Here is a 69,456-nt window from a genome sequence, read left to right as displayed (position 1 = left end):
AAGGGGATACCTTGCCCAGGTACCTCCCAGGAGTGGGGCAAGTTGGACTGTGTCTCTTGCTACTTTCAAATAATATAAAATCTTTAGCACCCATATATCCTTTGAGTCTGCCATGAGTTGGGTTCTGGATTTTCAGATTTGCTGTGTTACTTTGCATGCCCTGCAGTCGTCTGGTGCGAGGCCTCAGGAATGGGTCTGGAGGCACTGTGGAGGTCTTTGCTGGGAGGTTTGTGTGCAAACCTGGCCTCAGCAGAAGAGTCTGTGGCTATGACTTCCCCAGCCTGAACCCAGACAGAGCTGATTTTCAGGACAGCTGCTGGGTTTGGCTTTGTTGTGGATAGGTTTTACTCCTCAGCCTTGTTTACTTGTCCCCAGACCTGAGCTAATGGGACAATAGTGTCACCTTGATCTTGTCTCAAGTTCCCTTAGGCAGCTTAACTCACAGTGCCAAGTTCCAGTCAGGAGGCATTTTCAGGGAGGGGTGGGCTTGGGTGTTCGCAGCTTCTTTATAGAGTTTTGTCACAATGGGCAGAAAGTCCTTTATAATGATATTTAAGCCATTAGCCATAACATTCCAGTCTCTCATTAGTCTCTCAGCTGTGAGGAGCAGCTGAGAGAGCAAGGGTGCTTTAGCCTAAAGAAGAGGAGGCCCACTCTAGCTATTTTTGAGTAATATTTAAGCTACAGCTTTGTCTGTTTGAACTGCTATTAATGTTCAGATTTTTAGCTCCAGGTTTCAGTATGATCTAACTTTGAATTGCACAAGGTAGCCATAGAGTTCAAATAAAGTCCAACTGGATGCCTAATTATACTAGCTACTTACACCAAACAAGCACTTAGCTACTTTCAAGTAATGTAACATTTTTAGCACCAGAATATGCCTTGAATCTGCCATGAATTGGGTTGTGGATTTTCAGAGTTCCATTGTTGCTCCTTCCAGTTTTGTTGAGGCACTGTCGCTCACCTGCGACACCGTCCCTTGGAAATGGCGTCTGGATTGCCAAAGAAGACACCGACCCCTCGTCTTTTGTCCAGGGAAGGGCTGAAGCCTAATACTGTGAGTACCCCCTGGGGCTGTGTTAAGGCTGGCACTGCCCTGGTGTCCCTGCTCTCCCTGCCCCTGTTGTCCAGCAGTGCTGTGAAGCTGCAGAGCCCCTGCCCAGCCCTTTGTGCTGTGCTGCTGTTGCTGGGGCTGTCCTGGTGCAATAGGGAACACTGTGGGTTGCTTCAGCTGTGTCTTGCCTGGCTGTGCCAGCAGAGCCAAGTGAAACCAATGTACAGCTGAAGGCCTGAGCATGTGTTCTGTCCCTTTCCCTGTGCCACAGGAATTCCTTCTGTCAGGCTGGGCACCACTCACCTGTGCTGCTCTGACCATGCTTGGGCACCTGGGCATGCGGGGGGGGGGGGGGGGGGGGGGGGGGAAGCTCAAACTCTGCCCAAAGCCCTGAGAGCCACGGCTGGTCCCAGCTGGAAGAGCTTCCAAAGCAGCTGCTCTCTCCCAGCTCCTGTGTGGGCACAGATGCAGGCCTGCAGGCAGCGCTGGAGCCAGGGCTGCAAAGGTCCCTTGCTGTCTGCAGCTCACTTGGCTGAAGATGCCCCACTGCTGAGGCTCTGTCAAGGAGATGCCTCTGTTTTCTTCTGTGGAGGGCTCTGTCAGCCCAGGCAGAGAAAACAATCAACAGGGAGAACTAAAACCTAGAGACATTGCTGTGCACCTCACTCTTGGTACAGCGTTCCTTTCTTGCATCTCTTGGACTCATCCAGCAGCGATATCTCCTTGCTGTGAGTTCTGGGTGTTGTGCAGGGATGGAGTTCAGGCAGTTCTGAGAGCTCCTCCCCATTCTCTGGAAAGGTCACTGCCTCAATCCAATGAAACGTAAGAGGAAACAAATGCCCAAAGAGCAGAAATCCCCAACCATGTCCCATCCAGTCATGGAGAAGCCAATGGGACAGAGCCATATGGCTGGAGTATGTGTGTTCCACTCTGTATTATTAATTCACTGATGCTAAGTATTTCAGCTGGAAACTCCCAGGGCTTCCAGGAATGTCCTAGTGGCTGTGATCACAAGTTATTCACCAGTGCCACTTGTTCAAGAAAAGCCTTTCTGAGCAAGCACAACTCTGAGGCTCTAGCTGGTTTACTTTTGCCTTTCAGCTGCTTCCCTCTAAGTTCCAGAGGGAGAAGTTTCTCAGCAGGAAGAAGGAGGCCAGCACTGGGGGGAGTATTCTGCCCAGAATTGGCCCATTTCTAGACAGGAGTGAGACTCGCCCAAAGGTAGCCTTTTCCTGCTCTTTTCCTTTCTGTTTCACATGAAGTTTGAAGAGGGTGTGTGCTTGTGACAGGCTTGCCTCCAGCAAAATACCACAGTGTCCAGGTCCTGCTGTCATTGCAAGGTGCTGGGAGTGGTGGACTGGGAGTCCTGATCTGCACTAAGCCAACACAAATACCCTCTGCTGAAGCTGCTGGGGTGTGCTGGAGTGCAGCTGCCATTGCTAAAACAATGGGAGGAAGGCTGGGGACACAGAGGCCCAAAATTGCCCTTTGCCATTCTCCTGCTGAAGGAGCCACCTCTTGCTTTGGTGTGGTCACCATCAAATGCTCGGGGTCACAGAATTCCCTGCAGAGTGGCAGCGTTGGCCTTTGAAGGCCAAGGATCTGCAGGAATTCCTTCAGATGGAACACAACAAATTGCTTTACTGCTTTGGGCTGGAACAATGTGTTGGAGCTTGACGGGGTGTTAGATTTTGCAGGCTGCCAGATGTACAGGGGACTGGCCCTGGGCAGAGGGGAATGGATGTGCTTTGTCTGGATCAGTGCCTATTCAGAGGTGTGTTTAAAGCTGCTTTTCTGGCAGGACTAGCTCGGTATAAAGCACAGTCCAAACGGGTAGGTGACTGAGGTGGGCTGTTGAGCAGGAAATTGGCAGCAAGAGACACAGAACACAATCCAGGTTAAGGATTGTCCTGGAGAGGGGCCTTGGGAACACCTCAGGAAAGGGCACAGCTAAGGGACAGTGTGCTGCAGCCACTCCCTTGAGCGGAATGTGTCTGCTGTGAAGTCACAGAGGAGACCTGCTTGTGTCTCTGCGGTGACAGCAGTGTGGCTGGAGAAGGCAGACAAAGCAGGGCAGAGTTTTCTCCAAGCAATGTCTCTGCTCCAGAAGCATTTGCTGTTGTTGTGTCATTCCAGACGTGCCTCTACAATGGCATGAAATAAGGTTGCAGTAATGACAGGAAAGCACCCATTTAAAGGCCATTGAAAAAGGAGATACCAACTCTACTTTTACCCAAGTTGCTGAGAAAATAACTGAAACTTATCCTCATTCAGCATCCACCTTACTTGTCTTTTTATTTTCAGCTCATTTGTCTTTTTATTTTTGCCTTTTCCTCTCTTTGGAACACACTAACTTTTAAATACAATGAAAAGGAACAAAATGATCAAAGCAAAAGAAAAGTGTTTCTTAGTAAGGATTCAGCTGAGCTGGGGATGTCTCCCTCCCTGAGAGCCAAGCGCACACACACATCATCTGAGAAAATGGCAATCTTTGTATCCCCTTTGTACCCGGCTGGGGCGGTCCCTGTGCCCTTTGCCATTGGATGGGTACTCAGGAGCTTCCATTCTCTACTGAGCACCAACTTTTCTGTCCGCTCCCTTCTCATCCTCCTTCCTTTTGGTCAGGTCTTCAACCCTGTCCCTCTATTTGTGACACTCAACAAACCAACCTGAACAAATGCAAACCACAAATAACACACAGAGCCAACAAATTCCATTCTTTTGCTTAATAACCTTTTGGCTTCAGCCAAATGTCACCTCATCTCTCACACCTGCTCTGGTCCTGTGCTCTTCTTACTGAAGTCTAAGTTCTAGAGCAAAAAAGATATTTGCAGTTGTGTGGGCCTCGGTTTCCCTGTCTCAGAGTAAAAGACATCTCAAATCCTTTCCCATGGAGTCTCCTGTAAATTCATGGGTTTTACTTACTCCATGAGTGCTCAGTCAGTGCCCCAGAGCTCTGTGACCGCATGGGCACAGGGCTGTGTTTTAGGAACGTGCTGCCTGGCATTCTGGAGAAAGAAACCTGGAGAAATCCATGCCAAAAGAGCAGCTTGGCTTGAGCCTGCTCTGTGTGGCCCAGCAGCTGTGGATGAGCTCAGAGCAGAGGTGGGTGAGCCACTGTTTGCCCAGTGTGGGCTGGGCAGACGTGCTCCCTCAGAGTCTGTACTTCACTGGGGATCAGTGGAAGATTCTCCTGCATGAACCTTCCTCACAGCAGCTGAAGCTCTCCCTGCTCTCTCTCCTCTCCAGCTGCCGTCAGCTGCCCCGAAACAGAGCTGGTTTGGGGTTTCCCCACCAGAGCTGGTATTTCAGAACTTCGTCGCTCGGCAGGTGTCGGAAATGGTGCTGTCTCTCATGAATAAGGACAAGGTAAGTGCTGGCACGCAGAGCTTTAACGCTGTGCTGGAAGAGGAGAGTGCTGTCATTCCCTCAGTGTACAGCAAAGCAAGTTATCTGCTGCAGCACATGCAGAAGAAAATGTCTCAGCACCTTCTTCTGCAAGATGGTGGAAATCTTCCTGTGCTGGGAATTGTCCCCAGATTTTGGCCAGGCGTTGATGGTGTCTATCCCAAAGGAGTTTCCTTCTCTTGAAAGCTCTGGATTGACTGGAATGTTGAGGGCTGTACAGTTCTTACCTGCTCTCATGCTTTGCCTTGGGTCTATAGCACACCCTGTGTGTCCTTGGTTAATCTTGGCTCCTGGTAGGAATCTCTGCCTCTCTCAGCCAGTTTGGCTCCCTTTGTGCAGCTCACAGGCAAAGCTCAGGGGCTGAGCCTTCTGCACTTTATGCTGGAATCACTTCTCATTAATGGCATTGGCCCTGCAGGAACCGTGTTCTGCAAGAGCCCTGCAATCAGAGTGATGGAGCAGAAGCAGTGAGAGGCCTTCAGGTTCCACTTGAGGCTCCTGCTCAGCTTCATCCAGCTCTGCTCAGCTTTTCCAAAAGCAACACGGTGCTCTGCTTTCCCTTTGCAGAAGCACAGCACATCCAAAGCCATGTGCTCCTGGAGGTTTCCACCTTCACCTGAAGAAACTGGGATTGTTTTGCAATTTCCCAAGAGAGCTGAGAGGGAAAAAGTTGAAAAATGTCAATTGTGTTCCACTGTATTGAGGAAAACTTGAGACCATTTGAATTTCAGTCAGGGAAACATTTTCTCAAGTGAAGCTTGTGCAAAGAATGGGCTGGCGGGAGGAGACAGGAGGGAGTCCAAATCACCTGGTTTAGATTTTTGGAGAGCATTTTGGTGCTCAGGGGTTGATGATATCATTGTGCTAGAAAATGCATGTGTGCTTTGTCTGTGTACCCCAGAGGGCCGAACCTGGCCTGCTGGCTGCAGGCAGGAATGCCCAGCAGCCCAGCTTGCCTGCACAGGCAGCAGGAAGCCCTGGAGAGCCAAGATTGGCTTTTCATACTGGAACCACACTGTCAGTCAGTGCTGGTCCTGTTTCTCCAGGCAGAAAATGCCTCTGAAGCCCCACGGTCAATAGACACCGCCTGTCTGTGTTTCTGTCACTGTTGGCAAGCTGGTTGCTCTCATGGTTTTATGATTCTTCCTTACTGCTTTACTGCCCATTTAAATTCTCTTTGCCATCTCCTTGTTTTAGGGATTGTCTTGCTGTGTTCATTCCTTCTTTTGCTTTTCAGGTTTGCTTTTATTCCCAGTAAGACCACAGTGTTTGGTCTCCTGTCTTGCTGCTCTGCCTGCCTGACTGTATCCCCAGAAGTTCCCTACCCAAACCTGATCTGCTGGAAGGGAATTTCTTCCTTCCCCCACAGAAATGGGCTGGTTTGCTTTTAGGTAGCACATTCCCCCTCTGGAACATGACCACTTCATGGCTGTGTGCAGGCAGAAGCCAGCAGGTTTTTTGGTCTTGTTGAACATGCAGGTGACTTGGTTCAGGTGCTGTGTCTCCATCCTGCTGGTGCTGACCTGCTCGGCCCTTCCTTCCCAGCAGGCGCTGCCCTACTGCCCCTGGCCAAAATGCTGGAGCCAGAGAGAAGGGATTCAAGTTCAGCCTTGTGAATGATGTGCCTGTGCCTGCTCAGCTGGAAGTGCTTTGGAAAAGGGGCAGGGGAGGGATGTTAGCAGGGCATGGGCAGGTCTCCTCTCGTCCTGTTTCCACAAGTGGCAAAATCATAATTTCATGTCTTTGCTGCAGTTTCTTCACGTGGTGAAGGTCTCCATGGAGAGCTCACCTTACTTCCAGCTGGTGAGCTCCAGCGATGCGTACCGTGCCGTGCCGCCGGGCGCCTCTGCCCCTGTGCGCATCCGCTTCACCCCCAGCAAGAACAAGGTGAGGCTGGAGGAGCCAAAGCACACAATGATCTCCACAGCCATTGTTTTCCCTGCACTCTGGCTCCAGCCCATTGCATGCTGTGAGCTGGGCTCCAGGCGTGGGCAGGCAGCCTGCAGCCAGTCACACCTTGGCACTGCTGGCAGGCACTGCAGCCAGGCCTGACAGGCTCTGCTTGCCCTCCCTGCACACTGCTGAGCATTGCCAAGGGAAGATGCACGGGAAACAGGATGAAAATGACAGAGGGCTGTTGATAGATGTTGGGCCATCTCTAGGTCCAGTGGAAGGGGTTTCATTCTGATGGAAAACACCAGAGGAACAAAGAGGTCAGAGAGCTTTCCTCCTTCCTGGACTGCCAACAGCTTCCCTGCCTGCCCCTGGGCTGGAGCACAGCCGGTGCTTTTTCACCCCCTCTGTTGTGCAGCCTGTCAGCTGTGCTGTCCCAGAGCACAAGTGAGCATGGCACAGCTGCAGGGCCAGGGCAGAGGATGTGCTGTGCCCGTGAGCCCGGCCTGGCACAGGCACACTGGGCCCTGGGTGCCCTTTGTCAGCAGGAGGTTGCTGAGCTGCAGGGCACTTGGACACCTGCCTGAAGGAGCTGGTGTAGGGCAGGTACAAGCTGCAGGCAGAGCTGTGAGCCCAGAGCCCGTGGCAGTGACACTGCTGGGGCTCTGTCTTCATGCCTGTCCCTGTGCTTGCTCTGTCAGCTGGCACCCATTCCGTGCCAAAGGTGCTTTTGTGGGGAGCTTTGAACAGCAGTGCTGAGGCCCTGGCAAGTCTGATCTCAGTGCTGGGATCTGGAAGGTTCATGTTCTGATCTGGAGGCTTGTTCATACAGAAGGGTTGAGGGCATGGCATGGAAGGGAGGAAGCCTTGCAGGGAAACAAAGAGAGGCCCTTTCCAACAGCATCCTGCTACCTCTTAGCACCGTTCTTCTCCTGACTTGGTTGGACAGGCAAAGTTAGAGGGGAGTTGTGAGCCAACTGATGTTTCTGCACCAGGCCAGAGGTGCAGGATGTCTTTGGGTGCAGCTGTTTTCTCCTCTTCCTTTTGCTGCTAAGAGTTAGTTGAACACTTTGTCCTATTCTCAGACAGTGGGAATATAGAAGCCTAAAGAGCAATGCCCTGTGTTCCCCAGCTCCATGTTGCTTAGAAGGGGCTTAGGAATTCTTTAACATCATTAAAGTTTAGAGTAGAAATGATGGTGGCCTAGGGCTGTTATCTGTATGAGCCAAGTGACACAAGAGCTGAATGCCACTGAGACGGATTTTGCAAAGTGCGCAGGTGCCTTTAAAACGTGACATAGCAGTAGAACTTAGTGTTCATGTGAGGGTGCAATAGGTAAATGGATGCCCTTGAAGGGGTATAGGAAATGGTTTTTCTTCTGCCATGGGGATGGCACTAAATGTCCTGTGCTGAGCCAGTTTCTTTTCCTGCAGGATTATTGCCACGAGCTGGTGTGCCTCACTGCAAGGGAAAGGATCGTTGTGCCAATTCGGGCCATTGGTGCCCGAGCTGTGCTGGACTTCCCTGCCCAGTTGGACTTCTCCAAGTGTCCAGTCAAGGTCAGCACCCAGCAGACTCTGCTGGTGCGCAATGTCGGTGCCCGAGCAGCTCGGTACCAGCTGAGCACGCAGAGGTGAGGCAGCTCATCTGTCCCTGTGCAAACACCTTTGGGTGAGAGCGGAGTTGGGAAAGAGCTACAGAAGGAACCAAGCACCGGATCTGCTGCCCTGCAGCCTGGCTGGAAGTGAGCAGGATGGAAGGCATTCTGCTCTTGCTTCCAGTGGCCTTGGAGCTTTCTGTGTCCCAGATTCCCTGGACAGCAGGGGGCAGATGCAGGAGCATGAGCACTGATCTGGCTCTGGGGCTGCTGGGGCCTTGTCTTTCCTCCCCTCCCTCCAAAGTCTCACGTCCAGCACATGAACATTGCTGGCCCAAGGCTTCTCCATCAGCCAGCAGTGATGTCCTCACCAGTGGCAATGGGAACAGGCCAGCCCATAATTACAGCAAGAGGTCCTGAATGAGCAGAACCTGAAGCAAGTTCATCAGCTGTTACTACTGACATGAACAAAGTTCAGCTTGACAGATGTTCTCTTTGTTTTTGTGTGTAATGCATTCATCAGCAAAGTCCCCAGAACACATTTGAAGTGACAGATTGACCAGCAACAAAGCACCAAGGCCAGGAACTTTGGTTTCCTCAGTGGGGCTGTAGAAGGAAAGGTTGATTGGGATGACTGGATTTCCTCAGGTTCTAATTGGGCTCTTGTCTCTCTTCTCTTCTTTCGACATGACCTGGCAACATCCTTAAGCATTTCCTGAGTTGCCAGTCCCTCTTTCCAAAGGTGATACACCCTCTTTTTTCCCTTTAGTTCCTTCAAAATCTCCTTGCCCATGCGGGCTGGTAGTGTGTCCCTGTGCTGCTGTCAGAGAGGTTTTGTGCTCTCAGAGCAGAGAGGATTTTTTGTGAGAGAAGATAGTGCAGGATCCTTTCCCTCTCAGGACATTCTAGTGCCATGCACTGGGATGGGATCCAAAAAGCTCTGGCTCATGGAAAGGTCTCTCCAGGAGTTTGCTGTCTCCCTCCTGCACAACAAAGTTCCTTCCCCTCTCAGAGCCTCTGTTTTCATGCATATTGCATATAAAAACTTGAATGTCCCTGAAGGGATTCGGTGCCTGAATTCATCAATTTCCTGTGGAAGTGCTCTGGGATGCTCTTGTGAAAGGCAGAGTAGGGAACGGGGCAGGTCCAAACTGGAAGAAACAAAGAGTGATGCTGGTAACACGTAGCTGCAAGCCAGCTTTGTCTCCCCTTGCCAGGGAAATGCTGCAGTGGGTGCTCTGTGATCTTTCTGTGCCCCCCCGAGCAGCTCAGTGGGAGGAAAAGCCACTTGAAATGGCTGGTTGATTCTCCCTCAGCTGTGGCAGAGGCTTTGAGGCAGGAGGCTCTCTGGAGGGATGCTGGCTTTGCAAACCTCTGCTGAGCTTGCAAGGGTGGAGTGAAACTCCCTGCTGGGCCAGGGAACAGCAAGTTGTCCTCTGATCCCTGTGGGACCCTCGTGGCTTGGGCTCAGCCTTTGCTGGGGAGCTGCTGCTGCTGCTCCTCAAGTGCTTTGCTCTCCTGTGCTCACACTTCTCTCTGCAAATCTGTGGCTCATGAAACCATCTGCTGGCCTTGTCTCTCCCTGGGGCTGCAGGCAGTGTTTGCTGCGGCCGCCGAAAGAGGTGTCTCAGGAAAACTTCCCCGAGGAGAAAGAAATGGAAAAGGTGAACGGCTGTTGTGGAGATCACAGTGCCCTCCTGAGCAGCATGGTCCAGGAGAAGATGGCAAAGGTGCAAGAAGACCCCATGCTGTTCTCTGATGACATTTTTTTCCTTGAGCCAATGGTAAGTGATAGCTGAGAACATTCTCTTCCTCCTTCTCTTCCTCCTCCCACCCACCCTACTCCCTACACCCACCCCTTCCCCGGCTGCGGTCACTGGGCAGATCCTCAGCTGGCTCCATGTGCTGGCAGGGAGGACATGGAGTTTCTGGTGAGGCTGCAGGGCTCGCTGCTGAAAGCATTTGTGCCCTGCAGGCTCCAGGCAGGGCTGGGAGCCTGACAAAGCCCAGCTCTGCTGCCAGGCTCGAGCTCAGGGCACTGCCTGCGTGGCCTTGCAGTGTCCCAGGGAGCAGTTCTTGTAGGCAGGGGCTCCCCTGACACGTGGGGCTCAGCAGAGGCTGTTGGAGCACTGCCAGCTCACACACTGACCTGAAGCTTGCAATTGTTCCCTAGCAAAAGGAGGCCAAATTCAGCCCAAGGTTAATGACAGAAATGCCAATCCCCTCCTGTAACCATGCCTTGCACTATTTCTGAGTGTCCCTTCCAGCGTCATCTGTGAGCCTGGACACCAGGGTGGAAGGTTAAAATGGGCCTTTGGAGTTGTCCTGCACACAGGGACAGAAAACCTTTTCCTTTTCTGGTGGTGCAAGCAAACTGCCACATGCTCCCATCAACCAGAGCCTTGATTCTGAGTACTGGCATTGTGAGAGATGATGAATGCCTGGTGTGTGCACAGTGGAACACCCTTCTCATCTTGGAGTAAACCCTAGAATAATCCCAGCCTCTGCTTTCTTTCAGTAGAGGTTAAACTAATATTTTTATTTCCAAGGAAGGGGATCATGTTCTCTTCTTGGTTACAGCTATGGCCCATCTAAGGCCAAGAGCCAGCAGGGCACAGTGGCAGTTGCATCCCACTGTAGCTGACAGCAGCATGATGTGCCCAAGAGCTTGTGTCAGAGCAGCAGGAATATTGTGGAGAGTGGGAGCTGATCAGCTGAGCATTGAGAGCTGTGTTGGGCTGGGTTTGGAGTGTTTCCTTGGCTCCTTGTGTTGTTCACTCATCACTGATGCTCTAAACAAAGGCTTACAGGAGGGTGGTGAAAACAAGAATGTGAAGTTTGCAGAGCAATCTTTTGCTGTCCCTTTCTGGTGTAGGAGGGAGAAATCGGGCTGAATTGTTCAGCTGAAATCAAGGTGACCTTCAAACCCCTGGAAGCGCTGGAGTATGGAAGTGTGGCTTACTGCAGCATCTCAGGTGCAGCTCCTTTGCCCTGCCTCTCTCCCCCTCAGTGAAGCCCTGGTGCCAGCCTGAGCCCACTGGGCTCCCATGGAAGTGCTGGGAAGGGTCCCTGGTCAGCAGGGCAGTGCTGGCACATCCCCCCTGGCCCTGCAGCTCCCAGGGAGTCCCCCGTGCCAGGCCAGGGCTCAGAATGCTGTGTGTGCCTGAGTGATCCCAGAACAGCCCAGGCAGTGCAGGGAGAGGTTTTCATGCCGTGGCTTTGCCAGCATTCCCTCAAAGGCCAGAGAGCTCCAGAGCAGAACAGCTTTAGTGAACAAGCACTCAGCCCCTGCAGGCCCCTGGCCTCCAGGATGGCTCCATTTGCCATGGATCCATCATCAGGGAGCAGGAGCTGAGTTAGAAATGGGCTCCCTGAGCCTGGACCACCTCCCAGTGCCCAGACAGCAGCAGAGCAGAGGGGGCTGAGCCCCACTGAGCCCGGGCTGTTGGTAGAGGGAGCAGCCTTGGCCAGCAGCTGCTTCTCTCCCTGTGTGGCAGTTGTCACCTTGCAGCTCTCAGTCTGTGGCAATAGAAGACAGTGCTGAGTGTCACAAGGGGAGCACCTGGGCAACAAAGTCCTGTGCTCCTGGGCCAGGGAGTTTGGCAATTGCCAAACCCTGTTGGAGCTTTGGGAATTGCCAAACCCTGTTGGAGCTTTGTGCCTGCACTGAATGGATTTCAAAGCTCCTATAGGTGCAGGGGAAGGAAACCACAGAATCACAGTATGGTAAGGATGGAATGGACCTTAGAGATCATCTAGTCCCAAGGCCCCTACCATGGGCAGGAACACCTCCCCATAGAGCAGGGAGCTCCAAGCCCCTTCCAGCCTGGCTTGGAACACTTGCAGGGCTGGAACCTCCACAACATCCCTGGGGAACCTGCTCCCGTGCCTCACCACCCTCACAGGGAAAATTTCTTCCCTAATATCTCACCAAATCTCCTTTCTCTCCATTTCTACCCATACCTCCATGGCCTGTCACTACAGGAACCAGAGATGTTTTAAACTCAGCAAACTGGTGGCTCAAATTGGAAAGCAGCCCAGGGAATGGGTTAGAAATTGCAAGTCAGCCTCAGGGGATATGTCCTGAGGGAAGAGAAGGGTCCATATCTTCTCCTGCAGCATCAGGAGCTGGTTGCATCCAGCTCAGAGTTGGGGACTAGCACTGAGGCAGCCTGGAAAATCCAGTGTAGCAGAGGGAATGATTGTACTGCAATGGACATCTCTCCCCAGGCTGTGAGAGCAGGCTGCCCCTGCAGCTCAGAGGGGAAGGCCAAGGACCCTTGGTTGAACTCAGCTCTCATACTCTGAACCTTGGGAACGTTTTCGTCAACACCCCCCATGTCTATGAGGTGAGCAGCAGGGCTTGGGATGGATCCTGATGGCTCCTGAGGCAGCAGCAAGCCGGGTGCAGCTGTGGACTTGCTGCCAACCTGGGCAGCTGTGAGCAGGGAATATTTGATGGACTGCTCAAATCTGGGGGGACACAAAGGTGTGTCAGTTGTTCCTGAAGCCCCAGTCCCTGCTTTTGGGCAGCCTTCCTTAGGGATCAGCTGGGAGGCTTCCTGCAAAACAACTCCTTGGCACATGAAACCAAGCCTGGGTCAAAAAGCTGCATGTTCAGAGGCTTTTGTGGCAGTGCCAGACACAAGGCACCTTTGGACTGGGCTCTGCAGAAGCATCTGCACCAAACTGGCTGCCTTTGAGCTTCAGCCCACTGCCAACAGCTGCCAGCCAAGTGTCTTCTGCTTATTGCTGCAATCACAGGAAATCCTTGGGAGTTCTCTCCCTTGCTGACCAGTCCCTCACAGCACTTCAACCTTGGTGCATCTCTGGCTCTAGAAAGAGAAAAGTGTTCCTGGGAATAAAGCAAAGGGTTTTTCTATCTATTTGCCTCCCCCCCAGTAGAGTCAAGCTTGCAAAAACTTCATGAGGCACTGCATCATGGCAGACACTTTCAAAATCTTGGCTGTGGATGGGAAAGACACGCTGAGATTTGTTACAAACGATGGTGCTCTCTGTACGTTTTGATGCTGATGCCTCATTCTCAAGGTATTGTTTTCATGGTCTGGGAAAAGGTGAATGAGCAGATGGTGCTGTTGGAGCTGTGCTCACTGGGGCAGCAGCAGCTCTGGGGTGATTCCCTAGGCAGCTGCAATCAGCCCACGTTGCTCTCAGCGCCAGCTCTCAATGCGCTTGGTGCTGCTGGGCAGAGGGGCACTGCTCTGTGCCCATGGGATAAGCCCAGGGTGACTGCAGTTCTGTGGAGTTGCCACTGCTCTGCATGAAAACCCAAAGGCAGAAGTTGTCCTGTTGAATCTTTGGACTTCTGCCATTCAGCAGCACAAAGCATCTTCTGCCTTTTCTGGGTGTTCATTGCATCATTAGACAATAACTCACAAGAAGGGGAGATTCCACACGTATTTCCATTTTGCTCTCTTGCTGCTGCAGGTGAAACTGATGAACCCAGGAGCTATTGATGCTCCCTTCACCTGTCTCCCCTCAGCGACCAACCACACAACCCACCTGGGTTTGTGTTTCAAGTTTGCCCCCGAGGAGGGCATCATTGCAGCAGGTGGGAGCCAGGCTGTGCAGATCTCCTTCAGTGCCACCGTGCTGGGGAGCTTTGAGGAGGAGTTCCAGTTCAGTGTGGCTGGATCTCCTACGCCTGCCATCCTGACCATCAAGTAAGGACCCTGGGAGCTGGGTGGGCACATCTGTAGCTGTCTCTGGGACATCCCCCACCTGCCTCCTTTTGGGGTGGAGCAGAGGAGAAAGGTGTTTCCTGAGGTCTAAATCTCTGCTCTGCCGCTGGCATTGCTTTGGTGTCAGGCTGCCTCCTGCCCTGTGTGGTGGCTGGGAGCTGGAATGACTCGTCCCTGCAGGGATCTCCCTGTGCCTTGGGCCATGGCAGGCAGTGGGATGGATCAGCTTTGGGCAGCAGCTGCTCTGGGATGTCCCACCTGAACACCCAGCAAGGCCCCCAGGGCTTTGCAGATGGGCCAGCCTGGCTGATTCTGCAGCAGCAGCAGCAGTGTTTGTAAAACCTTGTGTGAATAATCCATGCCAGATGGGCAGCAGCAGCCTCAGCTCACCTCTCATGGCCATGCTGTGGGGCACAAGCTGTGCCCCCAGCTCCTGTGCCCAGAGGGCTCTGGTGCCTCCTTTGCACAGCCAGCAAAGCGCTGATGTGGGAGTCAGGAACTGTGGGCTGGTGCCATGGCAAGAGACAATCCTGGCCCAGCCACAGGGAGAAGGGTGGATCATAGGGGAGGCAGAGCTCAGTGCTCAGCACCACAGCAGCGTGAGGCCTTGTCCCTGCCAGCCTGAGCCATGTGCTGCAGGATAATGGAGTGGAAGCAGGAGAGCTGATGCTGGCTGCTCTGCAGCTTTGGAGCTGGGCTGCTGCTCTTGGGCAGCACTGGCTCAAGGCAGTGAAGAAATGAAAGCAATCTGCACCTGATGGTACCAATGAGATAAGGGGATGGATACAGAAGAGCAAGGAAGTTATTCCTTAGCAAGAGAAAAGTGGTGAGTAGGTCTGCCCATAGTGCAGAAACAAGTCTGCTGCCTTTGTTTTTGGAGGAAAAGTGCTGCTTTTTTCATTTGGAAATCAAGAGGGAACCTTTCATCATCAAATAATTGATTCTCCTCTGTCCCTCCCCCAAAATGGCCATGGGGTGTTTGTGCATAAGCAGCTTTCTCCTTGAGCAGGGGCAGGTCTCTTGTTGAGATGTGCAGAGCAGAGCCAGGGGCAGTCGTGTGAATACAATAGAGGACACAGCTGACTGGTTCTTGATTTTGAACCAAAAGGCAGAGTGGGCACTGATTGGCATCAACCATGAAATCAACTGGTGAATGTTGTGCAGCTTCAAGTGCTGATTTCAGTGGATGTTGGTGGCTTTTGGAGTGTGTCTGCTGAGTTCAAGGGAAGGTGAGGTTCTGTGCTAAATTCAGGACAGCCAAGTTTGGTTGTTGAAGCTCTTGCTCTTGGCTGTGCCAGCTGGTGCACTGCTGACAAGCTGGTCCTTTCCTCTAGGATTCATCTGTGCCCTGGGTAGAACTGTTGCTGCTCTTTTCAGAGGATGTTTGGGAATGCCATGGATTCATATCTCAGAAAGTGTCTGTAATGATTGTGTGGGTCAAACTCTCTTGAGAAAGCTCCTCCATGGGAACAGCAGTTGCAGCTCAGAAGGAGCAAAGCAGGGAAGCTGTGGCTGGAAGGGCTGCTTACAGAAGTTAGTGGGGACACCTTGATGTCCATGCCATTGCAGATGGGGAAACTGAGGCACGGAGCCATGTCTGGGTGTGTGTTCAGGGTCCTTCATGGGACCCCCAGCAACCCGGGGGCTTCTCCTGCCTGCCCTGTGCCCAGAGCCCATCAGGGGCTGTTGGCTGCTGCCCCTTGGCTGGAGCTGCCTCCTGTGCCCAGGGCCCTGTGCTGAGCACACGGGGCTGTGTTGGTTGGAAACCCCGGGTGCCCTGAGCCCGGGTTTTGTGCCCCCGAGCCACGACAGCCGGAGCTTTGCAATGCCTTTAACCGAGCCATTGCCTGCTCTGTCCTCGGCCTGCAGGGGCAGCGTCACTGCACCGAGTTTACACTTCGACCTCGCTGAGCTCGACTTCGGGGACATCTCCTTTGGTGAGTGTTCCCTGGGCTGGGACACAGCCTCAGGGATGTGTGCCTTCCAACAGAAAAGCATCCCTCACTCCTGCTCTGCCCCAGCAGCCTCTTCAGGCTGTGAACTGCAGAGCTGCTGCTGCTGCTGCTGCCTCAGGGGGCATTTTGCCATTGTGAGATCCAGTGGAAGCAAGGAATAGAAAGGCAGAATTTTCTGGTGTCTCTGTGCTGCTTTAAAAGACAGATGTCTGCCAAGGAAGGTGGGAATCTTGCTGCAATGGAAAGATGAGCCCCTCCCTCCAAATGATTATCCCTTTGAAATGACAGGGCTTCCAGGCAAAAGTGTGGGAAAAGGAATAACAGTTCTTTGCTAGACTGTCTCAGGAGAGCACAGACAAGAAGGCAAGAACAGACATTTCCCAGTCCTGTTTTTCCCCTTTGGTGGAGTTCTGGTGACAGCAGGAGGAGCTGTGGGCTCTGGCAGGCCAGGGATCCCCCCCAGCCGGTGCAGGAAGGGAAGGGAAGGAGGAAATGCTCCTTTTGCAGAGCCCCAGAGGGCAGGGGGATGCGGGCAGTGCCCAGCAGCAGCAGCAGCAGCAGCAGCGGGGCAGGCAGGCAGGGTCGGTGCCAGCGCTGAGCTGCAGCCAGGGCAGCCCCGGGCCAAGCACAAACCTCCCGCAGCAGCAGCGGCCGAGCTGCGACCCCCGAGCGGGAGGAAGGGAAGCTCCGCTCCCTGCCCAGCCTCAGCTCCCGCTGCACAGCCGCCCACGGCATCACGCCACAACTCCCAAGAACCCCCCAGGGAAAAGCCCAGCCCAGGGCCAAAACCCCCCAAAACCCCCCAGAACCCCTGTCCCCCTTCCCAGACCCAGGGCAACGTTCACTGCCAAGCCTAAAGCCAGAACAATGAAGTTCATGAACTTCTGAAGGAAACTCATTGCCTTTCTTGAGCTGCTTCTTCCCCAGCCTGCATCACCACAGAGGCGCTTGTCAAGTTGACTTTGGAAGGAAAGAAACACGAAAGGAAAGAGATGGAAATATGGTTCTGAAGCAGGAGATTGATCCTGCTGAATCAGTTTTCATTCCTAAGGGCTCTTCGGCTGAAGGCAGCTGTTGTATTTTTGCTTCTTTGTAACTCTTGACTGTTGTCTGCATGTGCTGGCCTCAGTCTCATTGGAGGTTTTGACATCTGGGTTTGTCCTTTTTGTGCCTCTCTTGCCTCCCTGCTGGAGTCCCTGCTGGAGCTGGCAGTGGTCACTTGGATGGGCACAGAGAAGCTCTGGGCTGCAGCTGCAGTTGTTTTTCCTCCCCATCTGTGTCCCATTGACTCTTGGTGAGCAGGCCTGGGGAGAAGTCTCCTCCCCACAGAGCTGGCCAGCCCAGCCAGATGTGCAGTGCAGAGCAGGCTGTGGCTGCTCTGCGCGCTCTGCAGGACATCCCCACCATGAGTGGCTGTATCTCTGGCTTTGCAGGATGGAAAGCAAATCTCAGAGCCAAAGTGAGGTAAACCCTTGCAGGCAGCACTCTCAGTGAGCAGCACGGCTGTGATGTCCCTGTTTGTGGGCTGAGGTGGGACCTGGTTCCTGATTGCTAATCTCCAAGCAAGGCTCGGCTGTGCCCCCAGCTGAGCGGGCTCTGAGCTGTCACGTGCTCAGTCTGTTTGGCCCAAAGCAAGAGATGCCTTAAGGATCCTGCAGAGAGAAGCTGCATTAGGGTTCTTTGCCTCACGTTCTAGTTGCGGATTCCATCCTCACTTTCTTTTGCTGTAGCTTCTTCTCACTGACAACTCACTCTTTATATGTCTTGAAAAAGGTGGGAGTGTTGGCAGGCTGAGCAGGGAATTGGACAGCTTGAATTCTCAGAGTAAATGCTGGGTCTGGGTGCACACTCATCACTGAGAGAGAACTGGTGCTGGTTTGGGGCAGGTGAGGGAGCTTGGCCCCATCACAAAGAGAGAAGCTTGCAGTGTTCAGCAGGGCTAGGAGTGGGCATTTTCAAGGCTGCAGTCTGGAATCTGTGTCAAAGGGAGCTAAGTGACGATTAATTCCTCACGCAGCTTCTGGGTGAGCTGTAGTTCAGATCATAGAGAGCTCCACTCCAATGCCACTTTGATCCTGCCAGGATCTTGCCCCCAGGATCATGGCCTGCTGGGTGCCTGAATGGATATTTGTGTCCTTGCCCAGGCTTTCCCTACACGCAGCGCTGCCGCCTCACCAACAGCTCCGCGGTGCCCCTGACGTTCCAGCTCCGCATGTCGGACGATGGCACGCAGCCGGCTGTGGACAGCGTGGATCAGATCCGCAGGGACACCGACCCGGCCTGGAGCAAGGGAATCCATTTCCGTGTGGAGCCCAGGGAGTTCACCATCAATCCCAGCGGAGGCACCATCCTCCCCCAGGGACACCGGGACATCGAGGTACGGCAAGAGCCCAGCCACAGCCGCTGCAGCACCAGGGCTGGAGCTGCACTGCAGGGTGGGAGGGCTTTAGCTCTGGTGCCAGCTTGGAGCATGCTGGCACGGAGAGATCTGCACTGCTGGGACGCCTCTGCTGGCTGGCTTACTCGGGATGTTCCTCAAAGAGCACTGTTTGCTTTCCAAAATCATATGCCTGAGCTCACAGACCTTATGGTCAAGGCCTGAAACCATTCTTGTGTTTTTGAGAGCGATTGATTTGATTGCAATGGGGCAGAGCAAGGATGAGGGCAGAAGGTGGCTGTTAGAGAGATGTCATTGTATCAAGCAGTGAGCTTTTCTTTGTGGTGTCATTTCCCCCCTCCTGGGCAGCAGAATGATTTGTGTTCACTGCAGGAAGCTCCAGTGGAGACAAAAAACTCTGCAGCCATGTGTAGCGGTTCAAATTTATTGTATTGATTCCTTGTTAAGTGGTTTGTTCTGTGGTACCCCGTGTTCTCCCTGAGTTGGTTTACCCTTGGGTTTTACCCTCCCTCAAAGCTGTCCCTCATGCCATTCCCTGCCCCTTGTTCCAGCTCTTTCCCTGCCTGTCAAACCCAGCCCCTTTTGTTCCCCAGCCTTCTTTGCCAATTTAACCTGGAGCCAATCCCTGTCTGCAATGCCCCTTTGGAATTCCCCTATTCCTGGAGGCCCCATTGGCCCATGTGAGCCATCCTCCCCACCCTCCTACCCAAAGTGGCCCCAGACACTTGATGTAATCCCCTCAGTGCTCCCCTGAGGATTCCCTTTTGGCTTGCTGTTTGTATTCACCCTCTGATTTGTATCTGTACAAAAGCCCTTGCACGGGAGTGTCCAGGGCTCTTTTGGCTTTGACCCTTTTGCTTGGAATAAACCCTTCCTTGTGGAACTTCAAGACAGAGATCCTCCTCCTTTCTCCTCTGCCTGGTCCCGTTGGTGGCTTGTCTCTTGCGGCGTAGAGCAAGAGGCTCTGAGGGTTCTGCCTGTGGTCAGTGCCCACCCTGGGGCAGTTCTGAGGGTTCTGCCTGTGGTCAATGCCCACCCTGGGGCAGTTCTGAGGGTTCTGCCTGTGGTCAATGCCCAGCCTGGGGCAGTTCTGAGGGTTCTGCCTGTGGTCAATGCCCAGCCTGGGGCAGTTCTGAGGGTGCTGCCTCTGGTCAGTGCTCACCCTGGGGCAGTTCTGAGGGTTCTGCCTCTGGTCAGTGCTCACCCTGGGGCAGTTCTGAGGGTTCTGCCTCTGGTCATTGCCCAGCCCGGGGCAGTTCCCCACTCCTGGCGTGGGGCCGGAGTTCTCAGAGCCAGCCTGGGGTCAGGGTCCAAGGGCAGCCATGAACTGCCCAGCACCTGCTGGGCCACACTTTGCCCTCAGCCTCCTGCTGTAAAGCTGAACTCGTTGTGGTCGAGTCAGATTTCCTCGGCATGGATGTCTTTGTAGTCAGATGAGAAATTGGCCCCTTAATTTGAATGCAGTGTTGCATGGAGCTGTAGTCTAATGTTTTAACGTAGCTGACCTGACATAGGAAGGGGACCAGGACACCAGGTGGTTCATCACAGGTCCAGTTTATTGAAGAAAGCTTCAAACACTTATACAGCAAATAATAAGCTTATGAATATTCTGTAAGCCAAGCAATCTATTGGTTAAACTATACCATTAACTCTTCCTCATTCCTTAGGGGTTACATCTCTCTTTTCTCATGTCTCTCTCACTATTTGTTATCCTACTACAGCTAGGCCCAAGGACACGCTATCTCACAGGTGCAGGACTTGGAATTAGCCACAGTCTTGTACTTTTCCATTCTCTAGTCTCCTAAATTTCCCAACACTGACCTGTGCCCTTATAGCAAGGTGTGTTTAACAAATGTGGTATTGCCAGAAGGCTTTTGTTACTCTGAGACTGTGCTCTACACATGGAGCAGCAGAAGAATGAAGGGCAAATCCTCCCTCAGGAACTGGAGGTTATCACCCGTGGGTAATGAGCTTTTGTAAGGAAGCATTAACTGTTCTTCTCTTCCACCAGGTGACCCTGTGCTCCAACACGGTGATGGAGTTCTACCGGAGATTGCTGGTGCACCTGGAGGGTATTGGCAAGGGAGTGGCATCCCTGATCATCACAGCCAGGTACCAGCCCTTGCCTGGCCTCCCCCAGGCACTGCCTTGCCCAGGCTGTGCTGGCTGCAGCTGCCAAGGAGAAGTGCTGCTGAATGCCCTCATGTTGTGCCAGCTGGACACGAGAACAGCAGTGCTTGGGCAGCAGCCCGTGGTGAAAAGCACGTTTGCTCACAGCCCAGCACGGTCCTGGGCCCTCTTCTAAAGGCACCAGGAATGATATCATTGATTGGCCTTGTTTTTGGTGCTTGAGGTGGAACAAATTTCCTGAGGGCCTCCTCTCCTTCAGGCTGCAAGAGGTGGAGTTGTGCTGGCTGTGAGCACGGTGCACTGGTTTGGGCCACACCAAGCAGCTGCTGAGAGTCAGGCTCTGCCTCTGTCCATGAGGGCACATGGCAGGGGAGAAGTGGCTCCCAGCAAGAGTGGGGAGGGCAAGGTGTGACAAGGGGAAAGCAGCCCTTGATGTGGCAGGTCAGCTCCAGTTTTTGTCCTTCCCTCTGCTTCCCGTTTTGAGCTTTAATGTTGTCAGAGTTGAGAGCAAAAGTCGTTGTTGCTGCAGCAGAATTCCATGCTGCTGTGCTGCTGTGGGTGTCAGTGTGATGCCCAGAGGGATGCAGCTCCCTGGTGCTGTTCCCTGTGCCAGGCAGAGCCATCCAGGCAGTGCCTGGGCTGCCACTGTGTACAGCAGGTGGAGCTGGGGCCAGGCAGTGCCTGGAGCTGTGCAGTGAAGGAGCCAGGGAGCTGCAGGGCCTGGCAGGGGCTGATCAGCCCCTCTGTGGGGCAGCTGCTGTCTCGTGCCCTCCAGGGCTGGGGCAAAGAGCTGAGTTCTCAGGCAGGGCAACAGCACAATGGCAGAGAAGGGAGTCAGTTTTACTGAGACCCTGGAGCTGTGTGTTCCTTGAGCCTTAGGGAGCACTGATCCTTGTTGGGAAGGCTCCCCCAGCGCTCGTGGGTCACTGGCACTGTTGCAGGAGTCCTTGCAAGCCTTCTTGGGTAAAGGAGGGGCTGAGGCAGCTGTGGGGCAAAGTGCTCTGCCTGGGGCGCTTGGCAGCCTCTGGCTGCTGCCTCTCAGGGTTTGCCCCTCCTTGACAAGACATGTGGGAATGGGAAGAGGTAGAAGGCAATTTATCCCTGTAGGGCTCTTCAATATGCATTTGACAGTGACCAATGGGTTCTGCTCCATTTCACAGTCTTTGGGGGTAGGCATTCTCCATTCTCTCAGTATCTCTGATTGTCCTGGGGTCATCTCTTTGCCCAGATGTCTCGTTCCTGAGCTCCAAGTGTCCTCCCCAGTGCTGCTGTGTGATGAGTGCCACCTGAAGGTGCCCTACGAGAGAAAGATCCTCATTAGGAATCCCAGCCACCTTCCTGGCTGCTACGGGCTTATTCCCCAGGTTTGGCATCACATCCACCTCCTCCTGTCAAATATTCCTGAGGAGATTATTAGGGGAACAAAGGGTTTGGATAAGACCTTGCTGCTTTCTATTCAGTCTTAAAGATCTGCTGAGAGCAGGATCCTACCAAACTGTAAACTTTAGGAGGCAGTTTAAGCTCCTGAGGAAACAGTTGATGCTCTAGTCCTCAGGGTGTTTTCCTGTGGGAGATCTTAGAGGGTCGTGAAAAGCTGCTGCACCCACAGGCACCAGTGCCTGTGCTGGCAGCCTCCTTGCAGGATCCCCTGGGAGTGCTAACCCTACAATTCTTGCATCTTGTTTGTGCCTTTGACCTTTGTCCTGGGGAGCTTTAAAGGTGTGTGTAAGTTGCTGTTGTGGTGGATGTTAAAGAGCCTACAGTTTCTTGAGAGGTCCCTCTGAATCTGCGTTTCATTGTGTCCCTTCCAGAAGCGCAAGGAGGACTCTGCTGTGCTCTACTCCAGCCCCAAGCCCTGTGGGATTGTGCAGCCCCAGAGCACAGCAGAGATCCCAGTTGTGGTGGCAGTGCAGGCCCTGGGCACTCATCGCACCAACGTTCTCATCGGCGTGTTCGGGGATGAGAGAAACCCCCTGGTGAGGGCAAGGGGAGATGTGAGCCTGTGTGCAGCTGCTCCTGGCAGGGTGCACAGGGACAGGGATTCTGCCGGGGAAAACAGGCACAGGCTGCTGGGGAGAAGGACAGGAGGGACGGGGGCACAAACAGCTCCTGCCTTAGAGGGGGGAATCTCAGTGTCTGACACAGAATGGAGTTGGGCTCAGCTGGAATCCAGGGGGCATTTGAGGTCATTATTCTTTCAAATGCTGGTAACTTTGGAAACATCTGTTTGAAAATGTCATCTCTCTGAGCGCAAGAGAGGATGTCAGAAGACTTGTGGGAACCTTGAGCTTTCTGTAAAAGAAAGGAAAGCTGGCATTTGAAGAGTGGTTGCAAGGACTGAAACTTCGATTAAAACATATGGAAATGGCAATGCCAAATTCCCCGGATGGCACCAAACATCTGAACCCGGGCCGTCGTGGCACTGCCTGTAAATCAGTGAACAGGAAGGACAGGCAATGCAGGCTGTGCCAGGGAGCCTGAAGTTTGAGCAAACAGTTGCTTTTAACTATCAGGCTGCTTCCCTTAAAGAGGAGGGTTTCTCCCCACCAGAAGAACCAGTTGTTTAACCGTCAGGCTGGTCTTACCTAGAGATTTCTTGCAAAGATAAAACCTTTCGGACAGTAACTTTTAGTTTGAAAGGTTCTCTTAGCTTAATCCTTTTCAATTTGGAGGTGAACATTTAATTTTCTTTTTCCCCAAAAGCCCAGCATTTCAGCTGGAGAGTGGTAGCTGTCCCTAAAGAAATAACTTGAGCAGGGTTGAGCTGTTGAAGGTTTTTTAGGTTTCTCTGTTGTGGTTTGTTTTGGGTTTTTTAAAATCTTTCTTGCTTAATTCCTGGAACAGAGAGCACAATTACGGAGCTCAGGACGGCTGGCAGAAATCTCCCCAAGCCCAAGGCTGGCAGAGCTTGGCAGGATCCCAGCACCACAGCCTGTGTATGTATGGATGGAAGGAAGGATGGATGGATGGATGGGGAATGCGACCTGAGTCACCTGGGAGTGTTGTAAAATGTCAACCAACCCCCCAGCGGTGTCAGGGGAACATTCCTGATAAATCCCTGGTGGAGCTGCAGAGTTTCTGGCCTTGGGCACTGGGTGGGCTGTGCTGGCTGGGCACTGGCTGGGTCTGCCCCTCGGTGTCTCAAATCTCACCTTTTTGCTGCCTTCTCTGTCTTTTCCTCTCCCACTGTGCTTTTTGCATCCCCACCAGGTGTAAATGCCTGTTCTCTGTAATTGCTCAATGCGAGCAGTTGCAGCTGCTGCAGCACCTCAGTGCCATCCCTGGGCTGCCTTTAGAACAGACCTGCCCCAGCCTGGATTGGGAAGGGCTGGATCAAACCATTTCTCAGTCCAACGAGCCAGCACCCAGCCAGGGGCTGCATCCTGGCCAGGAGCTGCTCGTGCAGGTGTCCCTCCCTCCCTCTCTCCCACTGCAGGTCCCTGTTCATAGTTATTTATTTTCCAGAGATGAGCTCCACCCACCTAAATTCAAACCCCAGCCACCGAAGGAGAGGAGAACCAGTCTGGATTGTGCGGCAACTCGATGGAGGCACTTCAGGACTGGACAGGAGGAGGCAGCCAGAGCCCTGAAAGAAGTGCAGGATTTTACCCACTCTTCAGGAGCAGAGGTAGATTTTCTTGTACACCGACTGCTTGCTTTGCCTCCCCAGCCTGCCAGCACCAAGTCCTGCTCATGCTGAGCTCCCTTTTTGCTGCCCTGCTGTGCTGTGCCCTGACAGTGGGCTGGGCAGCAGGGCACGTGGCTGGACATGGGCTGAGGGGGAGGGAGAAATAGGAGAGTTTTCCTTGGAGAAGCTGGCTCAGATCCTACAGGCCTGTGCTGAGTGTGGGATTTTTTTGCCTTGTTTCCTTCCCAGTGTAAGATGAGGCTTTTCTCTGCATCATCATGGTAACACCTCCAGCTTCCCTCACAGAGCAAGCTGGGATTATGCTGATCTCCATGGACCCTCTTCCCAAGGCAGCCAGACTCCCTGTTTGCAGGGCTCTGCTTTCACCCAGAGCTGCTATTGCACTGCTGGCCCTGGAGCTGTCTGACAAAGGCAGACTTTGCAGAGGGGCTGTCTCTTCCTCCCAGCACAGAAAATGGCTTGTTTTTTGGGTGCCAGCACCAAGTCCTGAGCACCCTCACCTGCCTCGAGGCTTGGAGGGATTCAGGTGCTCCCTGGACGTGGCGCACACTGCCCTGGGAGCAGAGAAGGCAAGAGGGAATCTGACTCCCTTGCCCATTGTCAGTGTGGCAAGCAGGGCTGGAGCTGCCAGTGCCACTGGGGGCCCTCAGCATTGGCCACAGAGGGGCCTCCCATCCCTGCAGGCCATCGCAAAGTGCTGCTGGAGCAGCTGCTTGTTGGAGAGGCCGTGCAGGACACGTTGCAGGGCTGCCCAAGGATGCTGTGCAGCACCTGTGGAGGGCAATGCTCCCCCTGGAACTCCTCAAGTGCTCCACAGGAAATTGTTGCAGGAGCTTTTGCTGTAGCACCTTGAGAAAGAAGCATTTAAATCAGAGAGAGAGGGGAAGAGCCTCAGGAGTCAGATGAGCTGGGCTGGACTCCTTCCCTCAGCTCCAAGAGCTCTCACTCTGAGTCTCCTCCTTTTCTAAAAGCAGGAGGTTTTGAAACTTTGTAATGGCAAATTGTGCATCAGAGAGAATTTCTACTGCCAGGAGACATCCTAGTTCACTTTCATGTAATGTACTAATTAATGCATTGTGCTGTGAGTATGGGAGAAGATTTTCCCCATGGTCCCTGCACTGGTCAATGGCATGGATGCATGATGAGGTGAGGGTGATTCTGGCAGTGTTTGGGGAATAGGCCCCTCTGGCTACAGCTCCAAGATGCTCTTCTGCATCCATTTCCATGCTCAACACCTCAATCTCTCTTGTCTTCCATCCAGGCTTTCAATATCCTGCCACTGCCAGGTGTGCTGCAGCCAGGAGAGAGCCAGCAGGTCACCTCCACCTTCTCTGGCCACCTCAACACCACCTGCAATGTCCCGGAGCTGTGCCACATGGAGGGAGGCTCCACCTCTGAGGTGCTGGTGCCCAGGGCGGCCTCACGTGTCAGCTCCTCCCTGAGCCCCCAGGAGATCAACTGTGGCTCTCAGGCCTCTCTCAGGGACAGGTGAGTCAGCCTTCCGTGGGTTCCTGCTCTGCCACGGGTTATTGTCCCTGCAGGGCTTCCCTGCTCCAAGGCCTCTGAGCTCAGAGGAGCTGCAGAGCAAAGGCCAGCAGCAACATAGGGATGGCCACTCTGAGCTCCCTGGCTGCCAAGAGAGGAAGGACCTTCTTCTGTTGAGACAGAACATCATCTTCTCTATTTGAGTGCTGAGCCCTCCTGGCTTAGCTGCTCTCTGTGGGGAGCTGGGCTCTGGGCCTGCCTTGGCACCGCATTTAGAGGTGTCTTGAAGTCCATGGTGTTGAGTGGCATCTTCTTCATCATCTGCCTTCTTCACCAGAACAGTGGGATTGTGGTATGGGCAGGCGTGGGGCACAGAGCAAACCTTGCTTTGGGTCCTGCTCCTGCCACAGATGAAGTCCTTGCACTGCTGATCTGCCAGGGTTCTCCTTATGGTGGCATAGCAGCCAGAAAAACTCCTGTGCTTTAGGCTCCCCTGCAGCTGCAGCCGTAGGCAAGCACAGGAGAAGCTCAGCTCCAGCAAGGCAGCCCAGCTCAGGACACACAGGCCAAGTGTGGAGCTGGGAGTGGAGGTGCTTAAAGCAAGCCTGTGCATCAGGACTTCTTCAGGCCAGGCTGAAGTTGGTTTCATGGGGAGGAGACGGACGAGGCTGCTTCCAGTGGTTTCCATGGCAGCCAGCACTGGTTTGCTTGGTCCCAGCTGGGTTCCAGCAGGAAATCTGCCCGACAAGAGCCTGTCTTGCAGGAGAGGAGTTCCTGCAGCCTTTGCTTTCTGACTGATAGGATTGTTCTCATGAAGGAGCAGGCTAGGAGTCGTTAAAACCGAAGATCACGGGCAGAGACTCTCTAACTAATTAAAGTTAGACAGTGGGATGTTTATTAACACCGGCGGGCGGCACCAGAGCCGTCCCTAAAAGGCGTGACCGCGCTGTCCAAGGTTCTTTGCCCTCTCTTTATTTCCCAAGATCTTACACACAATACATCTGCACAACCCCAGCACCTCCCATCCCTGCTCTGTATTCAAATGAGGTCATTGGTCCTTTACTCCTGTGCAATTCTTCCCTTGAATTGGGTTGGTGTCTCGAATTGGGTCAGTGGTCTTAGGGGATGAAGTCAGGAATGTCTTCATCAGGTCTCTGTGACCCTCTGGCACCATCCAAGGTCCCCTGCTTAGTGATTGATTGACATCAAGCCCAGGTGCTAACCATTGTTCTACTGGTTTCAAGATGTTCTTATAACAGTTCACTTCCTCCACTTCCCTCTCCTAATGGTAAACAATAGAACAATCTGCTCCAGCTTAAGCATCTCATAATCATTAACCTATGGTCTGCCTATCTAACCTACATCCTGATCAATGGGAATTGCTTCTAACCCTCAGCTGAAATCTGAACTCTTTAAAATCATGCTTCATCTATGCCCAGGGAGAAGGGGGCTGAATGAGCTGAGTAAGAACTGTAGGAGAGCTAAGCAGATGTCAGCAATCTGTGCTCTGCTTTAAACTGGGAAGCCAAGAGACAAAGGGCGTTTCCAGGCACCAGTGCAGAGAGCTGCTGGATCAGCCTTTGGCAGGGGCTGGAGGGGTCTGGCTGTGCCTTCAGAGGGAGCTTGCACAGTCAAGACCTTATGATGGCAAAGCTCAGGTTTGGCCGGTCCTGGAGGTCCCCTTCCACCCATGCCCTCACTTGGGATGTTCCCAACCTCTGTGGGTTGAGGAGAATTCACGGAAATGGCCTCAGGGTCAAGGAATGAAGTGCAGGGCCAGCCAGGACGAGGGAGCCCAAGGTTCTGGTGGGACTCTCAGCCATATTTTCTGTTTTGTCTGCAGAAGGGAGCTGAAGGAGCCAGCTCAAAAGGTCGAGGAGGAGGCAAAAGCCTTAGAGGAGGAAGAGAGGAGGAAGGAGGAAGAGAGGCAGAAGAAGGGAAAGAAGAGTGTCTCTGTTGGCAAGCAACCTCCAATACCAGCAAAGGGGAAAACCAAGACCCGAGAGAATAAGGAAACCAAAATTCCAAAAAAAGAAACCAAAATCCCAGAGAGGAAGGAAAGCAAAGCATCAGAAGGGAAGAAAATCAAAGCATCAGAGAAGAAGGACACCAAAGCATCAGAGAGGAAGGAAACCAAGATGCCAGAGAAGAAGGAAGACAAAGACCCAAAGAAGGCGGAACCCAAAGCTCCAAAGAAGGGAGAACCCAAAGCCGTCAAGAAGGGGGGAACTGAAATCCCATAGGACTAAGCTAAGATGGAGAAGAACTCTTTATTCTTTATTCATACAACTCATTTTACACAGTTTAACAGACCTTGTGTGCACCTTTAGTTCATTCAAAGGTTTCTTATCAGTTAGTCGATTATTGGTTAATAAAATAGATTTTACTTGTGCATCAAATCTCTCTATTGTATTGTTTACCTCTTCACTGATTCTCATGGGACAAATTACTTTTTATTGCAGGTGCATTTGTTTTTCACCCTCAGAATAGAATGGTCACAAAGTCTCATTCTCAAAATAGCTTCACATGGGAACTTGTAACTGCTTAGTTGCACACAGAAGAGATGATAGGCCAGCTATTGATGTGGCTGAACAAGGCTTCATTTCAAAAGGCTTTTCTGTCGCAGACATTTTTTCACAGAAATCCTTTCTTTCAGTTTTCTGTGTCTTCTGGAAGGCTGAGGCCTCAGAGGAGAACATAAACAATTATTATCAGCTTCTGGGGAATGCAACAGGGGCACCTATTTTGATTGGTGATTGGTTCATGTTCCCATGTTTATAATTAAGGGCCAATCACAAAGTGTAAGCCAGGGGACTGAGTCCTTGGCCACAGCTTTGTTGGGATTCTTTTCTATCTCTTCCTAGCTAGCCTAGCTGCTCTGCAAACCTCTCTCCTTATTCTTTCTAGTATAACTATAATGTATTATATCTTATATTAATAAATTCAGCTTTCTGATTCAAGAAACAAGATTCACCGTCTCTCTATCACCAGCAGCGCCCACTCAGGCGCGGTAATATCTGGTGACCCGACGTGTCAGAGCAAAAATTAATTTAATAAGACCAGAGGAGCAAAATTGCTGCACTGGGTAAAATCCTGTATGTGTGGCATTTGATGGTTGCTTTGAAGTGACCAAAGAAAGTGGATTCAAGCCAGGAGCTGAAGAACTGAAGATCCTGATTTGGACAGAGTTCACAGCCAAGGCTGACCACAACAGAACCTTCTTCTGGAAAACCATCAGGAAAGATGATGGAAAAGGGCAGCAGACCTGTGGAGCTGGCCAGAGCAAGCTGGACTCTTTTAGAAGGTACTGTGGGCTTTTCTATCCCTGATGAACCAGCCCTTCATAGCTTGTGGCTGTTCGTTTGGCAGACACATGCCTTGCCAGAAGACATTCAGTTCTCCGCTTCAGAGGAAAAGCTTATTGCCCTCTGGAAATATTGGTGCAGAGAAGATGGTTGCTTTTTGTCAGAAACAGATATCTATGGGTTCTTTCGATGGGCAAAGCTTTTTGGGTTTTTTACTGATGTCCTGTACGCTTTAGATGTTTTCGTCTGGGAGTGCATGGACTCAATTATCCAGTGCGTCTACAGTCAGGGACGCGTGTTGCCTTCTATCTACCCAGCATTTATAAAGCTTTTCCCAGTCCTGAAGCGCAGAGCAGCTTGTTTTCAATGGATCTCTAACTGTTATGGACAAGCTCCGTTTCCACCGCCCTTGGCAGAAGACCCCATGGGTGATGACTTTGGGCTTTTCGCCCCCCCCCGCTTTGTGGCGCGGGGGGCTGAAACTTCGCGGCGCGAAGAAGTTTTTTTTACTCTTGCTCCGGAGCATGCTCAGATGGAGTGTTGTCCTCCCCCCCCTTCTCTCTTTCCGGGGGGATGGGAGTGGCCGCTCAAGCCAGCGCCGGCCTCTCAGACTCCGCCTCCTTCACACATCGGAGCGGCACCGGTCTCCGAGGCTTCCTCCACGCCCCTGCTAGAGCCGTCACTCCAGGAGGTCCCGCCCGCGGTTTCACCGGCCTCCCCGCCCCCGCCAGAGCCTGTGTCGGAGAAGGCAGAAGAGAACAGCACTTTCGGCGATTGACCTGTTGCTAAGCAACAGCGATGCCCCGCCGCTTCTCCCGGCCCCGCTGCTGCCTGTTTGCGCTCCGAAGGAGACTGCGACTGCGCCTCTGCAGCAGACCCCGGAGTCAGCGGCGGGGCACGGCGCCGGCCCCGTGTCGTGCCTGCCGCTGCTTTCAGGGCTGGGGGACGTGGCGGAGGTGGGTTCTCGCGCATCCCCGCCGCTTCAAGCCGAGACAGTCCCAGAGTCAGCGGCAGAAAACGGCGCTGAACCTGCGGGACTCTCGGAGCAGCCCGCGGCTGATCCCACGATCAGCGTGATTCCCTCCTCGGCCGGCTCCTCCGTGGCCAGAGTCACTGCCGCGTTCCAGGCCAGCCCCAGCGTCATCCACAGCCCCGTGGGCCCCCACCCTGGCCCAGCGCCCCCCATGGCCGGCCCGCCAGCCCCGGGCCCGCCCCAGGAAGCGGCCCCGGAGTCTGGTCTCTCCTTCAGTGGAGCGGGGGCTGCCCGCCAGCTGACTCTTGCGGCAGTCCAGCTGCCGGCTTTCAAGCTCGGCGGTTTGGGGGGTGGTGTTTCGGTTGCTGTCCCATAGAGGCTGCCATCTCTGCCGCCCATCTTGTGCCCTAGCGGCGAGGGGGAGGGGGCTCCTGAAAGTTCTGCCTCTGGTCCCCAGCCCGGTGGGGGTGGTGACATGTTGCTGTGGGAAACAAACATTCCCAGACCCGAGATGAAGATTCTCGGGGCAGCTTCTATTTCCCTGCTGCTGGCATGCCTCAGTGGTTTAGGGGAAAGGAAGCGTCTCACTACCCGTGCTGCCATTGTGCTGGCAACAAGGTTCAGGCCTGCAGGAATGCAGAGCCTTCCTCATGGGTTTGGCCTGGGCCGTTGGGCTCAAAAAATTCCTGGGCTGGTCCCACTGCGTGGCCTCCTTATGTTTTTGGGGACTCTGGTTTCTCCTACCGGTCCTGGTCCCCCTTTGTGAGCCAGTTTTGGGGTTCCTGGTCCAGTATGGGCCAGGGCCCCCAGGGCCTTTCCTTGTCTGGCACTGCTCTGCTCAGTTGCTGCTCTTTTGTTTTTCAATAAAAAAAAAAAAATTAAAATTAAATAAAAAAGATTGAAAACAGCGGGCAGCAGCTCTGAAGCATTGAAGGGCCAGAAAGGACATTCCACAAACTGTTTAAAAATTGTGTTATGACTGTCAATGGTTTTTTGATAACTATTGATGGGATTCCTTTTGCAGCAAGTTGTTTTCAGGACCAAAAAGGACTCTCAGATATTCCAAGGGAAACAACTTTGGCTCTTGGACTGTTCCTGAAACTCAGCTGCATGGACTCAAATTCTCTTTGCATTGTATTTTGCATTTTTCTTATATTGTAGCATTGTTCTAGTGATTTGTTAGTTATTGTATATTCTACAGGTAAAGAAATTTCCTGTTCATTCCACATCAGCATTTTTTTTTATTTTATACAATTTAGAAAAGTGAGATGTCACAGACATTTTTTCACAGAAATCCTTTATTTCAGATTTCTGTGTCTTCTTGAAGGCTGAAGCCTCAGAGGAGAACATAAACAATTATTATCAGCTGCTGGTGAATGCAACAGGGGCACCTATTTTGATTGGTGATTGGTTCATGTTCCCATGTTTATAATTAAGGGCCAATCACAAAGTGTAAGCCAGAGGACTGAGTCCTTGGCCACAGCTTTGTTGGGATTCTTCTCTATCTCTTCCTAGCTAGCCTAGCTGCTCTGCAAACCTCTCTCTATATTCTTATTAGTATAGTCATAATGTATTATATATAATATCTTAATAAATCAAGCCTTCTGATTCAAGAAACAAGATTCACCGTCTCTCTATCACCAGCAGCGCCCACTCAGGCGCGGTAATACTTTTCTTCTATCATTATTCTACCTATGACATCCCCCGGTGTGTCCTTGGACCCACATTGTCACAACTGACCCACGGTTCCATGAGGTTCCCCTGTGTCACCATGGTCACTGTCAGAGGCTGGATGAGATCAATGTCCTGAGACACTGTGGGATGAGCTGTCAATCAGTCACACAGTGGGTACAGTGCTAACCCAACCTGATTGCCTGTGTGATCAGAAATCCCACCTGGGGGAGGCTCACAAGGGCCTGGGGGCTTAAAATATAGAGCACAAGGTGAGCCCCTGGTATGGACTCTGCCCTCTCCTGGGGTTTGTGTCTCACCCACACTGGAACCCTAGGAGCTGTTAGTCATATATGTGTCTTTCTATAGAGCTTCTGTCTTTCTGTCTCTCTCTCTTTCTTCTTGTTCTAATGCTCTTTATATGGAACATTTTTGGATACCCTAACAGCTTACGTGTTTTAATGTTTCCAGGATAAATGGGCTAAGTTAATGAAGAGCCTGCTATGAATAGTGTTTTATGTGTAATTTGATGTTGCGTTAAATCCTATTCCAAAGTTCTTGATTTTTTGCACTTTGCCAGTAGAATTTTGTGTCATTTTGACCTCTTACAAATATCTGGCTGGTGTTTTTCCTGTGCACCAAATTTGAGTAAAGGTGGCAGATGAATTGGTGAGTTGGCACGCAAGCCCTGAATGGAGCTCCGGGTGCGTGGAGGATCGGGGCAGTGTGAGTCGCGCACAATCCCTGCAGTGGGAGGACACAGGTCCCTAGCGGGGTTTAGGGTGCCCCGAGTACAGCGGCAGCACTGAGTAGAGCCAAGAGGGCCCCAGTGCCCAGGGTGGAACGGCGGTGCTGGGGGTTCAGGGTGCCGCCCTTCAGGTAGAAACCGTAAACCCACTGAAGGCCCCTGAGGGGATTGGGGTCACAGGGCAGGGCAGGGCTGGGCTTACAGGGCAGGGCAAGGCTGGACCTGCCCCTTCCTCCCCCACACACAAAATGTTTAGAGCCAACAATCTCCTCCAGTCTGTCAAAACAGGCAGTGTTGGAGGTGAAATCCCAATTGTGGCCATGGGCACCTGGCTGAGAAGGACAGTTCTTTTCCATGGGAAGGAAAGCACAGAGCCTCAAGGTTTGGAAGGCAAGTGAGAGCCTCAGCAGGCCAAGGCCAGCTAGATTGTCAGTAATTGCAGAGTTTGGATTTAGGGAATTTTGGAGGTGGAAACCCAATCTCAGCCATGGGCACCTGGAGAAGCAGGACAGTTCTTTCCTTAGGAAGGAGAGCATGGAGCCTTTCCCAATGTTTTGGGGACGGATGAGAGGTGACCCTTGTGAAACCACTGCCAGACAGACTTGTCCTGGCAATATTCCTATTGGAAGAATCCCTGGATATAAGGACCTCTGGAGGTGAAATCCCAATTCTGGCCATGGGTGCCTAGAGCAGGAGGACAGTTCTTTTCCATTGGGAAGGAAAGCACAGAGCCTCAGTGTTTCAGCAGCAGATGAGAAGTGACACTCAACATGCAAAGGTCAGTTGGACCAGTCAGGCAGTCTATGGGAGGCCAAAGCAGCCAGACTTGCTTTGTGTTCCCTTGGTTTTGTGGGGCTCCATATTGTCACAATGGTTCCTTGGATCCATGGGGCCCCGCAGTGTCAGAATGGTGACTTGATTCCATGGGTTCCAGCAGTGTCACAATGGCCCCTTGATTACAAGAAGACCTGCAGTGTCACAAAGGCCTCTTGGTTTCACGAGGCCCCACAATATCACAATGGTCCTCCCAGGATCACAATGGTCTCACTGATTCCATGAGGCCTCACAGCGTCACAATGGTCTCTGCGTTTCCATGAGTCCCCTGAGTGTCACAATGGTCTCTGTGTTTCCGTGGTGCCCCTCAGTGTCACCATGGCCCCTTGGTTCCATAACACCCTAAAGTGTCCGAATGGTCTCCATGGTTCCATGCAGACCCACGCTGTCACAATGGCCCCTTGTTTTGATGAGGCCTCTCAGTGTCACAATGATCCCTACATTCCATGGAGCCACACAGCGTCAGTACAGTCCCCATGGATCCATGAGGCCCAGCAACGTCACAGTGCTCTCCATGATTCCATGAGGCCCCACAGTGTCACAATGGTCCCTTGTTGTCACAGGGTCCCACAGTGTCACAATGGTCTCTTGGTCTCACAGGGCCCCACAGTGTCACAATGCTCCCTTGGTTCCATGCCCGGTGCTGCTGCATTCCCCCCTCCCCTTCTCAGGCCGCCCTGCCAGCTGAGAAATGCTCCTTGGGCCTCAGCCTTGGACAACAGCCCTGGGCTCAGCTCCTCTGCAGCTCATCACAAACACTGTCTGCTCCAGGCACTGCTGCTGCCCAACCAGCTCCTGGTTCCTATAGGAGCAGTCCTGGGACCTGTTTGTGTTCCCTGAGCGGCACAACATCCCTGTTCTCACACTGCCAAAGAAAGCTGCTGATGCCAAGTGCGGCCAGGATGAACCATTGCTGGGACTGAAGCCCCTCTCTTGGGGCCCTGCAAACAGCGCTCCAAAAGGAGCCCTTGGAGCTCTCCTGGGCCAGCCACTCCCTCTGAGTGGGGCCTCTCCCAGCCGGGAACTCTCCCGTTTGCTGCACTCAGGGATCCCGAACAACAACAGAGCCTGGGCCGATCCCCCCACTCCTCCAGGCTCAACCCTTCACCCGCTGGGGAGATGCCAAAGGACCCACAGTGAGCATTTCCTGCCCTCAGGGGAATTTCTTACAGGTGCCTTGCACTGACTCTTTGTGTCTGTGTGCACACAGGAGTGCCTGTGCTGGGGAAATGTGGCAGAAATGCTGCACTCTGAGGGGCTTGAGTGCCTTGGATAGCTGAGTCAGTCAGGCCTGTAGGGAAGGTTAAATCACAAGGCCTAAGTGAAGTTAAATGCTGCTGAGAGGTTTTCTTTTGCTAAGCAGTTACCTTTAGTATAAGTTTTATGTTAAGTTCAATATTGTTAAGTGTTATTCCTCTGTTAAATTGTGAAGTCATAGGTTTAAGTTAGGTTACATGCTGTTATACTCTGCTCTTTTGCTAAACTGTGAGGTTGAAAGTATCAGTTAAGGTTAATGTATAAGTAAAGTCCTGTTAAGTTTGAGCTCTGTTAAGCTTTCAGGCCATGTTCCTTTTATCCTTGCCCTTGCTGTCCTTGTGTCACTCACACATGCACACACAGGGACAGTTCCAGGTTAATTTCTGGTTTTATTGCCTGGATTCTGTTTGGTTTTGTAGTTGCTTTGTTTCCTTGGTGTGCCTGAAGTGTCCAGTCAGGAGCACAGTGACTCTTGCCAAGGAACTTTGTGCTGCTGTCCCTTAATATTAAATCTGGTTTTGGCTGATCCCTTGCCGGGGGTTTTTCAGCGCTCTCAAGGCCTCGTTTGTAACAGGGTGAAGGAGCCCTGGCCCAGGCTCTGGCCCTGGGGGACACAGGGACGCTGCCGGGGGGTCCCTGTCCCCCTGTCCCACCCCCAGGACCCCGTCCCCCCGTCCCCGTGTCAGGCTCTGGGGTCGATCCCGTGGAACATCCTCTGGGGGGAGGCTGCGGGGCCGGGGGACCCGGGGGGACAGGGGACCCCGCTGTGCACGAGCAGGGTTGGACTGCTCTGGGGGGAACTGTGAGGGGGGCCGGGGCAGAGTGACCTCCCCAGTGACCTCACACAGCACCTGTGATGTCACATTGCCCCTGTGATGTCACACTGCCCCTGTGATGTCACACAGCCCCTGTGATGTCACATTGCCCCTGTGATGTCATGCTGCCCCCATGATGTCACACAGCCCCTGTGATGTCACACTGACCCTGTGATATCACACTGACCCTGTGATATCACAGAGCCAACTCTATGTCACCCTGTGATTTCATACAGCAGTGCTGTGACATCGCAGAAGACTGATGTCACAAAGTCACCCTGTGATGTCACAATCTGGTCTGTGATGTCACAGCCTCCTCTATGATGTTACACAGCCACCAGGTGAGGTCACAACCTACTCTCTGATGCCTCAGAGCCACCCTCTATGAGAGCAGACACTGCTCTATAGCCTCACACCCTGCTCTGTGATGTCACAGCAAGCTCTGTGATGTCAAAGCCAGCTTTGTGATGTCACACAACCCTCAAGAACCCTTAAGAACTCAGTTCTATTGAAACACTGAAGTTTCTTGTATTTTGAAGAGATCCCTGTCAGGGACACCACAGGGAAAGTGTCCCCAGGCCCCAGGCAGAGCAGAGAACTGGAGGCAGTGATGACAGGTGGGGACAAAGAGAAGCCAAGTCTTGGTGCCCTGGGGCACAGCAGGGTCTGTGCCACCAAGGGCTGGGAGGAGACACCTTGTCCTGAGGCACGGGGGCCTCCTGGCACAGCCCCAGCCAGGCTGGGCACTGTCAGCCCCTTGTCCTGCCCTCAGCATCCTCCCCTAGCCCACATCCCATGGCCTCAAGGATCTGCTGGAAGGAGTCCCTGCGGAGCCTTGCTCAGGAATGGTCCTGGGGGCTCCTTCATGCTTCCAGGGACTGCAGGTTTTTCAAAGGACTTTGGGTTTTGCTTTTGCCTTGGAGTCTCTGAGAGCTTTGTGCAATCATGGCCTCTAATTATGTGTTGCAATTAGTCCTTAGAGAGGCTTTGTCAGTAACACCACTCAGTGGGGCTCATAAATGCTTCAAGGTACTTCAGTTCTTTTAAGGTATTTGGTGTTTCCCTTGGGATAGACTCTGGGAGATATTTGTCCAATCATGGCCCCAATTATCTGCGTTAATTAGTCCCTGGAGAGCTTTGTACTGACACGAAATGGGGCTCATTAATGCTTTGAGACACTCAAGGTGTTGAAGGTACTTTAGATTTTCTTTTCCACACTGTCTGAGAGGTTTTTGTGCCATCCTGGCCACAAATTCTCTCCTCCAAGGAGTCCATGAGGAGCCTGTGTTGGAGAGGGACCTCAGAGGGAGCCATGAATGCCTGGAGACACTTGGGGTGTTTCCTCTGCCTTTGACTCCTGGCAAGGTTTGTGCAATCTCCTCCCAGGCCCTGAGGTTCAAGGGCTCACTCCAAATGCACAGTGAGGCTCATGAGGATCAAGCAAGTCCTGACAAACCCTGGCTCTGCCTTGATTTCCCTCTGCTCCAGTGTAGTTCATTAGGAGGTTTTCCTTTGACAGTTATGGAGAAATAGTTCAAAGAGCTTCCAGGAAATATGTAGTCCTATTTTAAAGGGTGTCTTTTTATTGCTGTTCTTATTACACAAGAGGTGATTGCAGCATTCAGTGACTGATATTGATCCAGGGACTCTCCTAAGGAGCCCTGGCCTGCTCAGAGAAGTGGTGCCTTGAGCTCTGAGCCAGTGTGGACAACCTTGCTTCATATTCCCCAAGCCCATGGTCTCTCTCCTCACTCACCTGGAACCTGCTTTGCTTGGAGAAGTGGCTGCACACAGCCAAAGAGGGATTTTCCTTCATTTGTTTTTGAAGCAATCTAAAACTCCTGAGTTTCCCCATTGCAAACAGACATCCTCCTCAACTGTGTGCCAAGCTCAAGCTGCCACCAGAAGCACTCCAGACCTGCCCTGGGCCAGCTGTGAGGGTGCATCATCATCCCAACATGCAGTGGTGCCATTGCAAGGGACTGTTGCCATGGACACTGCAAGGACCCCACTGCTGGGTTTGGGTGCCATGGCAACCCCCATCAGTTCAGGTTTCCTTGGAAACCAGCCCAAGGAGCCATTTCTGCAGCCAGGTTCCATGGCCACTTGCCTGCAGAGCTGTTGCTGCCCTTGGCTGCCATGGCAACCCTGGGACAAAGCAGTGCCAGGGCTGTTCCAGGTACAATTGCAGTGACACTCGTTGGTGCCACCAGGTGCCATGGCAACGGCCACGGGGACCGGTCCTTGGTTTGGTGCCATGGCAACCAATGCCCAGAGCCGTTGTGATGGTTGGTGGCCATGGAAAGCTGCCCTGGGCCCTTGCTCAGGGCTGGTGTCAGTGCCCAGAGCCAGAGGGGATCCCTTGCTGGGGGCTGTGCCATGGCCACCTGCCCTGTGCCGCGCTGGCCGCTCTGGCACCAGGAACCAGCAGCCACCGGCACTGCCAGGGCCAAAGGCCAGGTCAGCCAGACAGAAAGGGGCAGGGCTGGGCACTGTTTCCATGGCAACCGGCACTGGGGGGACACCTGGGTCACCTGGCCTGGCAGTTGCCATGGAAACCCCCGGCAGGGACTGAGGGCACAGCCCCTGGCACTGAGACACTGCTGGGCCGGGTGCTGAGCACAGCGCTGAGCACGCAGAGATGGTTTTGTTCTTGCTGAGCTGCAGCACAGCCAAGGCCTGTCCTGCCCCTCGTCCAGCCACGCTGGGGAGGGGCTGGGGCTGCGGGGGAGCTGGGCAGGGGACACAGCCAGGACAGGGGACCCCAACTGAGCCCGGGCATAGCCCAGACCAGAGCACATCATGCTCAGGGTATTGGCAGGGGGGAACAGGGAGGAAGGGGGGAATTTTGGAGGGAGGGCTTTTGCCTTCTCAGGTAACACTTAGGCAAAAGGGGGCCCTGTTTCTCCAGTGGGCAGGGTCACTACCAAAGACACAGACACCAAGTTAAGGAATTGTGTCATTTATATCATGCACAGCTGCAGAGATTTACAAAAGGATAAGCTCAGCAAAGCACATCATCATTAGCAAAGAATTACAAAGGAAGCTCAGCAATCCATCATAAGCCATCATTACATTTTGATGACCAATCCCTTGGTGAAACACTAGAGGTGTTTGTGGCAGACAAAGATTCTGGCTGACTATCAAGGTACACCTTACAGACATCAGCAGTACTTTAGTGACACCGTTCTTCATTTTTTTTTCTCAATCTCATTCGAGTTAGGAACAAGAATTCTGTTGTCCATGGAGCTGGCACCTTTTTAATTCCAGAATAATGCCCCCAGGCCCTTTGCTGTTCAGCTTTCCCATGCTGTCTGTGGCTAACAAGGCTTGGGGGGCCCTTTCCCCTCTGGCTGGAAGGGGCTGGGTCCCAGTCCCTGAGGGGCACCCAGGCTCCTGGATGGAATTGCTGTGCAAGTCCCTCAGTGTCACAGCAGCCTTCACACGGAGCCCCGTGGATCAGAGCATTTTCCACAGGGGCCCTTAGAGCAAACAGGGAGATCTGGTCTGGCAGGATGTGTCAAACAGTATAAAAAATATATACATATTTTTTACACATATGTGTATACACATATATACCCACATATATATGTGAATATATTAATATATATATATATGTCTTTATATACTATAAATATGTATATAGATATTTATTATATCAATATTTCACTTGTACAAATGCATATTAGCTCAAGATTAAAACCTTCTGTTGCTCCATGTGGGAGCATTCCAATAATCATTGTTCCTTCTGAAAGTGCTGTTTCCTATGTACTCTCAACAAATTCATCTTTGTCTGCCCAAACCCACAAGGTGTTTTCTTTTTCCATTTGCAATTTTTGGATGCATTTGAAGCCATCCAGGGGTGCAGCTTCTTTTACCCGACTGCCCCACTGCTCACAAGGGGCTCCGACCTCAGCCCACTCCAGAGCCAGGGAACTCCAGGGAAGGGCTTCCCAGCTGGCAATTTCTGATGGGACTGATTCCTCACATTGACACTGAACAAGTGACATTTTGTTGGCATCTGGGCAGACTGTGCCCGTTTTGTTTTACCAGTGGGCAGGGTCAGCACCAGAGATACAGACTCCAGCTGAAGGAATCAGTGTCATTTCCTGCAGTTCAGAGCAGCAAAGAATCACAAAAGGAGCAGCTCAGCAATGCACCCAACCATCCCCACCAAAGATTGCCTGCAGTGATTAACAAAGATCCAGCAGCATTTACCCTCAGCCTTTACCATCCCCCAGACCCACACAGCAGCTGGGGAAGCTGTCACAGCCAAGGCTGCAGAGCCACTCCTGGGCACTGGGAATTCCTGCAGGTGCCTCCAGCCCCAGGTGAGGCTCCAACCCCGCTGGGAGAGGGCCCAGCTCTGACAGTGCTGAATGAACAAACTGACAGCACTGCTAGTGTGGCAACATCTGCTTTCATCCTCCTCTTGGGTCCCTCCCAAAGCCTGGCCAGGGCTCAAGGAGGAACCAAGGGAGCTGACTTTGACCATACAGCCCCAAACAAGGCCAGATGTCAGATTTCATGGCCTTGTCTGGCTTCTAAATACACAAAGGTCAATACATGTTTCACTAAGGAGTGGCTACATCTATCACAGTGTTAATGACCATGCATATTTCATCAGGGAGCAGATACAAAGATAACCTTTGCTTGGAAGGTTCATCCAGAGGCCACCTTTGGCTCAGGGCCTGCTGTCCAGGCCTCACTCAGGGCTGGTGTCCAGGCCTTGGCACTTCAGGGACGTGGTTTAGTGCTGGGCTTGGCACTGCTGGGTGACCGGCTGTACTGGGTGAGCTCAGAGGGCTTTTCTAACAGAAAGGATTCTGTGATTCCATTATTATATCCGCAGCATTCAGCTGGGGCTATTTTAGCAGCATTCCTTTGCTCCAAAAGTTCCCTCTTGCCCAGCTCCTGTGGCCTGAGGCTTCAGCTCCTTCAGCTCCTGGTGCTGAGCTGCTCATGCTGAACGAGACGGCTCGGAGAGAAGAACACAGTCCATGCAATTCCTTCTGGGACACGGAGAGGGGAGGCTGTGCAAACAGGAGCTTGTTTGCTGTGGCCTCCTCCTCTGCCCTTCACACCTTTCAGCGCTTTGAACCAGCCAAGAGCTTTCTCCAAGAGTGCAATGGAGCAGCTGTTCCTGCTCCCAGGCCTGGCTCTCTCCAGTCTCTGCCCTTGCCTGCTTCTGTCCCTCTTGCTGTGCCCTCTGTTCCCCCAGGGCTCGCTGGCTGCTGCCCAGGACTGTGGCACTGGCACAGATCCAGTGCTCCAGAGCCTCCTTTCTGTGCCCTTGCAGCTGCCTGGGCACAGCAGCCTTTTCCATCTGGAAGCTCCCCATGCACAGGGAGTGCCCAGCTCCGTTCCTTGCACAGCCTCCAGGAGCCCAGGGCTGCCATCTCCAGTCCCTGCTGGCCCTGGGGGCTCCCAGGTGCCTCAGGCTGCTGTGACACCGCTGCACACGGGAGGGAAGAGGGGCAGGGGCTGTGCTCAAAGTCAGCTCCATCTGCTGCTGCTGCTGCTGTGGGGTCATTTGTGCAGCCCTGGCCCAGAGTCAGGGATCAGATCCTGCCAGTCTCTTCCAGCCCTGGATGCTCAGAGTTTGGGCCTTGGAGCCCCAGGTGGCCAAAGGCAGCTGCTGCTGGTCCCTCTGTGTGCCCGTGTTCAGCAGTGCTGCTCCATCAGTCTGTGCCCAGCAACGGGGAAAAGCCTCAGCCCTGCAGGGCCAGGAGCTGCCGGGCTCTGCCTGAGCAGCTCAGCCAGCAGGAAGGGAGCTGCTCCACATGGGAACCAGGAGCAAAGGACGTTCCTTTGATAGGACATGTTTTCTATTGAAAGGAAAAAAAAGGAAAAAGTAATCAAAAACTATATGAAATGTGAAAGATAAAAAAAAACCCCAAGTGTGCAGTGAAAAGTCATCTCTAACTTTGAATTAAGAGGCAACTGATCTTTTGAAAAGAAAAGTTATTTACTTTGTAAATGTGCTGATGGCATGGATCCATCTTACTGACCTCAGCAGTCTTTTTAAAAAGTTTTTGGGGATTGTTTCCAATATTGTTATTTTAAATTGTGGTCGAGGCAAGAGGAAGTTTCTTTGTGCCCTTCCAGCTCCAAGCAGGACTGGGAATGGAAACTCTGTCAAAGCCCAAATCCTTTACAAGACGACCTTCCTTCTCAGCCTGGGAATGAGCGGAACATTCCCATTGAAACTTTCAGGGATTTCTTAGAGTCACAAAGTCCCTCTGACAGCTTTTTGCTCTGGTATGGAAGTGCAGAAGGGCAATTCTCCATCCACCAGCTCCAGACTGCACTGCCTCAGGAGCACGGCCCACTCGCCAGCTTTGGCCCACTCGTGGCACTTCTAGAGGAGGAAGAAAGTGCAATTGCACAATTCCAGCCAATCAAGAAGGAAGAATGGGACAGACAAAACACCCTGTACAGATCCAGGCGTTCAGCTGGGACTGTGGAGAGTTTGGGTCCTTGCCAGTTGGATGTGTGTCCCCAGCTGCAATCTCTGGGCCTGCAGCAGAGTCTCACTCACCTGCCAAAGCAGAAAGTTCAGGCGCTGTGCTCACAACGGGCTTGTCTGATGCAGAGCTGTCAGAGCAATGTGAGGGCAGAGCCAGCCCAGCTGGGCCCAGGGCTGAGCCCAGCTGAGCCCTGGCAGAGCCCAGAGCAGCCTCAGCACCCGCAGAGCCCGGCTGCAAGGAGAGAAAGCAGAAACTGCCCGTCAGCTGAGGGCTCCTGTGCCCTTGTGCCAAGGCCTGCGGTGCCCAGGCCATGCTGGCTGTGCCCAGAGTTGCCTATCCCTGCTGCCTTTGGCACAGAGCAGGAGGGCAGCACATGTGCCCAGCCTGCAGCCAGCCAGGGCACATCCAGCCCTCAGCAGCTGCCCAGAGCCAAAAAGCAGCTGGGCAGCTGACTGAAGAATTCATTTTATCTGCCCCAGCAAAGGGGGAACCTTTGGTGCCCAGCTGTGCCATGCCCAGATCTGGGAGCAACCCCCTGCCTATAGACTCACCTGCAAATTGGACCTGGAGCCTGGCTTTGAAGAAGGTGCCAGAATCCAAGTCCATCATCTTCAGCTGGCCAGGCCAAGGAAGAGATTATCATCCTTGAGGTTGTCCTTGGTGTCTCCAGCACCAGCCCCATTTGGAACAGCTTCTCCAGGGGCTCCTTCTCCTTCCCTGGGGTCAGACCAGGCTGTCAGGGCTCTGCCCAGGGCCCCAGCCATCCTTGAACCATACAAACAAAACCAGGGGGATGGTGGCCACCAGTGCTTGTCACACCGGGTCTCCAGCTCAGCTCCAGCCCAAGAGCTGCATGTTCCCTTCTGCTGACCCCTGCTCAGAGCTACAGGCAGGACAAAACCAGCCTGGTTTGCTTTGCCACTGATTGCCAAGAGATGTGTGGAGCTGGTACCTGCTAGGTCCCTGGATCCAACTGTGCACGTGGATTTCTTCAGTCTTCTAGGGCAGGGGAACACCCTTCACCCAAGGATGACAGAAAAGCTCTTCTAAGGATGGCCTGTCCGAGGGTTGCATGGACAAACACCTCTTAATAACATCTTGGCACTCTGGGGAGAGAAACCAGAAATCACCAGTCAGTTGGAGAAGTTGCCCTCCTGTTCCCATGCCCAGGTCATGCTGGGTGTGACCAGAGCTGGGCCTAAACTTCCCCATGGATGCTCTGTTTGGAGGACAGCAGGAGAGCAGGACATGTGCAACCTCCTCAGCAGCTGCCAGAGTGGTTTGCCCATGAGCCCGCTGCTGTCTCCCAGCACTGGTATTCCCCCCGTGCCCAGAGATGAGGATCCACCTTGAGAGAGCCATCATGGGAACAAGATTCGCCCCCGGATGATCTCCTGGCCCCTCCTGAATGGGTGCTTCCCCATGACCAGGTGGCACAGCAGGAGGCCCAGGGACCAGATCGTGGCTGCCTCGCCGTGGTAGCGTTGGTGCTGGATCCACTCTGGTGGGCTGTAGGACAGGGTTCCTGTGGAACACAGACACAGCTCAGCAGGGGGCTGCTGCTGCTCCCAGAGCCCGGCCCCAGCATCCCTGGGCCTGTGGGGGCCGCCCCAGAGGCACACGGGGTGAGCGCTGCCCTCTCACCAGCACTTGGGACTTGTGCACAAACTCGCGGCTGGAAAAGAAGCCACTGGACTGGAAGAGGGCAGCACAATCCCTGGGAAAGCCCAACCATGACACACAAAGGAAAAACCCACCCAGTAGTGGAGAAAACCCACTCTCCTCCCCACCTGCATGGCCCCCAAAAATGTTAATAAGCCAAGGTGAACAAGGAGAGCGCAGCAGTCCAGCCCTTCCTTGCCTGCACACCAAACCATCTGGGGAATGGGGTCAGACCCCCCTCTCTGCTGCCTCCATGGGGGTTTGTGTCAGGCTGGCTGCCCCAGCTCCAGCCCCAGCCCAGGGCACAGTGGGTGCTGAAGGCTGTCAGCAGGGCTGGGAGCTGGCCGCCCTCACACCCCACCCAAATCAACTCGGCTCTAGCATCAATTCCATCCCGGCTGCAATAGGGGGAAGCCCCAGTGCTGGACCCAGGCTGGGCCACAAGATGCCCAGGAGCACCCCCTGCGAGGGCTCACCTGCAAATTGGGTGTAGGCTGTGTCTTGGAGGAAGGCGCCACAGCCAAAGTCGATCAGTTTCAGCTGCCCGCTGGCCAGGTCGAGCAGGACATTCTCGGGCTTGATGTCCCGGTGCAGGACCCTGCAGGTGGTGCAGTGCCGCACGGCCTCCAGCACCTGGCGGAACAGCTCCCGCGCCTCCTCCTCCGGCAGAAAGCCCCGCTCCGCCAGGAAACCCGAGAGCTCCTGGCACCGCTCCGGACGCTCCAGCACCAGCAGGAAGCTGTCGGGGAGCTCAAGCCACTCCAGGAGCTGAATGACACCGCCACAGCCACCGGACACCTTGGCCAGCAGCACGATCTCCAGGGGTGCGCTGGTGCCGTCGGGCTGCGGGAGGAGCACGACGCCGTCAGTGGGGCCGAGGCCGTGCGGGGCTCTGGGAGCCCTCAGCCAGCCCGGGATGCTCTGCATGCCCCGCTCAACCCACGCCCGCTCTCCCCGCAGGGCTCACGGCGGCTCCCACCGCGCCGGGCCCCGGCTCCTCCTCGCCCGGCACGGCCCGGCTGCTGCCGCTGGCTCCGCTCACTCACCAGCTCGCCCCAGTGCCGGATGCGATCCCTCGGCACGCGTTTGATGGCCACCTGCGAGCGAGGGAGAGCAGTGGGGTGAGCTCGCCGCCCGTCCCGCCGCGCCCCGACCTTCTCCTCCTCCTCCCTCCTCCTCCGCCCCCTCCGCCTGCGCCCGCCGCCGGCCCCGCCGCTCACCGGGGCGCCGTCCGAGAGCCGCGTGGCTGCGAAGACGCTGCCGAAGCCGCCGCGTCCCAGCAGCGATCCCAGCCGGTACCGCTCCTGCAGGGCCTCCTGCGCCTTCCCTGCGGGCGGGACGCGGCTGTCAGCGCTCGGCCCGGGTCCAGCAACGGCCCCCGAGCGCCCCTCACCCGCCCCGGGCCCGGCATCCCCACCCGCCCCGGGCCCCGGCGGCTCGGGGCCGGAGGCTGCACTTCCGAGTGGCGGAGCTCGGGCCGGGGAAGCCGCAGCGGAAGCGGCGGGAGCGGCCGCGCCGCGTGTGTGCTCCGCGGGCCCCGGGAGAAGCCGGGGCCGGGGTCGGGACTGGAGCCTGCGTCGGGTCCGGGGCCGGGCTCGGGCCAGGCGGAGCCGAAGGGCGGCGATGCCGCCCCCGCCCCAGGCACTGATGCCCGCCCAGCAGCGCCACCGCCAGTACACCCAGAGCCGGGCGGAGGCGAGACCGCGGCGGGACGGCCGGGGCCGGGCACGGGGCAGCCCCGCCCGGGGCCGGGGGCGGGCCGGGGGCATGGCCCTGCCCTGCAGGGGAGAGGGAGGCGGGGAGAGGAGAGGGACGCTGGGAAACGGACACCGAGAGAAGGGTGCCCGACAGCGGGAAAGAGAGAGAAAGAGAAATAAAGAGACAAAGAGAAAGAGAAAGAAAAATAGGGGAAAGCGTGTTTTAAATTATCTGTTTTGCTGCTCTCGCCGCTGCTGTCGCCGCTGCTGCCGCCGCTGCCGCCGCTGCAACTGAAGCACCGGGGCCGTTCGTCCCCGTGTCCGTTCCCCGCTCGCCCCACGAGCCCCACGTTCGAGCCCCGCGCGCCCCGGGGACAGCCCCTCCGTCTGCCCAAACACGGGAACTTTGCAGCCTTGAGCCCAAATGCAGAGCCCTGACTCCTGCACGCTGGCACAGCGATCCCCTCGCTCGCTGCTGTGCATTGTCCTTGCTGAGGGTCAAACACTGTCGGGGCACCTTCCCTTGGGGTAAGATTCCTACCTGACCCAAGCACTGCACTTACATCTCCAGTGTTGCTTCCCTGTAAAAACAGGGGAAGGAAATTTGTGTGGCTCATGGTATTTTAGAGTGTCTAAAAATCCCTAAGTCAGCGATCCTAGAGGTGAGATGCATCTGGAATTACTGGGATGCAACATAGAAAAGGGGAGCATAGAAATAAATAGAGGAAAACACCTTGGATTGTTTCTTTTATTTCACATCTGGAAAGCTGTTTCAGTTTTCCAGGAGTCTTCTCCTGTCTGCTCTTCCCAAAAATCTCTCATGGAGAACAAGGTTGAGCTTCTGTCACAAGATTTTCCATCAGGAAATTATGCCACTGGTGAAATTTTCATTGTGACTGTTTGTGCTGGCTTAGGGCAAATTTAGGGAGGAAACCTCCAAAAGGGGTCTGTCTAAAAAACAAGTTCAAGCGGCCCCTCCCCCTACTAGTTCAGGAAAAGACTTCCCTTGAGAAAAGTGAAAAAAATCTCAGTTTTTTTAACGAGTAAAGTATTCACAAGCACGAAAAATGAATAATATTAAATAAAACCTCTGACAGTGCTGAAGAGATGGCAAATTCAGAAAGTCCTTTTTGTGGGTTGTAGTTGACTCACTTCATCTCTTCTAAGTCCCTCTGGTGCTGGAATGCAGCGTCCCAGAGCTCAGGGGGCCACAGGTGTGAGCTGCTGCTGTCGGTGTTTGTCTGGGTTTTCAGTCCAGAGCAGGTTTAAACAGTTCCAAGAAAAAGGAAAGTCACAGTCTGAGGAACTTCTCTTCCTAAGCTAGCTAACACCAAATTGCTAGACCTGGGCTGTGAAGGCACCGGGAAATTTCCAAATCTGGGCACTGGCAGTCCCAGCAAACACCAGATCTAGGTGGAGTCATTGCCAGCAACAGAAATCTGCCAGATTTGGGCTCTGCTGGAACTGAGAAATTTCCAAATCTGGGTTCTGGTTACATGAAACACAAGATGTGGGGGTGGTGGCAGACCCAGTAGCAGGAAGCTGCCTCAGTATTACTGGGACCTGAGTGGGTCGCTGAGGGTGAGAGATGGACGGTGAATCTTGTTTCTTGATCAGAAGGCTGGATTTATTGATATATGATATATAATACATTATGACTATACTAAATAGAATAAAGAGAGAGAAGTTTTAGATGCTGTTGCTAAGCTAAGAATAGAAAGAAAGAATCTATAACAAAGTTGTGTCCAGGGACTCTGTCCCTAGCTTGTTCCTGTGATTGGCCCTTATTTATAAACATGGGAACATGAAACAATGACAGGTCAAAATAGGTGCATCCTATTGCATTTCACAGCAGCTGATAACAATTGTTTACATTCTCTTCTGAGGCCTCTGCCTTCCAGAAGAGGCAGAAATCTGAAAGAAAGGATTTATGTGAAAAAATGTCTGCGACACCTCGGCTTTTGGATTTCTGTGCCAGCAAATTGCTGCACTTGGGCTGTGCCAGAATAGGGAAATTTCCAGATTTGGGCACTGGCAGTGGCAGCAAACAGCCCATTTCAGGCTCCAGGAAGGACTGGATCTGGATGCCTTCCTCTTTTCTTTCCTTCTTTCCTTCCTTCTTTCTTGGGATCCTGCTGCCAACAAACTCCAGATTGGGCAGTGCTGGCAAGGGGAAATTGCCAGGTTTTAGCTTTCTTTGCCAGTAAATTCTGGATATGGGTGGTGCCAGATGAGGAAAATTTCCAGATGTGGGCACTGGCAGTGCCAGCGCACACCAGATCTGGGTGGGGAATGTGCCAGCACCGGGAAATTGCCAGATGGTAATTTTCTGTGCCAGCAAATTGCTGGAATTGTGCTGTGTGCCCAGGTGGCCAAGAAGGCCAGTGGCTCCTGGCCTGGATCAGGAATGGTGTGGCCAGCAGGACCAGGGCAGGGATTCTTCCCCTGTGCTCAGCACTGCTTGGGCAGCGCCTCAAGTGCTGTTTGCAGTTCTGGGGCCCCAATTTAGGAAGGACATGGAGAGTGTGTCCAGAGAAGGGCAATAAGGTTGATGAGGGATCTGGAACACAAGAGCTGTGAGGAGCGGCTGAGGGAGCTGCTGAGATTGTTTATCCTGGAGGAGAGGAGGCCCAGGGGAGACAAGGTGGTGTCAGGGCACGGATTGGACTTGATGATCTCCATGGCCTGTTCCACCCTTGCTGATTCTGGGATTTTCTGAAAGAATACTTGGAGCAGTTGCAGGATGAGCCCTGGGCCTCCTCTTCAGCAGCTCCAGCAGCCCAGGACCCTCAGCTTCTCCTGCCAGCCCCAAAGCCCATCCTGTCAGTCCTGCAGAGCCTCTGCAGCTCCTCCTCACTGCCCAGAACAGGGAGCCCCAGAGCCAGACACAGCAGCCCAGATGTGCCCCCCTGGCCTGGGGTGCCTCTGGCAAGGGAGCAGCACCAGGCACTGCAGGAGCCTGCAGACAATTGATCTGAAGGCCAAAGCTCCTTAGTTCCTTCTGAAAGAGCAGGAACAGTTCCTCATTCCAGAGTGGTGGAATGCTGGGCACCGCAGCTCCGGGTGAGGACTGGACACAAGTTTGCTCCCACTGAGTGCTGTGATGGGTTCTGCAGGAGCTCTGGGCTCCTGTGCTTGCCAGGCACAATGAGGAGAGAAGGAGCCAAGTGCACTGATGTGGGAAATGGATTTGTAGAAAGTTTTTAGGGCCTAATAGAAGGCCCACACAGTATGAATCTGTATATAAATCTTGAGACAAGAAACACTAACTTAAAAATGCCATGGAATAGGACAGATATTGTTGAGAGAGAAATGGAGCTGGAAAAGTTCCAAAAGATGGCCTAGCAAATAAGATTTTGGAAAAACAGAGCTATGGAAGATGCATTGTTGTGGGACCCACAAAGAGTATTTTTAAAGAATTGGCTTCAAGGCATCTACAACATGGCATGGCAAAAGGCTGAAAGACCAAGAAATGCTTATAATGTATTATAATTAGGAAGTAGCTGGCTTCTGATGGTGATGGTGTGAATTATAACATCTGTATTGTCTCACCATTCTCATGAGACTGAAAATAGAATAAAAGTTTTGAAAACACCTCTCAGTTGCCCCATCTCTAGGTCAAGAAAAGAGTATTATCCAACACACTGACACACCTTTGCCTCGAGCATAGCCCAGCCTGGACCAAACACACTGAAAGGTTTCCCCTGTGGCCCATGTCTCGAAACATCAGGTCTGCTGTTTGACAGCTCAGGTTGGTTTGGTGTCAAGGAGTTCCCTCAGAAATACTGGGTTTGTCTTCCTCTGTGCCTTCCCCTCAGCAGCCTTGGGGATGCTCCTGTGTGAAGCCATCTGTCTCACACAGTTTGAGACAACTTCAAACAGGATATTGTGCAAGAAGTTGTCTCCTCTAAAGTGTGCCAACAATCCCTTTCCAGCAATAGGAAATTATTACTAATGGATGGAAGTGGAAAACCCCCAACAGTTTATTATCAAACAGAATCCCCCATGACACGCGTTCCAAGAAGGCGCTGGGGTCTCTCTCGGAAGAACAGGAGCTGTCACGGAGCAGTTCCAGCAGCTGATGGAGGCTCGGGGACGCATCCGGTGTCGGCTTTCTCCCACGGCAGAGCTCCATGGGGCGGGCAGGGCAGTGAAGCAGCTGGGCTGGAGCCCCTCGCTGCCTTGTCTCCCCGGCGTGGCTCAGCCCACAGACTCTCGGGCTGGGAGCGGGGCCGCTCCGCTCCTGCCGGCACCGTGTCCCTGGGCTTGGACAAACAGTTTCCTGCCAGGAGAGCCCTGCACACTGCTCCACAGATCTTTCATAAAGGCCCAAACCAACTCCAAACACTCTGTCTGCAGCAGCTTTGCACAAAGGGCTGCAGCAATCCGGGACAGCTGCAAGTGAGTGTCGGAAGGCTCTTGTCTTGTTCCTGTCCGCAGAATTCTTGATGATCTGATGCAGTTTTATTCAGATGTAACATGAGAGCGGAGGTTTTTTGTTTAAATATTTCATGATGAGTAACAAGCTGTGGGAGCATGAGGTACAGGACTGACATGCCAAAGCATGAGCGTATCCTCCAAAGTGGCCAGTCTAATTGTCCATTTTATTACTCTTGTATTTACTCCACACTAATAAGGAAAACCAAGCTCTGCTTGGAGGCAAAACAGGCATGGGATACACTACAGTCCCTCGCAGGCTCAGCAGGGCTGGCAGTGACAAAGCAGGCCGTCTGCTTCACTGTGAACCACTACAGAGCTGCATCCCAATCTGGTTTAAGTAGCATGGTATTATTAAGAGCTCCTTTTCTGCATGAGACATAAAAAAGAGATCCCAAATGATCTTCATGCAAGCATGCAGTAAAGAACTGCTCTTGCTATCCTAACGAAGTGTTTGCTTTGGCCATTACACTCTTCCCATTCATCTTTTGATGCAGACACGTCAGGTTTTCTCTCACACCCCTGCAAGGCTGGCAGTGTCTGTTTCCCAGTTCCTGTTCTTCCCTAGGGATGGTGCAGTGGCTGCTTTGAAAAAAAAATCCCTGAGATTGGACAGCTTGAAGGAGCATGAAATGCTAATTAAGTGCTCATATTGGTAATACCCAGGCCTGCCCTGCCCAGTGCTCTGGAGCAGCAGCAGCAGGACCATGCATCATTCCTGTTGGTGGATGTTCATGTTTCTGATGTGCAAGAGCAATGACTTTGAGGAGGGACAAAAATGCCCCTCTTCAAACAGAGGGTGTGCAAGGAGATGTGAAGTTTCACAGCCTTTTACAGGATATTTTAGAAAGATCTAAGAGAATATTGTGGCATGGAGTAGGTCCCTAATTTTGTCTCCAGAGGAATCCCCAAAGGGCACATTGACTCTGCTGCTGATGGCAACCCCATAAGCTCATGGACCAATTTTCCCTGCAACGTTCCACCCTGCCTGGGCTTTGCTAGGCCGGGACTAGACCCAGAGCCAAGCAAACACAGGCAGCCAGGTGACATTGTGTAACATCAGAAGCTGGCAACTGTGGAGAGTCTGGTTCTAGCACGGCTTAAAGAAAGAGGCCATGAAGGTATACAGTTGAGGGAAAAGTAAAAGGTAGTTGTAAAGCATTTCCTAGGCTTGATTCTATAAATAGTTAGGCTCTCTCAAGCACCACTTTATAAACAATAAGATTCTCAGACAGTCTTCCCATAACAGGCAAACATTCTGTCCTTGGGCTCTCTGAGAACACTGATCCTGTTTTCAATAGACAAACCACAGGTATTGTAAACAAAAGGAGGGGTTAGAGTTTTCTCTGTAACCTATCGTGACCTTGGATTTTGCAATATGCATGAAGTTAATTAACACTGTTATATAAAGTGGCTGATTGGCTTCCTTCGCTTTCAACAGGCAACCACAAGGACTTTGCTGCCAAAAGGTTACAGTTTGCACTGGGCCCAAAAGTGTTTTCTCCTAAGGCAAAGCAAACTGAAATGTGAAGTTTAAAAGCTTCAAATGACTATGAAAGGAAACTGCAGAATAATTTCTGGAAGGGCAGCACTGTCAATGATCATGCAGCCCACCAAGAGCTGGAGCTGAATCCAGAATTGCTTCTTCCAGCTGGGCAGGAATTCATTCCATTGGCAAGCACTGGTCCACGGGAACAAATGATCCCCTAGCTCTGGGCTGAATGGCACCCAGGCTGCAGTGCAGATTTGAGGAACCCTTGTCACTTGTTATTGGCCTCCCAGGGCACTCATCCTTCTGCAAACAAGGTGCAAACAACACAGCTGCACTGCTGTCCCGGGTAAATATACATACAGGTGACTTTGCCAAAGCAGTGCATCATTTCCCAGTGAAATACATGACCTCTTCTTACCTATGGAATTGTGATTGAAGACACCTGTGAGCCAGATCAGTGGGAGATTGCAAAGGAGCAAAGCTTTGGGATTTGGGCACACTTCTCTTGGTTTCTTTGCTCAGGCCTTTGGTGAGCACAGAACACACCTAGGTAGAAAACCTTTGACTAGACAGGATCTTTTGGATCCATTGTCCCCCAAACAGGTCAATGGTGGCCCTGCTGTATTGCCAAGTAACAAAGAGCAGCACAAATGACACAAAGAAAAGATGGCCAAAGAGGAAGAGGAGAGGCCCAATGAGGAAAGGATGTGGTGAGACACTGGCACATCGAGTGAGCTGCACTCCCATAGTCTCTAGGCTAGCAGGTCTTGGTCTCACATTCTCCTTTTGTTTTTTTTCAATTTTTTTATTTATTTACGTTTTTCATCATCAAAATAAAATATATAGAATTAAAAATATGTCATCAAAACTTAAATACAGAATCAAAAGACATTAATTCAAAACTACACCTAAAGATCAGAACATATGTACAGCTGTAACTATGAAGCCTAATGCATCAATCCTTTTCTTCAAACACTCTTCATACAGGCGGCAGGTTCTTCCTGAGCTTGGAGGAAAGAGAGCTCTTCTGGAGGGGAGGCGAGGACTTTGTGGGTGAGGGAACATCGGAAGTGTCCAGAGAAAACTTCTCGGTAAGACTGTAACCAGCCAGATCTGCAAAATGGAGACACAAAGTTTAACAGAGAGGCAAAGTTTAACAGAGGCCTCCATGCAAACCTAAAGCATCTGAAGCTCTGTATTTCATGGGACACATTTCCTGGAAATGTCCAAACAGCTGCACAGGGAAACATGCTCCTGCTGGCAGACACTGAGGCAGGCCAGGGCAAACCCTGAGCCACTTGCCCAGAGCTGGCACAGGCCCAGCCTGGCCTCTGGGCTGCCCTGGGACAGCAGGGAGCCCAGAGCCCTGTGCTCCCCAGGAATGGCTCAGCTGCACATGCACCCTCCTGCTCCTCTGCCTGCCCCACAGCTCAGCAGCCCCACAGCTCCAGGGGCACTGGCAGCAGCACAGCTCATTGCAGGGGCACATGCAGGGCACAGCTGTTCCCTGGCAATGTGCACAGCCTCTCTGGGCTGCCACAAGACCCTTCCTGCCAGCAGAGATTGGCCCAGCTCCCCCCTCACCTCTGCGTGAGGCTGAGCCATGATTGCCTTCACCTTATCCTCCATCTGGAGTTGCTCCAGGCCCCCATGCCATGACTAGGAAGGGCAATGTAGAGAGTGGAGGCAGATGCACACCCTTCCTTAGGATTCTGTCATTTTGGCACAGCTCAAAAGGCAAATCCAGAGGTGTCCAACTCAGCGCTTCCGCAGCCTTCTGGAGAACATCTCGCCTTCACCAGCCCAGCATTTTGGAGAGGTTTTCCCGCACATGTGGAGGCTTGCTGGCAGCACATTCCTTCAGCTGGGTGCCCATCACCTTGCAGAGGGCAGAGGCCAGCTTGGTGGCCACGGTGCGGACGCTGGCGCTCCGCACAGGCAGCGCCTTGTTCTCCAGGCAGGACCAGAGCACGGGCAGGGCGTCGCGCTGGGCGACTTCAGGGCTCCTGGCATGAACCCCCTGCACAAGCACTGCCGGGACAGAGACACAGCTCCTTACCCACCAGCCTCCCTGCAACAAGGATCTGCCTCTGCTTCTGCTTCTTGCCAGCCTCTCTGGCCAAGAGCAGCAAAACAGCACCCAGAGCCCCTTGGTCCAGAAAGGGGCAAAGCAGCTGAGCATCCTGGAAACAGAACCACCAACCCCTCAGCACTAATTGCTCCAACCAGAGCCCTTGTCCCTGTGGCAGACTTCCTACCTTTACTAAATTATTTCACAATCTCTTTCTGCATGAGCAATGAGTGAAATGTCCAATTGCCTTTGATTTCCATTAAGAAGTTGTCTAAACCCGCACTGAAGATTTGGAAATGCACCATAGAGAGGAAATGGAGAGATTTCTAATAAAAGTAATTATTCCATTTTTGTAACTTTGATGTCAAGTGCCAAATGTCTAATCTGGCTCTTCCCTGTGCTCAGTGGCACACAGCAAAGGGCAGGGTTAGAACACACCTCAAAACTCCAGCCCACCAGAGATGGCTGCTGCCTGACAGCTGGATGAGAAACATCAGTGGCCAGCTGGGGTCTTTGGCAGAATGCTTCAGGGGCTTCCAGCAAAGACCTGTTTCAAACCTCAGGGTGTCTTAGATAATTACCCAGACCCCATTGCCTTGGCATTTGGGCATCTCCACATTTTAATGCCACTTCCCCTCCCAAAGTTAATGGCACTTTTTCTTATATGTCCACTGAAATAGGGGCATAGAGAAAGAAAAATGCTACACAGGGGACTGAAATGTAACCAAAACACGAGTGTTTTCTCATACTGTCTCTGAAATCTCTCTGCCCATTTTCTGAACTGAACTGTATCAAACACGGACAAATATTTACTACCAACAGGCTCCTTGCAACAGGCAGATTTGGCTAAGAGATGAAAACCTGAAATGCTCTGGAGACCATTCTTATTTTCTGATCGGACAAAATGTTATTTAGCAGCAATTTAGTATTCTGTGGCAGAAGAGACTTGATTTTCTCTATGCTGTTAATCCACCAGCACACATCAACATTGAAAGAGCTCCTGCAAGTACCCAAAACCAATTCTGCTAAGCAGGAAAGGGTTATGGTACCCATTTTAAAATGGGAATTCATTTGAATTAAAATGCAATTAAAGACATCAGTGACTACTGAATGTGAGGAACAGCTGTCCGGTCCTGCTAAATCTCAGAGAGAACATCTGCTTTTTCTAAAGTAGTCCTAATTTATGGTTAATTCCTTTATTTGAAAAAGAGATCAAAAGAACTGCTAAACTAAATGCCCTATTGCTGGAGATCTACTTTATTCAAAAGCTCTTTAAGGGCCTTTGACATTCCCAATTGCTGAACATGCCTTTTTGAGATTCCTAATGAAGACACAAAGTGTATTAAACCTTGCATTCAAAGATGTTGGCATATTTAGCAGTGGATTTAGCCCAGTTAAAGCAAGGCTATCAATCATCTTCTCTGCTATATATTGAGATTATCCTTTTTCCATTCCTTGGCTCTGGCTGACACAGCAAGCTCCTCTGAGGAATCAATTATCAACTGCATTTGTAGCATTTTGGACAGCGCTGACCCAGGCAGACACTGTTTGCACACCCTGAAAGGCTCAGTCCAAGGCCCCTCTGACAGCACAGGCAGGAGCCTCAGCACTCTGCTTCTGTCCCTGTGCCCCAGAGGCTGCCTTGCACTAAACCCGTGCCTCTGGTACCTCTGTTGAGTTCTGACCTAAGCTGTGACTCCCAGGCCCTGCACGGTTCAGCCTCAAAACTTTCCAAGAGAAAAACAAGAATTCTGTGAGGACAAAACAAACGGATGCCCTGAAACAGCATTGGCCACCATTTCCCCTCAAAGATCACAGATGTCCCTGAGCTCCCCAGAGAGGAGCCAGCTGGGGCATTTTTAGCCCTCCCTTTGCTGGAGGTGGTTCTGAGATGCCCCAGTGAGAGCTCAGCCCCAGGCCGAGCGCCGCCCCCATCTCAGGTGCTGCCCAGCTCTGCAGCAGCCAGGGAAAACCTGCCAAACCCACCTGCCTTGGCCATGGGGCAGCAGGGACACGCTCAGCACCTCCTGGTTTGGAGGAGCTGCTCTGCTGTCTGCTCACAGGCATTCCCTGTAAATGCTCCCTGGGAAGAGCTCTGGGCTCAGAAGGGGAGGCCAAGCCTGTGATACGCTCGGTGACATCCAGCAGGGCTTGGCCACTCAGGTGATTCCATTGGTAGCTGAACTCTTTCAGCAGGGACACTTTATCTACAAGGGAAACACACGTTCCTGCTCACTTTGCTCAGGTCATAGGAGAAAGGGCAGGGCCAACCCCATTTTATAAAATAAAGTACATTTCTGTGGATTTTTGAATCCTTTTCTTCTTTCCTTCCAGCCTACTTGGCAGGGTTTTAAATTCCAAAAGAAAAGCTCTCCTCTCACATTTGTAAATCCAAACTTGTCTGCTGTAGCAGGAGCTTTGTTAAAACATTTCACATCAGGGACCTCAGGAGTTCAGTCACATGGAAGCAGTGAAAAGGTTTTGCATCCCAGAGCACAAAGGAAGAGCCCCATACTTGGGTCACAGAAAGGCACTGAGTCAGGCAGTTCCTGAATTCAGAGAGCAGCTGGGGAGGAGAAAGTGGAAGCTCCTCTTGAAGACCTGCCTCTTCAACACTCCTTTTTTCAGACATATTTCCCCACTGCAGCATTCTCAGAGCTGACATAAATGTGTGTGGCAAAGGAGTTTAGAGCAGCCCTTGCCTATGTAGTTAATTGCTGTGGCCATCTTGCCCCATGCAAAACAACACGTGGAACAAGGCACCATTGACAGCTGGGTTTATACCTGTTTGTTCTAAAGAAATGAACTTGGTGAATCACAAGTTCCCCTTTGAACATAGAAGACAAAGAAGAAAAGTGGAAAATAGGCAGCTAATGCCTCTAATGTAGAGCCTCCCAGGTGGCTGCCCTGCAGAAGCTCTGATGGGTCAGTGTCCCTTCATGCCAACACCAAAGCTGTTCATTTGGGAAGTCAGACGGGGCCCAAGCAAACTCCAAACCCCCTTTGCCCCTGAACTGTAGCAGAGCTGTAGCCCAGGACTTGCTCTTCAGACAAGCAGCACAGAGCCAAGGGCTCCTGGGACTGTTGGGAAATGCTGATCCCATTCCAGCCAGTTGGGGATGGTGCATAAGGACTGCACCTGCACAGCCTCTGGCGGGTGTCAGCTGCAGTGTTCCCCAGACAAGAGCAGCTGTCGAGGCACTCAGCGCTCTCTTGTGCAGGAGAGACAGAGACGAAGCTGAGGAGAGTCCCTGCCAGGGCTCAGCCTGACCCAAATGAGCAATGGATTCTCCCAGTGCTTTCACAGCTGCCCCACGAACCCTGGGATCCTTTGAGTTCAGGTTCTTTGTTATTCTTTCCACCAAACCAATGATCACCGGGTTCAGGGCATCTTTCAGGGCCCCTGTGATTTCAGCCAGCACATCCAGCACCCTATGCTTCACTTTCTTGTGGCTGTCAGATATTCTCAGGACAAAATATTCAAAAATCAGCGGGCCGTGGTACCGGGGCAGCTGGAGCGCCGGGCCCAAACCCGTTGTGGTTGATGCCGTGGCCGATGCGGGTAAGGGGCAGGGCTGGAGGCTGCGGCCGCAGGAGCCACACGGCTGACGGCAAGAGGCGGACAGTGCTGGAAATGGGGAGGGGGGCACGGGGCAGGGGGCTGCGAGGGGCTCAGAGATGGTGTCTCTGGGAAAGGCTACAGTTCCGGCATTCCTCCTCCGATGCAGGCTGGCTCATCCCCAGTGTTACGGTGGTGCCGCTGCTCTTCTCAGCAGCGCTCCTGGGGCTGCGCTGCACCTTCCCCTCCCTCTACAGGTAAGGGCTGTGCCGGGGGAAGGCGGGGGGGTCCAGCACCAAGCCTGGGCACCTTGCATGGGGCATTAGGGCACCTCAAGTCTGAGGGTCAATTCGATGCCCCTTCCTGCGTACCCAGCAACATGAAGCAGAAACTCTGGCCGCCCGTTCCTGAGCTGCACCGTGCTCTGGGCAGCTTCCTCCAGGAAAGCAGCAAACACGGCCAGGTGAGTGGGTGGGCAGGGCGACTCAGCTGCTCCCGGGGGCAGCTCGAAGGGCAGCCCCTACCCCGTCCACTCCATGTCGCCCCAGGCCATGCTTTCGACAAGCAGCCGCCGGAGGAGACCGTCCTGCCCTGCCTGCTGGAGGTGCTGCCCGGCCCGCGGCGTGAGGCGGGCCCGCCGCCAGAGCACGCTGGGGGCTGCCTGTCCAGCACCGACATCGCCAACCAGTCCTACCTGCTCATGAGCGGCTGGGAGCCGCGGGCAGCCACGACCGCCCCCACCCCGCCATAAACTCCTGTTCCCCCCGAGCCCCCGCCTGGTTCCTCCTGCGCCGCCGCGCCCCCGGCCCGGATCGCCTCACCTTAGCAAGAACGCCCCGCCCTGGTCCCGCCCCCGGTCCCGCCCCCGGTCCCGCCCCCGGTCCCGCCCCCTCACTTCACGCGCGGAGCGCTCCGCCCCGTCCCGCGGCTCAGCCAATCGCGTTGCGTCGCGCGGCCGTCGCCGGACAGTGCGCGGCCGGTGGGTGTGAAGCGGCCAAGCGCGGCCCCGTCCGCCCGCCGTTTGAAATGCTGCGGGGCGGCCGAGCGGCGGCGGCGCCGCTGAGGTGAGCGTGCCACAGGGCCGGAGAGGCGGCCTGGAGGCGCAGTCCCGAGCGGGGAGGCTGTGGTGAGGCGGGCAGGGGAAGGGAGAATGTCGCTTATCGGAGGGAGCCCCAAAGAGCGGCTGGAAGAGGTGCCGGCTGATCAAGGAGCCCCGAGGAGCGGAGGGAGGGCGTATCGGCTGACGGAGTGTCCCGAGGAGCAGCTGGGGAGAGTGGGGGTGTGCTTTGGCGGGGAGGAGCGGCCGGAGCGCTTGCACGGTCCGGTGGGGGGAGGCCGGCGGGGCTGTCGGAGTAGGCTCAGCCCGGCCGGTGGGCACGGCTAACCCCGCCCGCCCGCAGGACCACGGCGCAGTTCCTGTTGGAGGCGGACCTGCACGGGCTGCTGAAGCTGGACACGCTGATCCCGAACGCGCCGCCTGCGCGATGGCAGCGCAAGGCCAAGGAGAGCGGCCCCGGGCCCAGCCCCGTCGGCGTGTCGCCCGTGAAGCCGGCCAGTCGCTCCCACAGCTCCAGCAAGACGCCGTCCACCACAGCCGGTGAGCGCCGGCCACTGGCGGCAGAGGTTGAGTGTGGGAGCCTGGCCCAGGCTGCTTGTCCGTAGCCACGGGGCTCTGGGCTCCCTGCCACGCTGCCCTACCGGCTGCTGCTCAGGCAGGAGGAGGTGGGCTGTGCTCCTGACAGCCACCCACCTCCTTGCCAGCATGAGGGGCAGAGCTCTGAGCACTGGGGCTGGCCAGCTGCTGTTCGCCCAGCTGAGCCTTGCTGGCACAGCTGTATGCTAGGACGAGTGTGGGCAGGACTGTCAGCTGACAGCTTTACATCCTGTGAGCGTTTTTGTATCTTCCCCTTATCTCTGGACTCTGGAATTGTTGCACTAGACCCAAGGAGTTGCACCACACTGTCCCTAACCAACTTGGTGGCAGGGAGGAAAATATAAGTTAGTTGTGACTGTGTGGCATGAGACCTCAGAGTCCTACTTGTCTGGTGGGTGTGATGTGGAAGAGTGTTGGGTTTGCTCCCGTGAAAGCTCTAATACAGGCTGTTAAATAGCTGTAAGACAATATTTTCATATGTGAATGCAGGTAAATCTGGATCCAAAATTCAAAGCTACCCCACAAAGGCGGGGGGGATCGCTACATTCCCAAACGCAGCATTATGCAGATGGAGATGGCAAATTTCCTCCTAAGCAAAGAGAATGACCCTGCTGAGGATTCCCCTACCAAGAAGGTGAGCATGTTGCTAAGTTACAATTACTTCAAAAACCGCTACTCCTTCCTGCCCCTTTACAGAGCAGTGAACAGTAGGTTCTATCAAGGGGGCACACGGGACTGACAAGTCCCAGCCATCACTACTTGCAGCTCTGGGCTTCAGGAGCCTAGGATGAGACTGAAGCTGTAGAGACTGCCATGCACTCTAAGCCTATGCTGCCTCTGGTAGCAAAATTTAGCTTTTGACTAATGAGGCTTTAAAATGTAGCAGGCAACACAAACACAAAGCTGTGAGCCTATGCAAAGTGAAACTGCTGGTGGTAGCTATTCTAGGACAATGTCTGCACAGGGAACACTTCTGGAATGTTTTACACTGTCTTCTGAAATCTGTTTGTGAAGCATTTGGTTGCTTTGTGGCTGTGGCTTTTCGCACTGGCAATGACACTGAATTTGCCATTGTGTGAAAATGTGAGCAGGACGATGTATGAAAGTCTGAGGAAAAACTGCTTTGACCTGCCTCTGTGTGACTGACCCTTGCAGCACAGGCAAACATCTTCAGATTCTAAGAGAAGGGGACTTAGGTGTCTGTTTAAATTGCAGTGTGGGACTTGTTTAAATGCATTGCACTGAGGGTGATTTGTCTCTGTAGGAGCAACAGAAAGCCTGGGCAGTGAATCTGAATGGTTTTGATGTAGAAGAGGCAAAAATCCTCCACCTCAGAGGAAAACCACAGAATGCTCCAGAAGGTATGGTACAGGCTCTGTGTGAGCTGAATCAGCAGGAGAGATCAGGTCAGGGGAACAGCAACACAGAGGCTCTGTGTGTGGTCACAGGAGAAATCAACTGGTTTCTGAGAGCTGTGCAGGCTGGAGTCTCCTTTCTTAAGGCTCCTGAGGTCGAGGGAGGGCATAACAGTTACAGTGAATTTATTTAGGAGAGTTGCTATGACTGCCAGTTGGTCACCTGTTACAGGGCTTGCAAGGGTCTTCAGGGTGGAGAGAGAGACGAGAATCTTGACCTCATGTTCAGAAGGTTTGATTTATTATTTTATGATATATATTACATTATTACTATACTAAAAGAAATAGAAGGAAAGTTCCCAGAAGCTAGCTAAGCTAAGAATAGAAAAAGAATGAATAAACAAAGGGCTGTGTCTCAGCAGAGAGTGAGACCCAGCTCTGCCTTGAGTGGTCAGTAAATCCAAACATCCACCCGAGACCAATCACACATCCACCTGTTGCATTCCCCAGCAGCAGATAACCATTGTTTACCTTTGGTTGCTGAGGCCACAGCTCCTCAGAAGGGGGAAAAATCCTAAAGAAAGGATTTTTATGAAAAGATGTGGGTGACATTTCACCTATACTGCAGGTTCCAAACCTTCCTGAAGTCTGTAAGAGCATCAAACCCTCTGCTGTGCACTTTCTAGCTTAAACTGCAACTAAATATAATGGGATTCAAAAACCCAAGTGTTTGTCAAATTTGTTTCCATGAATGAGGAAATTGTAGCTCACCCCTGTTCAGCAGTTCATACTGCCCGTGATTTTAGTGCACTGCAGGCTTGTGAGTGTTTCTCTTAGGACTTTATTTTCACTCCAAGGGATTCCTAGTTGGGTGAGCAGCACTCAGCTGGGAGGAAACGAACTCAGGTTAACAAACCTGTTCCCCTGCACACAGGCTGTCAGAATAACCTGAAAGTGCTCTACAGTCAGAAAATGGCACCTGGATCCAGCAGGAAGAATAGCAGAAATATTCCCTCAAAGCCAGAACGGGTCATGGATGCACCAGAGATGTTCAACGACTACTGTAAGTAGGCTGCAGGGTTGAGTGCTGGGCATCCAGAACATTCTGCACTGGATTGCTGTTCCTAGGACAGTGTAACTGGGCTGTCTGTATTATTTGGTGTACCCAGGCTAGCACAGCCCCCTTCTGGAGTGTCCCTGTGTGGCCTTAGCGGGACACTGGTCTAGGGCACGGTGTAGATGCCTTGGAGCAGGGTACCTGGCCCCAGCAGCTGGGCATAGTGACACTCAGAAGGCTGCCCCTCACCTGTACGTGTGTGTGTGCACATGTGCACCCACACCTGCTGCAGCAGCACGGGTGAAGGGCAGGGCTCTCTAGCCATCATGGTGTGACCTGCATTGCTCTTTCAAATTGTAGAACTGAATCTCATAGACTGGAGCTCCCAGAACTTCCTGGCACTGGCTCTGGACAACACTGCTACACAGCGCTCTCATACCAGGACCTCAGTGCTGCCTCACCTGAGGATTTAGAGCTGCCTCCCGGCCTTTCCAGGCTAAGTGCAGGTGCTCAGGACTCTGAGGTTTCCTAGCTTCTTGGGAGAAGGTGTTTGCTTCATTTGGACTTCTTGGGGTTTCATTGGAGGTGCCAGGCACAGGCAAATTTCATCTCCACTGTGAGCTCTTCATTCTGCTTGTTCCCATGAAGCTCAAATGCCACCCTGAGCTCATCATTCCTCTGGTTCCCGTAGACCATCACAGCCCTTCCATGGCCTCTCCAGAGAGGAGCAGCTGCACATCTTCAGAGCTGCAGTTGCCGGCCCGCATCCCATCAGGGAGGGAAAGAGTTTCTACCCTTGCTTTCCAAGCAGGTCGTGGTTAATGACCCTTTAAAGTGTTTTCCTGCAGTGCTCTATCATGGGTAGATCTCAAGTGAGAATCAGGTAGAAAGGGTCAAGTCGCCTAGGAAGGGGGACCTTGAAAACAGAAAGACTCTCTGCCTGCTTTTCCTGTCCTTGGTGCAGATTTGGAGGGTGTTCTGGGCATTTTGCAGACAGCCTCTCTGTAGGGGTACAAGGGCAAGGTGGAAGATATTGCCTAACAAGTGGTCAGTGTTAGGTGCACTCTCCTCTTTCTTTGAATGAAGCCAAACTAGGACTCTGATAGGATATTGCAGATGTTTAAGACTGTCTGCCCTGCAAATCAAGCCGTGCCATTTGGCGCTGGCAGGGGCTATGTAGAAATCACGAGCGGGCCGGGGCTGCTGAGGAACGCGCCTCGAGCTGTTTGTTTTCCAGCATCAGTCTCATTACATGGTTATGACAATGGGAAGATGCCAGCAGCTCACATCCCAGGCAGCAGACAAAGAACTTAATGTTAAAACTTACTTTAAAAGTTTTTTGACCAATTACACAAAGTAAAAGCATATTGACAGTAGTTCTATCCAATCACTATAAGCACGGGTACCTTTGGTTAAAACAGTGCTTGTGTATTTCGAAGACAATACCTACTAGTAAGCCTTAAAACACAATGCACTGAGCTCCATTATTAAGCTTCAACATTCCCAATATCTTGCTAGATAAACTTTTCTGTAGCTTGGAGATTTATTCTAGACCAGCGTTAATACACAGACCATTGTTCTATTTGTCCTTGCTCTTCTGCAGTTTAAATAATTTTTCTGCTGACCTATCTCACGGCTGCTGCTTGGCTCTAATCACAGTTCTGCTGTATCTGAGACCTGCCTTTTGCAGCTTTCCCAAAACTCTCTAATTTTGTGGATTCCCTCAGAGGACTCAGTGTCAGAGCCTCTGGAGAAGCGTGGAGGGCAGGGCTCAGGCAGGCTGTGCCAGCGCAGGATTTGAACTCAAGGCACCAGGAAGCACCAAGGCTGCAGACAGGAACTCAACCCTTCTCATCTCCCTCCCTGCCAGAGGCAGGCTCAGAGCAGCCATCTGACCCCTCTCTAAACCAGTGGGGGCTCTGTCCTTACCAGGCTCCTCGGGCTCCTGGGGATTGTTCCCACGGCTCTCGGTGCCAGGCAAAGCTCCCTCTGCTGCAGCTCTGTCCACAGGCTCCCCTCCTGAGGACTCAGGGGCAACATTAATATTCCCCTTGAAAGAGAAACAGAAAGGAAGAAACCCTTCCCACCACTTACACAAAACACCTGGTCCAACAACTGCATGGCTCACACGCTTCATCCCTTGTTCCTAACAAGAACTCTGGGCCCCAAAGCCCTTCAACAGTCAGAAAAAATTGACTTCTCAAACACAGTCCAAAAGCTGTCAAAGCTGACAGTGACAGTGTTGAACATGGGGGTGACACTGAACACATGGAATGGCTGCTAAGGAAATCAGTTGCTGCTCTGTTCTGTAAGGTTGCATGTCTGACAGCACTAACATCAGTCCTCATGTCACTAATTGCAATGGAAGTAGCACTGTCTCCTTTCTTCAGCCAACACCCCAATCGGTGTAATGGTTTCAATGCCTCACCCAAGGCAAGTTGATGTAGAAATAAATTCAATGTACCTCATTTTGCAGGGCCCTAGGGTCTGAAATTGCTATTCCAGTTTTCTTGATAATGATGGGCAAATCTTTTTTCTCTGTGTTTTCTCTTGATGGCTTTTTTAACGATAGGTGCTATCACAGTGAGTTGTCTGATGCTACATGGGCCACTTTAATTTTTGAGGGAATGTCCTGCCAGGCTCTATCTCCACAAATGAGCCAATATTCTGCTGCTAATTGATGTGGGGACTCATCTAGGTCATCTACCCATCAGCAGTTTCACCCTTAGGGGGCACTGGGGTAGTACAATTGCACCACAAACTGGAGTATCTGTCCTCAGGATGATGGGGAGTAACATTCAACTGTGGATCTCCCTGGTACTGAAACTCAGCACAAAATTCCATCACCAATGAACCAAGAATTCCAATTCTTGAGGTTCAGAAGGTGCTTTAAGAAGATCAGGGGCCCAGTGATGTCAGCTGGTTATGGGATTGGTCTCGTTGGTAGCCTCACACCAATATTTGTCACGATTGGGTATTGGCTGCTCCTTGGCTGGCACAGGCACACCGACCAGACGGGTAGCAAAGGATTTGTCTGGGCTGAAATGGGTCAAACACACGGTGTCTGAGCCTGCTGACTTGGCTAAAGCAAGGCAAACATTCATTTTTGGTTGATCTACAGGCACGTATGCATGCAAAAGCAAGCAAGCAAAACCAACAAGTGCCAGTATATCATTTGATCAAGCTCCATGTTCCTGTTCAGCTGTTTTTTGGCAAAAGCTTCCCCATCTATTTCAGTTCTCAAGCAAATCTTTTAGCGCTTGTTTAGGGACTGGCCAACTACAGGACACTAAACTGTCCCTCTAACCTTCAATTTTTACAAATTTGGATATCTTAGAATTCTCTGGAACACAATGGACACCACGCTTTTGCTGAAAGAGCTCTATGATACAAACCATTTTCCCAGTCCAAAAATCAACATCAAACTCCAGAATTGTAGCTTTCACAGGTTGAACGTGGAACGCCTGGCATGCACCGTAGCTTCTCGTGCGGCTCACGTCTGCGTGCTCATTTCCCTGCTGGTGGAATTGTCGGTGTGCTCTTGTGTATGAGACAGTTTCACATCCTTCACCAGGACCCACTTAGGTCCAGCACCTGTGCAAATACAAGCATACCCTTTGCCCCAAGTGATTAGTGAAAATGGTCCTTCAGTTTGTCCTAACTCAAGGTTTCTGATCAAAACTGCAGGATTTTCTTTCAATTTTTCCTGTGTGCTGTTTGAAAAGTGCCTAAAAATTGGAGGATTAGTTCCTGCAAATGAGCTATTAAAAACAAAAAGACATATAAAGCTTTGCTCAACCTCATCTGGGGTGTTGCTTGGGCCACTCCCCGTTTTCTTGATGTAGAATGGTTTTAGAGTGTGGTGCGTCCTTTCAACAATTGCCTGACCTGTGTAGGAATAGGGAATTCCAAAATGTGGCGAACACCCCAGTCCATCAAAAATGTGGCCAATTTTTGAGCTGTGTATATGGGACCATTTGTCAGTTTTCATCTTGTGGGGGATCAGTTTGGCGAGCTCTGGGCCCAGTGACACTGACAAGGACAAAAGCAAAAGACGAAAGGCGCTCTCTCTTCCCAGGACCAAGTCCCACAGCTTTAATGGAGAACAGCTCCAGGAGAGAAAGGGAGTGTCCAGGAAAGGAAAGAGGATGTCCAGGGGAGGAAAGAGAGTGTCCTCCTCGTGGCAGGAGACTGTAAATGCTCGGAGAGGGGGGCAGTAGAAATGAACTGCCATAGTTCAGCATAATAAATCACCACACTGTAGTCTTCTGCATAAATTGCTGCACTTGTTGCAAACAAAATCCTGAAATCTCCCCAAACACAACTGTGCAGTCCCAAATGACCACAATGTGTGAGAAAAATCATTCAACCCCCCTGTATACCCAAGCACCAGGTGTCACAGGGAGCACCAATCCCTGCAACTAGAAAGTCCACACACACAGGCTCACCGGGAAGGGAGCATCTCTTTATGAGGGGACAGAGAGCTCACTCTTCTCAACACGACACACACCATACACCACATTGGCATCCACCCACATCATCTTCCTCAAACATTCACACACTGAAAACACAACCACAATTACAACACACAGGAAAAACAGCAGCAGTAAAACAGGATTTGCTCAATTCACCCCCAGAATTGCTAGCAGGTCCTTATTGACACAGCAAATCCTTTCTGCCATCAGCCAGACCCAAGCCCAAACTGCACAGGCGTACGTTGTGCACAGGACATCTCTGTGTGACTTGTGAACAGCCCTTCCCCTGCATACGCCTTAGGGTTACTTTATACAGAGTTAAACGTTCCTTTCTCCACAGTGCCAGCAGTCTTGTCTGTCCCCCACGAGGAGCAGCCGAGAGCGGAGGTGCCTCCAGGAAAGGAATGTCCTGGCAGCGCCCAGAGACGTCCAGAGCCCGGATGTTCTTGCTGGAGCAGGGAAGCGTTCCTGCCGCGGTCAGCAAATGAGGTGTGGAATAGAACTCCCCACAGTTAAAGGTAGAAAGTGGTGTGTTTATTACAGCCAGGCACAGGAGGAGTTGTCTCCTAAAGACATGTGTGAAGAATCACTGGCTCTCTCTCTCATCTCTACTCATCTAAAATATCTGACACATTCATATAAATCCCAAAAAACCTGACACATATTCATTAGATAACACTGCCTACCCTCCTTTGAATTAAAATGTATTATAATTGAGTCCAAAGTTCCTTCGCATTTCTGCAGTCTTTCACTTCAAATGGGTTGGTGGGTTTTAAAGTGGGGAATGGTCTCCTTCTGATGAAGGCCAAGACGTCTTCCTCAATTTGACCTCTTTCCTTATGATCTGTTGGCAGGCTTTCACACCCCTTGGCTATAGTTGTGGTTTCGGGGCCCAGGTGCAGGCTACGGTCCTCTTCTTTGTCACAAAGAAATCCGCATCCCATCCCGCTTCTTTAAACATAGTAAAGACAGGCAAGTGATATATTACCCTAGCCTTAACTACCTTATCTGATAAAAATTAACTATCCCTTATTATTTCTACTCTTCTTGCTATGCTCTTTCCCCCTAACTAAATCTTGCTAAAATTTTAACTCTTCCAGTTCTTTTAAATCCTGGATTCATGGCCTCATCTCACACACCAGCCATGTGTGAGCCGATGCTGTAACTGGGAAATTCCACTCCTGAGCAGGAGATCCCAGGCCTGGTTCTGAGCTGGAAGGGTGAGAAGGATGAGATGCACGTGGTTTTGCTCCAGGGGATGTCCTGAAAGTGCACTGCCTACCTGCCCCTGCTGCCGAGCACCACGCTCCACCTCCTTCTCCCGCTCAGCAGATTTTTAGGAATCCAGGGCTTGGTATGTATTATTTGCTACTGCAACAAATGGAATGAATTTGCTTTGCAAGCCCAGTTTTGTCCTGGGTTATTTTCTGCATGGGTCTCCTCCTGAACCTGGGACAATGACCAGTAGGGCCCTACAGGACACTCCTCTTGTCAGTAAATTCGGAGAAGTGATTTAAGTATCAAGAAGTCAATAAGTATCAATCAGTAAATCAAATAATTTGGGGGAATATTTAGCCTGTGAGTTTCAGCAAAGTATTGAATATGTCTTAGATCCATGGATACAAACTAGTAAGGGTGTGCACGTGTTAGGGAAGTGATTCCCCACACACCCAGTGCTGAGATCAAGGATTGCCTCTCTTCTAACCCTGAGCTGGCAGCAGGAATTGGGCCCTGCTTGGTAACGTTCATTTTGAAGACTTCTGTTGAGCAGGTAAGAATGGTCAAAATTAAATCTTTTCCAGCTGTTTTCCTTTGGTTTACCAGTTTGAGGGTTAAAATTGTGTGCTGCAGGTGTCCAGGGTGTGTGCAGAGCAGTGCAGCCCCAGACACCACTTGGCTTGCCCACAGGTTGTCATGCCTTGCTGCCAGGTGTGCCCAGCTGTGGCAGGAGAAGGAGCCCGCAGCGCAGTGGGCACCGTGCCCTGCCCAGCCGGGGCTCTCTGGCACAGAGCAGCAGCAGCGCCAGCGCCGTTCAACCCGCTCCTGCCTTGGCTTCCCCTGGCACACAGAAGCCTCTGGAAATCAGCACCGCCAGCGGCGTTCCCAGCTGGGAGCAGCTGCTGCTGGCGGGCAGATGCTGCCAGTTCCACTGCTGCCAAAGGGGAAGAGAGGCAGAGATGTACCCGCACCGGAGCCCTGGGCATGTCCAATAAAGGTGCAAATATGTGGGGAGATTTGTTAGGAAACATTTCAGCTGTGATGCCAACAGTGGCTTCTCTCCTGGTTCTGTGTGTTCTGGACAAGTAATGCAATGGTTGGGTCTGACAATTAAGAAGCAGATGTTATGTGGATGTTCAAATGAGTAGTGATTATATTGTAATATATCCTCCCATAGTCCTCTTTCCCGTCCCCCTTGTAACAGCCTGGGTAGTCAGGGCATTTGGGGAGGGCTGGCTTGTGACCAGCAGGCAGCGTGTAACAACACCTGACCTCCAGTCGGGATGCAGGAAAGTAATCTCCACCAATGGGCAGCAGAGAAAGAGTTGACTGACAAAACTTTTGGAGGGGCTGAGGGTATAAAAGGCAGAGCATCCTTTTTGTAGATGAGCACATGGCTACTAATCACAGAGACTCCCAATGATGCGACTTTTCCTTATTCAGTCCTTTGTTAAGGTTTACTAAACCTTTAAAATTTTAAAAGTGAGAGTCATTTCTCACACGTGCAATGCTGTGGGCCATTGTCTTGGTCTGGTTTCCTTTGCTTGTGTCCCATCTGAGTGCTCAGTTGGGGTACAGGCTGTAGGTGCTTGGGGCAATCCTGGAGTTCCTCTTGGATCCTCTGAACAACAGGGTTTGGCCCATGAGGGGAATTTTTGCTGCTTTGTGACAGATGAGAATTTCCCAGGCTCTTTTGTGTTTTCTGTAGGGAAGGTTGGTTATTGCTTTGCATAAACTCACAGACCAACACAGAGCTATCCCTTTGTGATGTCAGGGCATGGTTGCCCCATCGTCATAGTGGCATCAGAAGGTTGCATTGTTGCACGGAAGGCCTGAGTGTCAGAGCAGCCCTAGGCCTTGCTCAGATCAGGAGAACCTTCCTGGTCAAAGCATCTGTCAGTAGGCAGCTGCCCACTGACAAGAGGCTTGTTTTTTTAGCGTTTAGAAAAATTGCAGAAATGCCAATAATTAACCATCTGGCCACTGCAGCTTTTGCTGCATATGGCATTACTTATTCCATTTATTATTTCACGAATTTTGCACGTAAGTAGAGGTTTCCCTTCTGCTTTGTTAGGGTGTAAAGTAACCTGGCTTTTGTATGTCTTCCTGCTCTTTGTTGGGGGCTGAGTTTCTGATTTTGAAACAGAAAGAGCATTAGGATGCCTCTGCTTTGGTAAAGCTCCTGTCAAGAGGTTCAGCTAAAAGGGGGTGTCTGTAGCCACAGGGGCAGCATTTGCAGGGGAACCTGCAGGGCTTCCGTTCCCTGCACGGGAGAGTCTGTGGCAGCAGAGTCTGTCATTTCCTCAGGTTGCTGGGAGAAGCAAGACACCTTTGAAAATGTAGACTGGCAGACGTTCTTTAAGGCTTTCCAAAAACTCTGCAGTTGTTCCCAGAATTCAGAGAAAGCTTCTTTCTTTTTAAATTCTGTCATGAAAGTATTTGACTAACTTGATCTTTTACTAAATGCTAAAATAGTTGTTCCCTTTGAAAGGAAGTGCTGCTGTGCTTTTCCACAATAGAACTGCGCCACCTCTGGGGGATTTTGGGGAAGCTTTTCTGGGCAACTATTTCCTGCAAGTTAATCAGAATTAGTGCATGACACTGAGTGAAAAAAAAAAAGAGTACCTGAAGGAGAAGATTTCAGAAGCTGTCTTATGTGTTTGGTAGAACAGGAGCATTAAGTGTTAAAAACACTTTGCATTTGCTTGATCATATTTGTATTCATTTCCTGGCTAAACTGGCTGCAGTGTAGGCACAACCAAGAATATTGTCCTGATCTCTTGCTGGCTGTGTGAATGAGATGTGTCTCCTGGAGGGATGTTGTGAAATGGGAAATCATCTCTGTTTGGGTTGACTTTTCTGTTGGATTCAGCAGCCCAGGCAGTTTTCTCACACCATCTGGTTCATTTTCCCTTCCCACTACAGGTCACCTGAAGTGTGTATTCAGCAGCACTGAAGATCCTGAGGTGAGTGAGAAAGGAACATTTCATGTTCCTGGTGTTTAGGAATTGTAGAGGAAGATGTGAGCTTGGCCAGTAGCAGTAGACTGAAGAGGGCCAGCTAGGAAGGCCGAAAGAAAAACCATATTCATGCCTGTAACAAAAATAATAAAGGCAGAGATAGATATTTTTAAATTTCCTTCTCAGAGTTTGAAGAACTAAAAACCTAGTTTTGAAAAGAGAAAAATGCTTGCAGACAGCAGATAGGGAAAATTTAATTAAGAGCAATTTCCTGTACAGTTGAATTAGATCACTTTAATTTAAAGAGAGGGACTTAGAATCCTATTCCTATCAAACTTTATGATATCTACTTGGAACATGAGGTGGTAGCACAGGAAGGCCATCTTGCAATGGTGCCTGCAGTATCTGAAGTGCAATGGGCACCTTTGTGGCTGGGGAGCTGCGTGGGCCCAAAGGACGCAGGGCTGGCGGCCGT

General features: G+C 52.3%; 1 protein-coding gene, 1 long non-coding RNA gene and 1 pseudogene across 2 annotated transcripts in view; 2 read left to right on the top strand and 1 right to left on the bottom strand.

Moving 5' to 3' along the window:
• Nucleotides 1-13,482: 13,482 nt before the first annotated feature.
• Nucleotides 13,483-27,670, top strand: LOC132079738 (hydrocephalus-inducing protein-like). The gene is made up of 9 exons (XM_059482510.1): nucleotides 13,483-13,636; nucleotides 17,754-17,986; nucleotides 20,019-20,119; nucleotides 21,366-21,501; nucleotides 21,949-22,113; nucleotides 22,982-23,073; nucleotides 23,603-23,765; nucleotides 25,048-25,274; nucleotides 27,115-27,670. The coding sequence occupies exons 2-9, from the start codon at nucleotides 17,822-17,824 to the stop codon at nucleotides 27,512-27,514; spliced, it is 1,449 nt and encodes a 482-aa protein (XP_059338493.1). The 5' UTR covers nucleotides 13,483-13,636; nucleotides 17,754-17,821; the 3' UTR covers nucleotides 27,515-27,670.
• Nucleotides 27,671-42,343: 14,673 nt separating this feature from the next.
• On the bottom strand, nucleotides 42,344-56,578 carry LOC132079345 (serine/threonine-protein kinase pim-1-like; annotated as a pseudogene).
• Nucleotides 56,579-65,908: 9,330 nt separating this feature from the next.
• Nucleotides 65,909-69,456, top strand: part of LOC132079324 (uncharacterized) — a 6,448-nt gene continuing 2,900 nt past the window's right edge. The window contains exons 1-2 of the long non-coding RNA XR_009419389.1: nucleotides 65,909-66,157; nucleotides 68,947-68,987. This is a non-coding gene — a long non-coding RNA (uncharacterized LOC132079324). The remainder of the gene's footprint in view (nucleotides 66,158-68,946; nucleotides 68,988-69,456) is intronic.

The sequence above is a fragment of the Ammospiza nelsoni genome, chromosome 14, assembly GCF_027579445.1.
Source record: "Ammospiza nelsoni isolate bAmmNel1 chromosome 14, bAmmNel1.pri, whole genome shotgun sequence".
NCBI classification, from domain to species: Eukaryota; Metazoa; Chordata; class Aves; order Passeriformes; family Passerellidae; genus Ammospiza; species Ammospiza nelsoni.
This window is presented reverse-complemented; position numbering and strand designations above follow the sequence as displayed.

Bases quoted from the DNA above. Each gene is read 5' to 3' on its own strand.
- LOC132079738 (XM_059482510.1), top strand. From the start codon at position 17,822: ATGTCGGACGATGGCACGCAGCCGGCTGTGGACAGCGTGGATCAGATC. The intron at 17,987-20,018 runs GTACGGCAAGAG...CTCTTCCACCAG, and splicing joins AGGGACACCGGGACATCGAG to GTGACCCTGTGCTCCAACAC. The intron at 25,275-27,114 runs GTGAGTCAGCCT...TTTTGTCTGCAG, and splicing joins CAGGCCTCTCTCAGGGACAG to AAGGGAGCTGAAGGAGCCAG.